The following is a 72,089-nucleotide window of genomic DNA, read 5'->3' as shown; positions in this document are numbered from 1 at the left end:
TTTGGCTCCATGGTGAGAGGAAGTAAAGATAAATCTACAAGTAATGGGGCGAGTAGGAATTCTTTGATGCTGGAGAAGCTGAGATAACAAGGTGTAGAGCCGGATGAAAACAGCAGGCCAAGCAGCATCAGAGGAGCACGAAAGCTGATATTTCAGGTCTGGACCCTTCCTCAGAAAACTAAATGAAGATGGGGCACGACCGAAAACATCAGCTTTCCTGCTCCTCTGATGCTGCTTGGCCTGCTGTGTGCACCCAGCTCTACAGCTTGTTATCTCTGATTCTCCAGCATCTGCAGTTTCTATTATCTCCGCAACTAAAATGTTTCTCCACAGTGTGAATATCTGGTGTTCAGTGAGTATCAGATGTCTGAGTGAATCCCTTCCCACACTCAGTGCAGGTGTATGGTCTCTCTCTAATGTGGCCATGCTGGTCTATCAGAAGCTGTGCTGATTTAATAAACCCCTTCCCACACACTGAGCAGACGAATGGTCTCTCTCCAGTGCAACAGGCCTGTCATAAGTGAGCAGGAAGAACAGGTGAATCCCTTCCCACACATGGAGCAGGTGAATGGCTTCTCCCCACTGTGAACACATCGATGTTTAGTGAGGCTGGGTAACTGACTAAACCGACTGAAGCTTTTCCCACGCTGAGAGCAGATGGACGGTCTCTCTCCAGTGTGAGACGGCTAATGTGACCTTAGGCTGGATGATGATGTGAATCCCCTCCCACACACAGGGCAGGTAAAAGATCTCTCTCCAGTGTGACCTGATTGTGTGGCAATAGAATGGATGAAGACGTGACTCCCCTCCTACACACACAGCAGTTATCAGTCTCTCTCCAGTGTGAACTCGATTGTGTGACATTGGGCTGGACAATGAATTCTATCATTCCCCAGACACAGAGCAGATGAAGCTTCCTTCGCCGTAAAGACTTTTGTGTGATATTAGGCTGGATCCCCAAGTGAATTCCTTCCCACACATGCAACAGCTGAACGAATTCTACCCCATGTGAGCAGGCCATGGAGCGAAGGAGCGAGGGAGCGAGGGACTTGGAGGGAGTGAGGGACGGAGCAAGAGACGTGAATGGAGAGAGGGAACAAGGGACAGCGAGGGAGGGAGCAAGGGATGGATTGAGGGATGTGGAGGTAGTGAGGGAGTGAGGAAGAGAGGGACAGAGAAGAAGTGAGAGACTGGGAGGGAGAAAGGGATGGGTAGCTCAGGGCGCGGAGCCAGTGAGCGAGGGACAGAGCGAGTGAGAGAGAGAGACGGAGTGAGTGAGGGACCAGGATGGTGTTAAGGACGGACAGGTAGCGAGGGAGTAAGGGATGGGGAGGAAGTGAGGATGCGAGTAAGTGAGGGATGGAGTGACTGAGTGTGATATTTAATGATGGAACGAGGGACAGAGTGAGGAACAGGGACAGAGTGAGGGACCAATGCGTGGGGAGGGAAGATGGGGCGGTAGTGAAGGACGGGGAGGGATTGACTGATGGGTGGGAGTGACAGCGAGAGAGCGAAGGATGGTTTGGGACTGAGGGAGTGCATGAATGACGGGTGGAGCACGGGAGCGAGGAATTGAGCTATCGAGTGAGGGTCAGAGTGAGGAAGCGAGGGACAGTGACGGATGGAGGGAGCAAGTAGAACGGACAGGGAGTGAGTGAGCAAGAGACAGAGCAAGGGAGTGAAGGATGGAGTGAGGGATAGATGAAGGGAGCGAGAGAAAAGAGGGAGGGAGAAAGGGAAGTGGAGGTATGGAGAGAGGGACTGGGAGGCAGGGAGCCAGGGACAGTGAGGGAACAAGAGATGCGGAGGAAGAGAGTGAGCGACAGGGAGTGAGTGAGGGAGCGAGTGAGTGAGGGACGGACCAAGTCAGAGAGATAAGGAGCAAGCAACAGGGAGGGAGAGTAGGAGGGAATGAGGGTCAGGGAGGGAGAGTGCGAGGGACGGGAGGGAATGAGTGGCAGAGAGGGAGTGAGGGAGCAAGGGACGTTGAGGGAGTAAGGGACATGGAGGGAGCGAGGGAGTGAGTGTGCAAGGGATGGAGCGAGGGAGTGAGGAACAGAGCGAGAGGGCAAGGGTCAAAGCGAGGGACTGAGGGACAGGGAGGGAGCGAGGAAGCGAGTGAGCAAGGGATGGAGGGATGGAGTGAGGCACAGAGTGAGAGAGCAGGGCTCAGAGCATGGGACAGGGAGGGAGGGAGCAAAGGATGGGGAGGGAGGGTGTGAGAGACAGGGCAGGAGCGAGGGATTGTGAAGGAGTGAGTGTGGGCAGGGAGCGAGTGAGGTAGCAAGGGATCGGGAGGGACCAAGAGATGAGGAGGGAGCACGGAATGGGGAGGGAGCAAGGGATGGGGAGGGACTGACAGATGTAAGGAAGTGAGGGATGCGGAGGCAGCAAGGGACGGGTCAGAACGAGGGAGCGAAGGAGGAGGAGGGAGGGAGTGAGGCATGGGGAGGGAGAGAGCAAGGGACAGAGAGGGGGTGAGGGAGGGTGTTAGGGGTTGGGAAAAAAAGTAGCAAGGGAAAGGGGGGGAGGGAGCAAGGTAAGTGAAGGGAGCGAGGGAGGATGCGAAGAACTGAGTGGGAATGAGGGACAGATGCACTGGGGACGGAGTGAGGTTGAGGGAGTGAAAGAAGGGAGGGAGTAAACGATACGGAGTCAGTGAGGGACGGGGAAGCAGCGAGGGATGGGGAATGAAGGATGGGGAGGAAGGGGCAACAGGGATTGAGCGAGAGAGAGGGAACGAGGGACCGACAGGGACGGAGCTAGGGATGGAGCAAAGGACATGGACTCGGCGGGAACGGGAGCAAGTGACATGGTGGGAGCGAGGGACGGAGAGGGAGAGAGGGACAGTGAGGGAAACAAGGGATGGGGAGCGAGCGACAGGTAGTGAGCAATGGAGAGGGAGTGAGGGATGGCAAGGGACGGGGAGTGATGAGGTGGGAGCGAGGTGCGGGAGGAATGACAAGGAGGGAGTGATGGAGAGAGTGACAGGGAGGGAGCGACTGGGAGTGAGGCAGGAAGAGACAGAGAGAGACGGGGCAGGGGCTGGGGCTCCGGGGGACAGGGCTTATGGAGCCAGATACAAGGCTGGGGGCCAGGGAGACGGGGGAAAGGGAGCCAGGGGGATACAGAGAGAAGTGAGGGGCTTGAAGGGAGAGAGGAGGACAAGGAAAAGGGGAAGTGAGAGAGAGCAAGTGGGTCAGGGATAGAGAGTTAGCGATAAGGAAACAGAGGCAGTGAGAGATGAGAGTGAGAGAGGAGAGAGAGAGAGGCAAAGGGGGCAGAGGGTTTGGGGAGAGAGATAGAGACAGGGAAGGGAGTGGAGAGAGGGAAGGAGGGTGTTAGGGGATGAAGGAGAAGTAGGGACAGATGGAAAAATATGGAGTGGGAGATGGGGTTCACACAGGAAGAGGGTGAGAGAAGGGGGCTGCGGATATTCGAGGAGGAGGGAGGGAGAGAGACAGGACGCAGTGAGAGAGGGCGGGAGTGATTTGGAGAGGGTGGGTAGAAAGAGAGAAGGAAGGGAATGGAGAGAGGGATGGGGAGCAGTGGGTTACGGAGGAATGTGGGTCAGAGAGGGAGAGTATGAGCAAGGAGGGACAGGAGAGAGAGAAAGAGAAAGAGATATCGCAGCAATGAACACAAGGAAAGAGTCACATAAACCAAACTCCTGAGCTCAGTCCCAAAATCCTCGCATTCCGTTGGAGCCGAGTCTGTCTCTCTCTAGCTGAGCTTCTCCAACACAAAGACAAACAACAATGTAGTTTGCTGTGCTGCTTGGCACTTTTTAATGAACGTTAATAACATATTGAAGTTATGGATGCAGTCAGTGGAATGGTGCCTTTTCTCTTTGGCCTGTGAGTTGAGAGAAACATTGATATGTTTCCCTGTAACCCCCTGTGGGATAAGGTTGGATAAACCAGCACTACCCTCAGTCTGTTACCATAGCGACAGGCTACTTCATTGCTGAAACATTGAACTGAAATGAGAAAATCCTGGATGGATTGATTAATGAGTGAATTTGATTGATGGATGAATTTGGGTAAAGGGATATTTCAGCACATTCTTCAGCTGCTGCCTGAACTTAGTCTGGGTCACGGCATAAATCGCGGTGTTTGTGCAGCAACTGAGGAGCTGCAGCATGAAGCCCAATTCCTGCACGAAGTAACCTAGGAACACAGGCCGATACCCAAAATCCCACATCCGGGACCACAGAGAATACACCATTAACATTCCCCACAACAGGATGAAATTGGCCGAAATCACAAACAGAAAAATGATGGATTTTTTTCGATTTCTCATTTCTGTGTCACACTGACCATCCCCATCGGTGTGAGCCCGGAGTCTCCTGCGGGCTCTGCTGGTCACTAAAATGTGTCTGACGGTGAAAACATTGAGCAGCAGAATCAGGAGAAATGGGAGAGTCGGGGTTAGAATGTGGTGGAGGAACTCGATTGTGACCCAGGCACGAAATGATTGAACATCGTCTGTTACATCACAAAACCAGGGGGCGTTCGCCAGCCAATAGTGAGCTGTGAGCATAAAATACCAGAAAATGTTCTTGAAACAGCTCAGCACAGTCACTGTTCCCAGAACCACAGCCGCCGTTTTCTCACTGCAATATTTACTTTTCAGCTTCTGCCAACAAATGGCCACAAATCGATCAAAGGTGAAAGTGACGGTGAACCAGACAGAACAGTCAGTGGCTGCATAAAGCAGGACGGCGTGGATATTACACACGGGCATGGAATGCAGGAAATAAAACTGATCCCAATAAAAAATGGGAATGTGTCTCAATATCAGGTCGAGGATAATGTCCAGTAGATCGGCCACTGCCATGGCCCCCAGGTAACGTCTGACACATGGAGACAATCCACAATCTTTATAAAGCAGGACGTAGGTTGTCACTGTGTTAACTGTGATGAACGAAAACAAACAAATTATGCATCAGCCTGGAAGCAAAGTTACCAGTATGATTGAGGACCCAGTGACATTTTCAAATGTATCGCTGATTTACTGAAAAAAAATGAAGCTGAAATAACCCGTAGTAATGTCTCAATTTGGTTTATTTTACAAAAAAACTAACATAAAATACAAGAAACTCTCCCTCCTGAAAGACACAAACACACATCCATAAGGACAGACGGCTTCTAGAACGTTCCCGCAGACTCGATCACTCGAGAGCAGGCACAGATCATTTCTCTTGCAGTTCCTGATATAGGGGCTGAAGACGTTGCTGTCCTGAAAGATTCTCTCCCAGTTCCCTGAAGACAAACGGAGGATGGAAATTACAGTCTTTTCATCCACATTGTGGTCAATTTTTGTTTGTGAAGAAACATGAACACAGGGAAGATGTATTTACCCCATTAACTGCCTGAGGGGAATTTGAAACAGTGTCTCCTTCTCTCTGGAATGGGATCTTTTCCCTCGGGATCTTATCTTTTGTTCAATTAACTGGCATCCAAATGTTCACCAATAATGTCGGATACAGAATGTTCCGGGGAAAGTCAGATACAGAATGTTCAGGGGAATGTCGGTTACAGAATGTGATGGAGTCATAAAGACCCACATCACAAAGGCCCTTCTGTCCATCAGTTTTCATGAGACCCACTCAGCCTCGCGGTGGAAATCTCTCCACAAACTCAACACAACTGGCAAACACAAATTAAAGGCATTGCCAGATCAGCTGAAGTGGTCAGTTATCTCACATTCTCAATCCACCTCACAGAACCAGCCCAGACACCACAAACCCAGATGAAATATCTATTCAGCATGGAGCACTGTGCAGACCAGGCTAGTGTCCTGCTCCATACAACCCAGCAATCTGTCCAGAGTGGGACACTGTGCAGACCTCACCAGCCAAATAGATATCAGTCCAGCACAGGGAGCTGTGCAGACCACACCAGTGCATTAATATATAAATCCGGACCAGGTATCTCTCCAGCACGGGGGGCAGTGAAGTGAACACCACTGAACTAATCTGCAAACCTGGAGCAGTTACCTTCCCAGCGTGTAGATCTGTACAGTCCACCCCAGTGCAGTGCCCGGTAATGCTGTGTTAAATCACTGCCCAGCCTGGGGAAACTTGCAGCCCATGCTGGAAGTGACAGGACGTGGGGCTCCCATCCATTTACATCTCCATATCTCCAATGTGCCATGACAAGGGGTGCCATGGGTGTGAAAATCTCTGCCAGAGAGAGATGGTGGGGAATCAGTTTAAATACTAACAAATAGGATGGGTTGGATATACAGACAGAGAGGGGGAGATTGAGAGACTGGGTCATGGAAGGATGTGCTCACAAGTTTTATAATGCTGGCATGTAGACATTTTGATAGCATCTTGTAGCATGCATTAGTTTTTCAGGAATGATGTGTGAATAGGATATTGCTGTGAGTTCAGATGATGGAGAGTTTTGAATGAGCATTTGTTCTGCATTTGTGACTGAGAGTGCGGTGAGCACAGTCTTTGACTCATTGATTGGGCTGAATCTAACAATAATTTGTCAGGTGACATTTCAATTGAGTGTGACAGAGGGATAGTCGGCAGGAGGCCGAGCTAGTTTTCTGATGCTATGTTATCAAACTCCCCTCATTTTCTCCCTCACCCAGCACATGTCATTCCTCTCATTCAATGCCAGCCTGACTCTCCCACCCATCATGGCTGGTAATAGTTCCCATCGCCTGGATGGCCCAGGTATTCCATCCCTGGTGCAGGTGCCATCTTTAAAAGGCCAATGGGCACCTATTTGAACTTTCTTAGTTTGGAGCCAGCCTGCACGGTTTACCCCGAGCCTGGCAGATGCGGGGCAATTGCACCGAGATTTATCGAAAGGGACACGGAGATCCTGGTGCATTGGCGAGTACAAAGGAGGAGCATACTTTTAGCAGAGGAAGCCACACCGAACATGGTCTGAGCTCAGTGCAGTACCTGCAGTCTGAAGAAATGTCCAGCAACACAGGACAAGCAACAATAACCTTCCCCGCTCTGCCAAGGATAAATATCACCGTATTCTCTCTGCCCCACCTCTCTCTCTCTCTCTGCCTCTGTCTCTCTCTCATTCTATCTCTCTCTCTCTTCTCTCTCTCTCTCTCTCTCACACACACACACACACACACACACACACACACACACACACACACACTCCCCTACACTGAAAACACTGCATGGATCCAACACTGTGGACTGATTCAATCCGGATACATCACCACTTTCCCCTCACCTACACCATCACTAACAGCAGGGCCATGCACATTCACCTTCATTCCCTCCCTCCCTTTCCCTCACTCCAGGAGGAACAGCCTGGAATAGGGCAGAAAGGGCCAAGCAGGGCGGTGGTGTTCCGCACATCAGTTCCCTCACCCACCTTCCCCCGCCGCATGGGGAGGGCCCTGGAATGAGCCAGAGAGAACCAGCACGACCCGTGTGGAGATTTCAAAATATACACATCCCACCGACTGAGTAAGGAGCAATGTTCAGTGAAGGGTAATTCTCACTTTAAACCCACTTTCAGTTCCATTTCCACCTGGCACAGCTCAGAAACCGTGCCCCTGATTCCATCTCCCTTTTATATTGAGCCGGTACAAATGGAATCCCCATGGTCTCGGTGGGCAGGAGGGTGGGCTCACAATACATCGTCTCCACCAGCTCCCAGGAAGGGCGCATGGAGTCTCCCTCCTGCACCTCCTCCTTCAGACAGCTCAGATACTGAAACTAACCGGTAATATTTACTAGTCTCCCAACTTGTCCTTGCATTTTCAATAATCAAGCATTGAAAATCTCACAGAGTCACAGTCCCCATGGAACAACTGAAATACTGTCACACTCACTGGAGTGAGCAAATACTGATGTACTCTCATGGAGTGACTCAAATAATGAAATGCTGTCCACGGAATAACAGAGTTCCTGACACACACCAGATGGAATGAATGAAATATTGACAAACCACAGAGCCAGGGAAATTCTGACAGGCTCCCCTTATTTGTGTAAGTATCGGTGTATTTGTGTGTGTATCTGTGTGTCTCTGTGTGGGGCAGGTCTGACAGTCTCTGCGCTGTTTGATGTGATGCAATGTCCCCCTCTGCTGGCCTCCATACGCCACTGCACAGGCAGCAGAAGAGGATGGGAACCATCAGGGATTTTATTCAGAGAGGGCCTGCGAGGGCAACAGCTCACAGCACCATCCAAACTGATTTCTTCTTCATGTACTTATTGAAATGTCTTTTAAACTTTGTTACTATACTTACTTTCACCATTTTGTCGGAAGTTCATTGAGTACACGATCAATTCTCTGAAAAGTAATTGCCCCTCTTTTTTTTAAAACATGCTCCTAAAATTTTGAAATATCCCCATTGTCTTGAAACTCTCCCCCTTTTGAAAAATGTACCTAATATTCAAATTATCTGTACCCTTCATGATTAATAAGCCTCGATCAGGTCACCCCTCAAACTCCTTCGCAAAGTGGGGAAAGGCCCAGCTTATCCAGCCTCTCCTTATAACTCAAACCTTCCATTCCCACCGACATCCCGGTAAATCTCTGCTGAACCCTCTCCAGATTAATATTATCCTTCCTATAACAGTGCGACTAGAACTGGACACAGTATTTCAGAAAATGCCTCACCAACATCCTGTACAATCTGAAAATGACATCCCAACTCCTGAACTCACAGGTCCGAGCGATGAAGGCAGCAAACTAAACACCTTCGAAACCACCCTGTCCATATGTGACACAGACTTCACAGAACTGTACCTGACAGTCTAGTCTCTGTTCTGCAACACTACTAATTTAAATTGTATAAGTCCTGCTTTGTTTGGTTTTCCAAAAACAGTGTTTCACATTCATGCAAATTAAACACAATCTGCCACACCACAGCCTAGTGAGTGATATTCCCACCCCCCCACACAACCCTGACATGTTTTGAAAGACCCTCCCATCTCCAGAAGGCCTACAAACTCTGGCCTTTATTTTCGCAAAGACCCCATGCTTGGTTTGCCTTGTGCGGGCAGGTGGAGGGGTGGGGCGTAGATTGCAGACTAGCCAGTGGTGAGGAGATGCTGGAATATAATTTGTTGCTTTGTAACATTTAATTGTTTTAGGAGGAGGGCAGTTGCACGTTTGAGGTGGGAAATAGTGACCTTCAGTACGGTCTTTCGGGGCCTGAACTTATGGTCTTTTGTCATCTCTGGTGTTCAGTAATAATATCTATTTGAGAATTTTCATAGTGCAGAATATGCCTGCAGGATTTATTTCCATAATGATGCAGTCTACAGATAATCATCATTTAAGCTGAAAATCATGACCAAGCAATTAAAGATGTTAATAATTTATCCCAATGGCACAGCACATTCCCTCAACATCCTGTAGTTGAGGCAAGTCCCTTGCATTTGTTCAACACTGAAAAATCTTCCCTGTGTAATTCAGTAAATTTAACCAGAATTTGATAAAACCAAACTCAGTTGATAGCTGGAGCTCAAAATGTGACTCAGAGAATCTGGGCATGATTTGGGTCTTGTGTAATGGTAACGCTAATGCCTCCGTGCTAGAGCTCTGGATTTCCATTCCCATCGCTGAAACTGTGGTAATGTCAATAGCTCTGGACCAGAAGTTCTGGATTCAAGTCCTGACAGTCGCAGAGGTGTGCCACAGTCTGTCAGAACAGGTTGATGAGCAAATTTACAGAAGAATAATGTTGCAGAATCAGGGACTATTGCAGTGCAGTGGTAATACCCACACCTCTGGGCATGAAGGTCGACATTCAAATTCATAATATGTTTGAACAAGTTGGTTGAAATTTTCCCAAAATTGTGACTTGATTGAGAAGGAAGCGGTATCAGTGTTGAATTTCAGAATTTAGGCCCGGGATAACAGAAAGCACAGCCATTTGTGTTGATTGGAGTCAAATTTGCACTTTGTATATGTTTATAAAATCATGAAGGGCATGGATAGTGTGAATAGTCAGGGTCTTTTTCCCAGTGTATGGGGAGTCAAAGGTTAGACGGCACAGGTTTAAGGTGTGAGGGAAAAGATTTAAAAAGAATCATATGGAATGAACTGCCAGGCGAAGTGCTGGAAGCTTGTGAAAACAACATTTTAAAGGTAACTGGACGGGTATATGAATTGGAAGGGTCCAGAGGAATATAAGCCAAATGCTAGTAAATGGGATGACATTAATTTCGGATACCTGGTCTGCATGGACATGATGCACCAAAGGTTTTGTTCCCAGACTGTACAGCTTTATGATTCATTCATTCAATTGTTCAAAATCACTTTGTAATCTAAGATACGTTTCCTTGTCTATGTTCAAATAATCTGTGTCCTCTGTAAACTTGCTAACTATGCCTTCTATAATTTTCATTAAATCATTTATTAAATGACAAACAAAAGTAAATCCAGCACCGATCCCTGTGGATCACCACTGGTCACAGACTTCCAGTCTGATGGACAATCCTCCAACACACACACACACACTTTAAGACAGAGATAGATATGTTTTGATTAATAAGCAGATGGCCGGTTACGGTGAGAAGACAAGAGAATTGTTTTGAGAAACAGGTCAAGCATAATCGAACAGCAGACCAGACTTGATGGGCCAAATAGTTAATTCTGCTCCAATTTCTTAAACTGTCTGGTCTGGAGTTGTCAGGAATATATTTCCAAGAGGGCAGTGATGACAGAGATTGACTGATACTTTACTGAACAGAGTCTATTGGAATATGGAATCGGTTTGAGGGAATGAATGGCCGACATCTGCTCCTATTTGTTGTGCTCTTTAAAGAGGAGGTAACTTGCTGTGAGGTTAACACACTTTAAGGAGTCTCACAATTAAGATTGAGATAAGAATATTTCTTTCTCTTTAATATTATGCTGTCTGTGGTGTTCTCATTCCCAGGGAACAGTGAGTCAGTGAAGATATTCAAGGCAGGGCTCAACTGACCTTTAATGGACAGGAGAGTCCATTATTGGGAATAAACAGGAAAGGGGTGTTCAGCCACAAACAGATCAGCCACGATCTTTCTAAATTAAGCAGCAGGCTCGAGGGTCTGAATGGCCAACTGCAGCTCGTATCCTGTGTGTTGTTCTCTCACTCCAACCCTCAAAACTACTACAGAGGGAAACGAAATCACCATTCAACTAGCTGTGGTTTTTACATTGAGATAGGAGATCATTCTTCCTCTCTCAGGAGTCACACAGGACGAGAATGAAGTACTCAGACATAGAGTCAAAGAGACACAGAGATATACAGCATGCAAACAGACCCTTCATTTCATCTCGTCCATGCCGCCCAGATATCCTAAATAAATCTAGTCCCATTTGCCAGCATTTGGTCCATTCCTCTCTAAACACTTCTGAAACATATACCCATCCTGATGCCTTTTAAATGCTGTAATTGTACCAGCCTCCACCACTTCCTCTGGCAGCTCATTCCATAAACACATCACCCTCTGCATGGAAATGTGGCCCCTTAAGTCCCTTTTAAACCTTTCCCCTCTCTCCTTCAAGCGGTGCCCTCTCGTTTTGGACTCCCCCACCCCGGGGAAAAGACCTTGGCTGTTTACACTCCCGTGTCCCTTATGACTTTGCAAACGTCTGTAAGGTCACTTGTCAAAGACATTTTATTTTATTTTATTGTGTACCAATTGTGGCATTTTTCCACACAGCACCCACAGCCAACAATGAAATGAATCATTAAGATTATCTGTACACGTGGTGTTGTTAAAGGGACAAATGTTAACTAGGCTGAAAGGAAATCTCCCCTGCTGCTCTATATTTGTCCGGGAAAAATTGGGCACCTGATTGAGAGGGCAGACTAGATTTATTGCTGCATCTAAAAGACAGCATTTTTGACCGTACAGCATTCTACCCACATGTCAGTCTATATTCTGTGCTTGTTTTTTAAACACTCAAGGATCAGAATCATTGACAGTACAACCTCTACCTGATGATCTGACAACAACTAGCCCTAATGGTATTTTGCTGAGCTCAGAAACACCTGTACAACCAGCGACACACCACAGGAGAGGCCCTGCAACCTTTCTGGGCTGCTACACAGCGAGACTTAGTTAGCTAACACGAAATGCAGAGTAGAGATTTTTATTTATTTTCAGTTTGGAAAGCTGGAATTCATGTAATTCCTCAGGGATCAGTGTGAGGTCATCAAGAGTTTACAAACTAGATTACCAGTTTGGATCAAGGGCTGATAGGATTGAAGCTCCAATTGCTAGTATGCCAGTATAGTGATCCAATAAGATGTCAAGTGAAGGCACAACATCTACAACGGGCTGTAGACAGGGGATGAGAATGAGCAAACTTCCGGCATTGCAAATAAAAGAGTACAGTGTGGGTTATGGGAAGTTTGTGTTTTGGGGAAAGGATAAAACAACAATGACTTTTACGACTGGAGAAGGAACACAGAGGTTGGTGCTCCAGAGTGATTTGTGTGTCCTGGTACATAAATCATGTAATATTATTCTGAAGATGTTGCAAGTGATTTGGAAAGTGAATTGAATGATGTTGTTTCTTGCAAAGGGTGCTGGGTATGATCTCAGGCATGTTTCCCTGAATCTCTACAGGGCATTGCTGAGAGCACATTGGATGCTCTATGTGTAGTTATGATGCCCTAAACGGAAAAAAAAACTGTGCTTGAAAATTTTCAAAGATGGTTCTTTATACACTGCCCTGGGATGAGGGCATTATGTTTTGGAAGATTCACAGCTCAGACCTGAGAGCAAGAAATGTTCTTCTTCGACATTATAAGACATTGAAGGGAGTGTACCTGGTGAATGCCTGAAGAATATTTCCTCGTGTATGGGAGAATAAAACTGAGGAAGTAATTTAAAAAAAACAGGTTCCGAGGAAGGTTCACTGGGCCTGAAACATTAACTCTAATTTCTCTTCATAGCTGCTCTCGGCCTGGTGAGCTTTTCTAGTAATTTCTGTGTTAATTTCGGAATAAGACACATTCATCTTAACAAAGATACTGTGAAGACATTAAACATTTTTTTTAAATTACGCAGGCACATATAAACATATATTTAAATCAAGTAGGCCCACTTGTTGCTGAGGAAATGGCTCTGTGTACGGCAGCAGCAATGATGCACCGACATGGAGCAGGGAATGTGGCAGAAACAAAAAGTTCGGTCAATGTTCAAGGAGACGTCACATGTTCCAGTTTGGGCGTCGAATAACATTACTGTGTGATTCAACTCAGAGCGGGATACATATTGCAATGTCTCTGTTTTGCAACAGCCTATTGCTCCCACTCTCTTTCCTTCCTCCTCATTACAGCAACGTGAAAGCTAAACACCGGCCAGTCATCTTTACCGCTCGTGAAGGATTCATGACTAGGATTCACTGGAATCTCCCATTGTGTGAAGCAAAGGGAATTCAGCCAAATCTAACTGTTCCAGGAAGCCACCCCATTGCCAACAACATGTGCGAACAGAACACATTTGGAAGCAGAATAACATCTGGGGAAATATCATATTTTTCCTTTTATCATGAGTTCAACTATTATGTGAACAAAGTTATATCAAATTAACATTTGTATGTTAATGTGTGTGTGTGCGTGTGTGTGTGTGTGTGTGTGTGATATACCTACTTGCAGATCCAGACTGTTTTACATTCTTCGTTCCATCATAGCTTGAGTAACTTTATGTTGGTCATAAACGTGCTTTTTAGCAGATTAAAGAAAACTGCCTGACTTGTTCCTAACACCAACCCTGACCCAGTCTGCGACCTATACCATTGGCCACATCACCAACCTGGATACATTTAAAATTTGCTGTGACCAGTGGAGTAATGGGACTGGAAAAGGAAACAGTGACCAGCCTAGTCAGGGAATCATCGACCAGTGAGGCTGACATGAGAGCTGGGTAAGTTGTTGGAGGGGATTCTGAGGGATAGGATTTACATGCAATTGGAAAGGCAAGCATTGATTAGCGATAGTCAACATGGCTTTGTGTGGTGGAAAACATGTCTCACTGGCTCGATTATTTTGAAGAGGTGATAAAGAAAGTTGATGAAGGCAGTGTGGCAGACGTTGTCGATATGGACTTTAAAATGATGTTTGGTAATTTTCCAAATGGTTGACAGGTTAATAATGGTGGGACACATGGGATCCAGGGGAGATAGCCAATTGAATTCAAAACTGGCTTGAAGGCAGAGGATTGTTTTCTAGACTGGAGACCAGTGACCAGTGGTGTGCCGCAAGTATCAGTGCTAAGTTCACTGCTTTCCATCATTAATATAAAGGGTTTGGATGTGAATATCAGTGGCATGGTTAGTAAGTTTCCAGATGACATCAAAAAGTGGTGCAGTGGAAAGTGGTGAAGATTATCTCAGAGTGCAAAGGGACATTGATCAGATGGGCCAATGGGCCAAGGTGTGGCTGATGGAGTTTAATTTAGATAAATGAGAGGATTTGCATTTGGTAAGGTGAAGTTGGGCAGGACTTACACAGCCCTGGGGACTGTTGCTGAATAAAGAGACATTGGGGGCACACACATAGTTCCTTGAAAGTGGAGTAGCATGTGAGACAGGGTAGGGAAGGACACATTTGTCATGGTTACCCTAATCAGTCAGAGCATTGGGTATAAAGGGCTGGGATGGCATGTTGCTCCTGTACAGGACATTGATGAGGCCACTTTAATAATACTGCACACATTTCGGTTGGCTCTGCTGAAGGAAGGATGTTGTTAACCTTGAGAGGAGCAGAAAAGATTGACAAGAATGCTCCTGGATTGGAGGGTTTGAGCAAGAGAGAGATGCTGAATAGGTTGAAGTTTTTTTCCTCTGCAGTGATGGAGATTGAGGGGTGACATTACAGAGGTTTATAAAATCATGAGGAGCATGAATAGTCTGAATAGCCCGGATCTGTTTCCCAGGATTCAAAAAGTAAAGTGCATACGTTGAAGGTGAGAGGGGAAAGATATAGAAGGGAATGTGGGGCAACATTTTCATGCAGAGGGTGGTGTGTGTACAGAAAGAGCAGCCAGAAGTGATGGGGACGGGTGCATTTACACAGTTAAAGGGAACCTGGGTTGGTAAATGTATAGGAAGGGTTTAGATGGATATCGGCCAAATACTGGAAAATGGGCATAGATCGGATTACGTATCTGGTCAGTGTGGACAGGTTGGACCAAAGTGTTTGTTTCTGCGCTGTGTCAGTTTCTGATTCTATAAGATGGATGAGAAGAAATTCGAAAAGGGCATTTCAACCGTAAATTCTCTTCCCCAGAAGTCTGTGGTGCCTTTCTGTTTACATTTATTCAGAGCTACATCAGTGAAATAGTTGACAGATTTTGCAAAAAACAACTGAAGCGTCTCAAGCTGTTTCCTCAAGTTTTATTAAGTAGTCAGCTTTGTGCATCTCGTTGAATCTCGCTCTCGAAAGAAACCAGGACAAAACAATTTCTTACAGTTCCGGCATTGTCTCACTAGTTCGCACATCGAGCTGTTACACAGGATCCCGGGGAAGCCCAATTAGGCACTTGGCCCTGCTGTACAGCCCCTTGAGTCACTGACATATGAACAGGAGGAGGCCATTTAGCCCCTCCAGTCACTTACATGGAAACAGAGTGAGGTAACTGATGCTGCAACATGACAAGCAAATGGAGCACGGGCTGCACAGATAGTCTGCTTCACGCTGTTCCTCATGTGTCCATTGCTCGTGGTACATATGTGATACTTTAAAACGGTTTTCCAGCAGTGAGGTGGAAGCTTAATGTTTTGTGCAAAATCTCAAGGTGGCATCCTCCAACACGACAGACTTGTGTTCTCTATGGACACCAGAATCTGGTTGGAATGGCTTCTGTTTCAGAAGTAAGGTCAGACAGAAAATGTCGGGATTGTGAACAACATGACATTAAGTGGAGAGTCACACATCAATGTGGCGAGATTTCACTAAGAGTCTGCATTTCTGCCACAATTGACATGGGGCTCTATATAATTCTACATGTAAAATCTACTTGTATTTAAATAGGCAAATTATGGAATTTCTCATCTTATCAGTGCGTTTTTTTTTGGACATAAGCGTTCAACACGAACTCCAAGTTCTAATGGAATTATCTGTTACTCTTTCACAGCTTTACAGATTAAACAGTCAGTTTCCTCATGGAACCATCATCTCAGGGATGAGACTGGTGATACTCGTTTGCACTGAACCTGTGGCAAGAAGATCTTTCCTTCCAAAAGAGACCAAATGTGTACACGATGCCCCTAAATACTATCTGATCAAGGCTCTACAAGTGCAGAGAGATGGCTTTATTTATGTACTTGAATCATTTACAATGAAGGACAACATACCATTTACTTCCCTTGATGCTGATACTCTGATATGTACTATTTTTGGCAACTTATGATGAAGGACAGGCAGGTCTTTTGGGACAACAACACTTCCCAACCTTGCACCATTTAATCAACACAAAATGAGATGTACACTATTGCTGGCCACATCCAAGTTGTTTGAATGCCTTTCAAATTCCTGTGATCCAAACACTGGTACATGTTATATACCAAAAGTAGCAGCGTTCAGACTGGAAACGGGCTTGACTCTCTGTATGGTCTCAACGAAACAATTCTCAATCCATGTAGTGTATTTCCACCTACCCCTCGACTCAAACTTTTGTCACACACTTATGTGCAACCATGTCAAAAGTGGTCTGTAAATTCAAATACTCCACTCCCACTGGTTCTCATTTGTGGATGCTTCAACTGTTATATACATATTACTCAGTCGTACATGCACTGGGCAAAGGATCACAACACACAGGAATTGCCAATACAAATAGGAAAGTAAATTTACTTCTGTCGATAATATTGTTTTCTCTACTTTTACATCTCATCATCCATGTGCTCTCTCACTTTTTCTTTCGCTCATAAATGCATTACAGATATTGAGTTAATAAATACTCCAATCTTTCTCCATATATTAGCTCTTAAACCTCCATCTTTCAGTTTAAATATATTGCTCACGTTTGGATGTGACACAATTATAATTGAGAACTAAAACTACAAAGACATGAGGGAGGAACTAACCAAAGTTAACAGGAATACAATCTTAGCAGGGAAGACTGTGAAGCAGCAATGGAAGATATTTCTGGGGATAATTTGGACGCAGATCCGAAATTTGTGGATACTTTAATTAACACATGTTTACCAAAGATAATTTCCATTTTCTGAATCTAAGTTGATTCTGCCAAGTCATCTTATGATTCCCTAAGTGTCTAGTTTTCACAGTCCCCATAAAAGATTCCGATATTTTCCTAATAACTGGCATAAAGTCGTCCAAATTTTAGTTTTTTTTGTTCCCCTCCCATTCCAGATTTTATCTGGGTTACAATAGCTATTTTCCATTCTGCAGGAAACAGAAAAATCCACAATCTTAAGAATTGTGAATGGTTGCCAATAATTCTTTCTCGAAGTGACAAGTTTTAAATGACATTTGGACAAGGAAATGAACAGGAAACAGTTGGAGAGATATGGGCCAAACCCAGGCAGGTGGGACTAGGATAGTTTGTGATTATGTTTGACATGGACTGGTTGGACCGAAGAGCTGTATGACCATGTAGCTCTTTCACTAGCTCTATTGCCACCTCCATGTATATTCTGGGACATAGCAGAGAAACGTACCAAGCTTCAGTTCAATTAGCTTTAAGTAATTCCTCTTTATTTATTTAAATCTCCCACAGTTTCTCATTTTCACATTCACTCTGCCCTGTGGAATTTCTGGTAGATTTTCTGCATCTTCCTCAGTGGAAACAGAGTACTGTATCCCACCCAGCAGCAGGTCAGTGGGATTGAGATGGAGAGACATGGCCTCTGTCACCAAGTGAATACATCGGAGCACTGCACTTAGGAGATGATGGACATGACACCCACTCCTGCGCGGAGAGTTCTAGAATCTAAACAGTTCAATGTAACTGTCATTTTATGGCCATCGATGGATTATGCTGTAACCAGTGGCACAAAGCTGTGGCCACCTCATTTTAGAATCAAACTGGCTTCACACTTTGCAACTGGCTTAGTTTCATGTAGAGATAAGAATAAGTATACAATCAAAATATTAGTAACTGCAAGTGTGGCCAGAAGCGAACTGCAACTGGAGAGGAGAATATTATGGTTTATTCAGAAAGAGCACTGAAGCAGAAGTGAAAACTGGGAATATTATTGTTGATAAAGGGAATATTGTGATATAAATCTGCTCAGGACAAAATGGGCCAATTGGTTTGTTTTCCCTCCCACTCCAGCTTTTATTTGGGTCATAACAGTTATTTTCCACTGTGTAGGAAAGTTATGAACACTTTTATTCCTCCTCAGATGTTTGTTAAGTGAAGGTGAAAAAAAGCCACAGAATAAGAATTGAGTTTGCACTGAAAGTGAATATAATAGTTTCCTTCTTTGCCAAATACAGAAAATAGAAATTGAGATGCTGGTCACAAAGGCTTACAGAATTAATAAATGGGCAGAGATAGAGAGACTTACCAGGAACACCAACAATAGCGAGGATGGGATAGTAACCCGCTTGAATAACTATCAGTACAGCTTCTATCCGCCATGTTAACGGTAACCAATTGATAGAAAGCCAGTAAAGGCCGAAGGATAAACTCCTGTCCATTGTTGGAACATTCCAATCTATTCCTGTCAGATTCTGGTACATTGTTGTAACATTCCCGTGTGTGGTTCTGAGATTCTGATCCATAATTGGAACATTCCTGCCTGCTCTTCACAGATTCTGATCTCTCCCTCTCTCTGGAGCTGCTGATCCCAATCGTGTTGAGGATGACACAGCCACGGATACCACGGGATAACGCATTGGAAGAAACCCCTTATTAACAGAAGAGGGAAATCCTCCAGCGACACAGTTGGGATCCATGGAGACTGACGTTAATTTGAGTCACAGAACAAACAGCTCCAGTTAACCCCTTTCACTCTGACACTTTTTATGTAACAACAATACCTGGTCTGGGTGGGATGCTGACATTGCCTGCTATTGGTCTCAGTGTCCATCTCCAATTACTCTCACAGTGAGAGAAGTGAGAAAGGTGATGCTTTCTCTACACAAGCTCGATGATGCTTCCGTGTCATCCACATGCGATATCACATGTAACTGCTTTCCTAAGAGCCAGTTGAGAGGTTGTTACTGCACTGAAGTCTCCTCCACCACAACAACTGTCTAAACAGTGGAACCAATCTAAACACTGTCTCTAGCCACAACTGCCTGGAGAAGGACAGGATTTTGCTGAACTTTCCTCTCACAGCTCTGAGAAGGCAACATTTTATCTTTAACACAATACTTTCAACAATTTGCTTCTAACGTTACAAAGAACTTTTTTTGCAGTTTATACAGCTTTTCTTTTACCGATTTTTTGGCTTTCGCCCAAAAGTAAACATTACATTTGCAATTGCTTTGCTTATTGGGAGTAAAGGGTCAGAGACAATATCTATGTGAGTGATTAAGGAACAGTAAGGAAGAGGGGACAGTGGCTGTGCAGACTAGACAGGACTAATGTGATATCGCCCAGTAGCCAATTTCTTCTTCATAGACGGAATAAAATAAAACACAGAGAAAGAAACAAAATAAATTTGGCTGAAGGAATGGTGAGTGGCAATGTAAACAAAACACAATAGTTTGAAATGGAATGGAGGAGAAATGATTTTATATACACTATTTAATCAGTGTGCGTGTGTGCAGATAGATAACATGCATAGATAAATGTTCACATTTGTGCATGAAATTCAGAGTTATTCATGGAGACGTGGTTAATACAATATGATGCAGATGAGATAACAAGGTGTAGAGCTGGATGAACACAGCAGGCCAAACAGCATCAGAGTTGCAGGGAAGCTGATGTTTTGGGCCTAGACATTTCATCAGAAATGGGGGAGGGGAAGGTGTCTCTGAAATAATTAGGGAGAGGGGGGAGGCTGATCAAAGATGGATAGAGGGGAAGATAGGTGGAGAGGAGACAGACAGGTCAAAGAGGTGGGGATGGGGCGAGTAAAGATGAATGTAGGTAGGGAGGTAGGGAGGGGATAGGTCCACCCAGGTAGGACGGACAGGACAAGGGGGCGGGATGAGGTGAGTAGGGAGGGAATGGGGGTGCGGCTTGAGGTGGGAGAAGGGGATAGGAGAGAGGAAGAACAGATTAGGGAGGCGGGGATGAGCTGGGCTGGTTTTCTGATGCACTTGGGGGGAGGGGAGATTTTGAAGCTTATGATGTCCACGTTGATATCATTGGGCTGCAGCGTTCCCAAGCGGAATATGAATTGCTGTTCCTGCAACCTTCGGGTGGCATCGTTGTGGCACTGCGGGAGGACCAGAATGGACATGTCATCTGTCGAATGCGAGGGGGGGGGGGGGGGGTTGAAATGGTTCACGACTGGGAGGTGCAGTTGTTTATTGCGAACCAAGTGTAGGCGTTCTACAAAGTGGTCCCCAAGCCTCCACTTGATTTCCCTGATGTCAAGGAGGCCACAATGGGTACAGGGGATGCAGTATACCACATTAGCAGATGTACAGGTGGACATCTGCTTGATGCGAAAAGTCTTCTTGGGCACAGGTGCGGGGGTGAGGGAGAAGGTTTGGGAGCAGTTGTAGCACTTCCTGCAGTTACAGGGAAAAGTGCCGGGTGTGGTTGGGCTGGAGGGGACCGTGGAGCGGGAAAGGGAGTCACAGAGAGAGTGGCCCCTACAAAAGCAGACAAAGGTGGGGAGGGAAAATTGTCTTTGGTGGTGGGGTCGGATGGCAGATGACAGAAGTGTCGGAAGATGATGCATTGGATCCAGAGATTGGCGGGGTGGTATGTGAGGATGAGGGGGATTCTTTTTTGTTGCTATTGTTGGGACGGGGTGTGAGGGATGAGTTGCAGGAAATGCGGGAGGCGTGGTTGAGGGTGTTCCCGACCACTGCAGGGGGATGTTGCTGTTCTTGAAAAACGAGGACATCTGAGATGTGCAGGAGTGGAATGCATCATCCTGGGAGCAGATGAGGCAGTGGCGAAGGAAATGGGAAAAGGGGTGGCATTTTTGCAGAAGGTGGGTGAGAGGAGGTGTATTCCAACCAGCTGTGGGAGTCAGCAGGCTTGAGATGGATATTGGTTTCTAGGTGGTTGCTGGAGATGGAGACAGAGAGATGCAGGAGGGTGAGAGAGGTGTTAGAGATGGTCCAGGTTAACTTAAGGTTGGGGTGGAAGGTGTTGGTGAAGTGGATGAGCTGTTCGAGCTCCACTTAGGAGCATGAGGCAGCTCTGATACAGGCATCAATGTAACAGAGGAAGACGTGGGGTTGAGGGCCAGTGTAGGTACGTAAAAGGGATTGTTCCACATAACCTACAAAGAGACAGGCATAGCTTGGACCCATGCGGGTACCCATGGCCACCCCCTTTGTCTGTAGGAAGTGAGAGGAATTGAAAGAGAAGTTGTTTAGGGTGAGGACGAATTTGGCGAGGCGGATGAGGGTGTTGGTGGAGGGGGGCTTGTCAGGCCTTTGGGACAGGATGAAGCGGAGGGCCTTTAGGCCATCTGCATGGGGAATGCAGGTGTGTGGGGACTGGATATCCATGGTGAAAATGAGCTGTTGGGGGCTGGAGAATTGGAAGTTCTAGAGGAGGTGGAGGGTGTGTGTGGTGTCATGGACGTTGGTGGGGAGTTCCTGGACCAAAGGAGAGAAAATGGAGTCCAGGTAGGTGGAGATATGTTTGGTGGGGCAGGGGCAATTGGAGACAATAGGTCCACCAGGGCAGTCAGGTTTGTGGATGTGGGAAGGAGATAGAAGCAGGCAGCTCGGGGTTGGTGAACAATGAGGTTGGAGGCTGTGTGTGGGAGGTTGTGCATGGTTTTGGAGATGATGTTTTGGTGCTCTGGGGTGGGATCATGATCCAGGGAGCGGTAGGAGGAGGTGTCAGGGAGTCGGTGTCTGGCCTCTGTGATGTCGAGGTCAGTGAGCCATACTAAAACTGCACCTCCTTTGTCCGTGGGTTTTGTGGTGAGTTTGGGGTTGGAGTGGAGGGAGCGGAGGGCTGCCTGTTCTGCAGGGAAGAGGTTGGAGTGGGTGAGAGGGGTGGAGAAGTTGAGGCAACTGATGTCTTGATGGCAACTGGAGATGAAGAGGTCAAGGGAGGGGAGGAAACCTTGGAGTGGTGCCCAGGATAGGGGCTTGTGTTGGAGGTGGGAGAAGGGGTCAGTAGAGGGAGGGTTAGGTTCACAGTTAAAGAAGTAAGTGTGGAGGTGGAGGCGGCGGAAAATCTGCTCAATGCCCAAACGTAACCGGTATCCATTGATGTGCGGGTGGAGGGGGAAATAGTTGAGCCCTGTACTGAGGATTGAACGTTCATCCTCAGTACGGGGAAGGTCTGCAGGGATGGTGAAGACTCAACAGGGCTTTGGGTTGTTGTCTCCTCTGGAGCTGCTGTCTGTCGAGGTTGTGGCGGAGCGATGTTGGCTTCGGCTGTGGGCGGATTTGCGTCGGTGGTGGTGGGCAGAGTTGCGTCGGCTTCAGCTGTGGGCGGAGTTGCCTCCACGCCACCGCCCTCACTGCCATCCCAGGCCCCAAGAGGACTTCCCACATCAAGCAGATGTTCAGCTGCACATCTGCCAATGTGGGATACTACATCCGCTGGAACCATTGTGGCTTCCTCTACATTGGGGAAACCAAGCGGAGGCTTGGGGACCGCTTTGCAGAACACCTCCGCTCAGTTCGCAATAATCAACTGCACCTCCCAGTCGCGAACCATTTCAACACCGCCCCCTTTCCATTCCGCAGACGACATGACCGTCCTGGGCCTCCTGCAGTGCCACAACAATGCTACCCGAAGGCTGCAGGAACAGCATCTCATATTCCGCTTGGGAATGCTGCAGCCCAATGGTATCAATGTGGATTTCACAAGCTTCAAAATCTACCCCCCGACCACATCGCAAAACCAGCCCAGCTCATCCACGCCTCGCTAAGCTGCTCCTCTCTCACTTATACTCTCCTCCCACCTCAAGCCACATCCCCATTTCCTACCTCCTAACCTCATCCCACCTCCTTGACTTGTCCATCGTCCCTGGACTGACCTATCTCCTCCCTGCCTCCCCACCTACACTGGCTCCTTCCCCACCTCTTTGACCTGTCTGTCTCCTCTCCACCTATCTTCTCCTCGATCCGTCTTCAATCCACCCCCCTCCATCTATTTCAGAACCCCCTTCGCCTCCCCCATTTCTGATGAAGTGTCGAAGCCCGAAACATCAGCTTTTCTGCTCCAAAGATGCTGCTTGGCCTGCTGTGTTCATCCAGCTCTACACCTTGTTATCTCAGATTCTCCAGCATCTGCAGCTCCTGTTGTTTGTGATGCAGACAATGTGGCCTTGTCTTGTTAGTGTCTTGTTAACATTGCACTCAATAGAGAGAACCCATCTCCCTCATTCACACCTTTATTTATTCCCATTGTACATCTGCTTCTCTTTCACCGGAACTAAAAGCCCATTTGTATTTTGCACTGCTCCCCTCACACCCTCTGTTTTCTATCACCCCTCCTCCAGCTCTGTCAAGTTATTAAAAAGTTTGTTTTCAAACCCTTTTCAGACTGAAGAAGGGTCTCGCTGGACTTGAAACTTTAACTCTGTTTCTCCATCTCCACAGATGCATCTAGACCTGCTGAGTTTCTCCAGAAATGAATCGGCACTAATTGGATTTTCAACAAAACAAAGCACCGTGCGTGCTGGAAATCTGAAACAAGAAGCAAAATTGCTGCAGAAACTGGGAGCTTTGAAAAGGCATCACTGGGTCCAACAGATTAACTTTGCTTTCACTCTACAGATGCTGCCAGACCTGCTGAGTTTCTTCAGCAATTTGTGTTTTTGAATAAATTCCAAAAATGTGTGTCAAAGTTTCTCAAAAGCCCTGTCCAACATGGATCACCATACATTGAGAAGTGAGTGACAGCGCAAGGTGCACAAATTAATTGGTTCTGAAACTACATAACGCTGGCATCACTGACAATACAGAGCTCTTAATCATGGCCAGGGAGAGAAACATTCACTTTAAAAACCTTCCTATGGTTTGGTAACAAGTCCTCCAGCCTAACAAGCCCACACCGACCCTCAGAGCATCCCATCCAGACCCACTCCCCTATTACCCACCTAATCTACACATCGCTCAACACAATGGGCAATTTATCATGGCTGATTCAACTCGTCTGCACATCTTAGGACTGTGGGTGGAAACCGGGCCACCTGGAGGAAACCCACACACAGACACTGGGAGAATATGCAAACTCCACACAGACAGACACCTGCAGGTGGAATTCAGCCTGCATCCTGGGTGCTGTGAAGCAGCAGTGCTAACCATTGAGCCACCGTGCCACCCAAAGATGCCTCTACTGGAGGGGTAAACGTTCAGATGAATATGTTAAAGGGTTTTGAGGAATGTGACAAATTGGTGGTGTGTTATCATGGAGAGAAGAATTAGAATATTAAAATGCAAGTGTTACCACATCAGAAAACAAAGTAGGTCACTGTGTACAATGGGGACTCAGTCTGAACTGGGGGACATTACATTGCACTTATTGCAGCTCAAAACTGGGCATCCATGTGGTGATGGAAACCACAGCAGCAGCAGCAGAAGCAGAATTGTATTCCACCAGAATCTGTGACTCTTTGTCCCGGATAATCTCTCAGTCTATGATTCCCATGAAGCTGGTCAATGGTTCAGTGACGAGTGCAGGCAAACATGCCGGGGTCAGAACCATGTGTACCTGAAACTGATGCCAACCCATCATAGATACCGCATTCGACTGCTTGCATTACAGACAGCAGAACGGACACATTACAGACAGGATGGAATGATTGCAAGATCAACAGACCAACTATCCTGCTACAACCAGTCATGAATGGTGATGGGGGCAGCAGGAACTGCCGATGCTGGAGTCTGAGTTAAAATGGTGTGGAATTGGATGAACACAGCAGGCCAGGCAGCATCGGCGGAGCAGGAAAGCTGACATTTCGGGTCTAGATCCTTCTTCAGAAAGGAGGGGAAGAGAGCTCTGAAATAAATAGAGAGAGGGGGAGGTGGCGACAGAATGGAATCAGTGGAGGAGATAGGTGGAGAGAGGACGGGCAGGTCAAGGAGGTGGGGATGAAGCCAGTAAAGGTGAGTGTAGGTGGGGAGGTGTGACGTGGGTTGGTCAGTGAGGAGGAGGGGGCGGGTAGGTGGGAGGGAACATGGACAGGTCAGGGTGGCGGGGATGAGGCTAGTAGAGGTGAGGTGAGTGTCGGTAGGAAATGGGGGTCGGGGTTGGTCAATGAGGGGGGAGCGTAGGTGCTTCACAAAGCAGTCTCCAAGCATCCTTTTGGTTTTCCCGATGTACAGGAGGCCACACCGGGAACAGCGGATACAATAAACCACATTAGCGGATGTACAGGTGAATATCTGTTTAATGTGGAAGGTTTTCTTGGGTCTGGGATAAAGGTGATGGGGGAGGTGTAAGGGCAGGTGTAGCACTTCCCGTGGCTGTAGGGAAAGGTCCCAATGGTGGTGGGGCGAGTGGGGAGTGTGGAGCAGACGAGGGAATCATGGAGAGCGCGGCCCCTCCGCAAGGGAGAAAAGGACGGGGAGGGAAATATATCCTTGGGTGTAGGATCAGATTGTAGATGGTTGAAGTGGTGGAGAATGATGCATCGGATCTGGAATTTGATGGGGTGATACGTGAGGACAAGGGGAATTCTGTCTTTGTTTTTATTGCATGGAGGGGGTGTGAGGGCTGAGGTGTGGGAAACACAAGAGATGTGGTTGAGGTCATTTTCAACCACTGTGGGGGTGAAATTGCACTCCTTGAGAAACAAAGACATCCGGGATGCCCGGGATTGGAACGCCTCATCTTGGGAGCAGATGTGGTGGAGGTGAAGGAATTGGGAATAGGGGATAGCATTCTTGCAGGAAGGCAGGTGAAAAGCAGAATATTATAGGGAGCTGTGGGAGTCGGTGGGCTTAAAATAGATATCAGTTTCCAGGCACTTACCAGATGGAGACAGAGAGGCCCAGGAAGGAGAGAGAGGTATCAGAGATGGTTCAGGTGAGCTTAATGTTGGGTGAGAGGTGTTAGTAAAGTGGATGAACATTTCAATCTCCTTGTGGGAGCACGAGGCAGCGCTAATACAGGCATCGATGTAATGGAGGAATTGGTGGGAATGTGTAGCTGTGGAAGAGGGACTGTTCCATGTATTCCACAAAGTCGCAGGCATAGCTTGAGTCCATACGGGTACCTATGGCCACCCCTTTCATCCGTAGGAAGTGTGAGGAGTTGAAGAAGAATTTGTTAAGGGTAAGGACAAGTTTGGTTAGGTAGATAACTGGTTGGGCCAGCGGGAGAGGATGAAGCGGAGGGCTTTTAGCCCATCTGCATGGTCAGTTATACAACTCCCTGGAGGAGAGGGTTCCAGAAATATCCCCATCCTAAATAATGGAACAGCCCTGCACATCAGTGCAACTTCAAGGATGTAGTATCCCCACCTTCCTCAGCCAGAAGTATCGAGCTGATGATTCACCCCACCGGCATCATGACGTCCACAAAATCACAGAAGCCAGTCTTCAAACAATTAGATTCGCGGCACATGATACCAAGAGAAAAGATAATGATAAAGTAAAGATACGAAGAAGATAACTGGCCCTGTCGCCGTTCCTGCAATGGGACTGAAGGCTTGTGCTGCACAACAAGCCGTGCCCCTGGGGAAGCTGTTTCATTCCAGCCCCAACTCTGACACCTACCTGGCAATGTGGACATTCACTCAGCTGTGCCCAGTCCCCTCAGAGGAGAATAGTTACAATCTGACCAACTGCCACACCCTCAGTCTCATCAAGATCGTCGAATTGTTGGAAGTTGTTTTTGACAGAGCTGTCAGGCAGCACAGAAATAACCTGCCCAGTGTGGTTTCTGATAGTTCCCCATGTGGAGATGGTGCTGTTGTGGAAATATCCCTGGATTTCTAATCCAGACCAGGCTAATGCTTTGGTAGCTGGGGGATGTTAAAAACAATTAACAAAATATCTAAATCTCAAATCTGGTGTCAGTAAAAGTGACCTTGAAGCCAATATCGATTGGAAACATCAATTTGCTTCACCAACACACTTTCAGGATGCAAATCTACCACGTTGTCCTAATCTGGCCGAAAAGCCTCTCCAGACACACAGACATGTGATGAACACTTCAATGTTCTCTGGAACAGCCAAGCAAGGGACTCAATTGCATCAAACTGCTCTGATGTCTTAAAGGATAAAATCGGATGGAACACCCAGCCGCGGCATCGGAAAAGGGACAAAGAAACACTGTTGTGTTGAACATACACAGGCCTCCTTCCTGATATCTGACAGCTTGTGAGAACATTTAAAGAGCTTTCCCATGGGCGGCACAGAAATATCGGGAAAGGACAAGGCCATTCAACCCATTTAGTGTTCCACAATCTAGTTCATGTCTGAACATCTCTTCAATGCACTTCTCTCACACAGTACACATATCCCTCACTGTGATTAATCATTGGGGAAACAATATTAATTAGGAACTGTAGTAATTCCTTCATTCGATTGATTTTCCTCCACCACTCAACATAATGACGCTGATACTCTTTCTCATACTTCTGTTCTCTGCCATTTAGTGTCTAGAAATCCATATTTATATTCAGTGCCTGGCTTCTACAGCCTTGTGTGGCAGAGTGTTCCCAAAGTTCACCAGTCTCTTTATGTAGACATTAATGCTTATCTTGTTGTACAGTGGCCTGCCTGTACCTAATACTGTGGCCCCTTATTTTAGACGTCCCAGCCAAGGGCATTATTCTCCCTGCTTCCAAACTGTCTCACTCTGAGAGAACTTAATGCATTACACTGAGATGTTCACTCATTTTCCTAAACTTCATGGAATTTCGGCTGATTTGACTCGAACTCAGCTCAAACAATGAGCCTGTCATCCCATAGATCGGTCTGGTCATCCTTCGCTGTGCTCCCTCAATATAAGGTTTATCCTTAATGAGGCAAGGAGACCAAAACTGCACACAACACTGCACAATGTTTGAGATATGGTTTCATCAAGGGCCTGATCTCCAGTAATATAAACAGCCTTCTCACACCATCCCCTGTCTCCTGCTATTAAGACAATTTTGAATGTGACTTGCCAAATTACCATTGATACCATTGCGTTTTACTTTCTTTATCAGTTTCCCATGTGGGGCTTTGTCAAAAGGCCTTGCTGAAAAACCATATAAGTGATCATCTTGAAAGAAATCAATGAAATTTGTTAGGCATGACTTCCCGCTAATAAAGTCATCCTGACTATCCCTGATCAAACCTTGTCTCTCTAAATGCAGAACATTTTTTTTTTGCTTTCCTATTTTCTCCCACTGTTTCCCTAACACTGATCTGATACTCGCTGGTCTATTATTGCCCAGTCTATCTCTGCACACCTTCCTGTAAAGAGGTACTAGCTGTTCTCCAATCCTCTGATGCCTCCCTGCGGCGATTCTTATAAATCTGGGATAATAAAATGTGAGGCTGGATGAACACAGCAGGCCAAGCAGCATCTCAGGAGCACATGAGATGCTGCTTGGCCTGCTGTGTTCATCCAGCCTCACATTTTATTATCTTGGAATTCTCCAGCATCTGCAGTTCCCATTATCTCTTATAAGTCTGGATCGGGGTTTCCCTCTCCTGTCTTTGACAGCTTCCTCTGTTGCAAATCAGCCAGGTTTGGGGATTTGTACAATTTTGTACCTGCCAAAACCATCAATCACTGCTTGCATCATATATCCATCTGCTAAAGGGCTTCACAGTTCATCTTCTTGAATTCTGTCCCTGAATCCTCCTTCTCCCAATTAAAACAGGTGTGAAATTGTCATCTATCATTGTTCTCCAGCTTCACACACAGATTTTCCCTTTGTTTCTGGTGGGCCCTATTTGTTCCCTGATTATTCCATTCCACTTGATGTACATGTGGAATATTTTCGGATTCTCCCTCATCTCACCTGCTTGCTGTTCTCCATGCCCCTGTGTTAGTCAGTCCCGTCTGTGTGAATTTTCTCAGTTTCACTGTGATCACTCTCACTCTTTTAAACTTGGAAAACACAGAATGAGTTTTCTGATCAGACAATTTTGCCATCTGTGGGAGTAATCTCGAGAATACCCACTGCATTTCCTCATTGTTCAGTATATTCTTTCTCAGAAAACTGGACACAATACTTCAAGTACCGTCTCACCAACATTCTATGGAACTGCTGCAAGACATCATTATTGCTGTATTCCAATACCCTGCAAATGAAGGGAAACCTAACTTTCACTTTTCAGTTTGCATATGTTCCTCCCTACACCCTTTGCTTCAATTTCCTAACTCACTGTGCGATCTCTTGGAAAATCCTTCTGAATATCCATATGTACCACATCCACTAGTTCTCCATTACCTATGCCTATCAGAGAAATATCTTCAAACAGTTTGAAATGGAAAGCTCATCAATTGTAATTTTCATTTCAGAACTGTCTAATATTGCTGCCTGCGACTTCTTAGTGTTTGCATTAAATTTACAGCTGGAATTTTTGGCTTCCCAGTCAAATTAGGTTTAAATGTATTTTTAAAGAACTGATCATATTGATTTTGAAAATTTCCTATTTCCAGTTTCCCCTCTCTTACAAACTGCAAGAGTTCCCCTCCTGTGATTACATCAATTCCGGCTTTGGAACATTGACAGGCAAAACACAGTTTGAACTGCATTGCAACTTCGAAATGCAGGCATTAAACTAGCTCTGACATATGACCGTAGGTCAATTTCCAAGGATTAACTAGTTGCATTGTACACAAAGTCACTGAGAAACTTTACATTTTCACAAGTTCGTGATTAATCCCAAAGTGCACAATCCCTTCAAGTTTAAGATGATTTGTTTTATTGTTGTGCCTTTAGCTACTTATATTGTCGATCAGAAAGTGAAACCATGGTGGTAGTGTCCTTAATTCTGAGCCTGGAGTACTGCGTTCAAACCCCACCTGCTCCAGAACTGTGTTATGACTTCCCTGAACATTTTAGTTAGGTTTATCAAGAAGTAAGTGGATATCAATATGGTGTCGGAGAAGGACTGAGGTTTGATTCCAGCCTCAGGTGACTGTGTGAAGTTTGCACATTCTCCTCCTGTCTGTGTGGGTTTCCTCTGGGTGCTCCAGTTTCCCGCAAAGATATGCAAGTTAGGTGGTGTGGACATGGGCAACGCAGGTGGTTCAGGGATCTTCAGAATGTCGGTGTACATTCGATGGGCCGAATAGCCTACTTCCAAACTGTATTGAGTTACCTGGTTCACTTGAAGCTTTCTCTGACCAGCCAACACTACAGACCATTAACTGTTTCATTCTGCCAAATTTTCATTGCAAGACTTTACCCGTACAATATTTTAATAGTCTGATGTCATTTTTTATGAGGTGGTGCCATTCCCAAAGGGATTGAAACAGGCTGGGGTTGTTGAACTGGAAAGTTGGAGAGTTGTGGCTTTCCTAGTGGTTGTACGTGTGATTCCATTTGTATCCACATCAAATAGACAGAACACTGATCTTCTTAGGACTGGCTCTGGTATATGGCATCGAAAGGTTGCATAAAACCAACACAGATTTACTTATATCTGTCACAAAGAGCCACAGTGTAGTATATACACACAGCCATTTGAAGTTGGATTACTTTTATATTAATGCTTCTAAGTGAAGTTGAGAAGGGAATCTGAATGGGATTTGGACAGTTTATGTGACTTGGTAAGGACACGGCAATTGGAATGTAATGTGAAATTTTCCACTTTGGAATGTGGGAAAATGAAAGACAGAGTCTTTCTTAAATAGTGAAAGGTTGAGAAGTGTTGCTGTCTATAAGGACCTGGCTATCTTGAGCCTCCCAGTTAGCAGCAGGTACAGCAAGCTGTTGGGAAGATAAACCATTGGCCCTCATCACAATGGGATTTAAGCACAGGACTTGAGGCATCTTGCTGCAACTGTTTCGGGCATTGGTGAGACTGTAGTGTGCACAGTTTTGGGCTCCTTCTCCAACAAAGGATAAGTAGAGACAGTGCAATGAAGGATCAGCAGACTAATTCTTGTGATGGTGTGTGTGTCTTATGAGGATAGATTGAGGAAGCTGACCTCCCTGAGGGAGGTGAAGGCCTAGTGGGTATTATTGCTGAACTATTAACCAACAGTCCCAGGTAATGTTCTGGGGGGCCCAGTTCAAATCCTACCATGCGCCATGGCAGATGGTGGAACTTGATTTCGATAAAAATCTTGAATTGAGGATCTAATGATGTCTACGAATCCATTGTTAATTGTTGGGAAAATGATTCTGGCTCACTAATGTCCTTTGGGGAAGGAAACTGCCATCCTTACCTGGTCTGGCCTTTACGTGACTCCAGACCCACAGCAATGTGGTTGACTCTTTATTGTCCTCTGGACAATTTGGGATGGGCAATAAATGCTGGTCTCACCAGCGATGTCCTCATCCCGTGAATGACTAAAAATAAATATTCTCTCGTGTTTCGATGAATGCTTGGAGATCTCATTGAAACGAATACAAATCTCATGGAGATTGTCAGCATGCATGCAGATAAAATGTTTCTTCTAGCTGGCAAGGCTAAAGGCAGAGGATATAATCTCAGAATAAGAGATGGGCCATTTAAGACCACGGTATGAAGAATTTCTTCACTCAAAGCTTGCTGAATTTTTAGAATTCTATACCACAGTGTGTTACGGAAGCTCAGACATTAAGCACACTCAAGACAAAAATGGAAAGATGTTTGTACACTGATGGCATCAAGGGATAATGGATCTTTACTGTAGACGATGAAACATGTTCTAATTGAATGACAGAGCAGGCTTAGGGGTCTGACTAGCTCACTCGTGTTCCTACATTCTGTTAGAAACTGAAAAGATGTATTTTCCAGTTCTCAGTCTAGTTGACAGTACCACAATTCCCACAGGACCAATTTGGGATTCTAAAGGTAAACATCAGGAGGTCATCCAGGAAACTAAACTGTTTAGAACATGCTGCAGACTCCTGGACTATTAGTTTTTTTTTCCATGCAGTATATTTCAATAGCAACTAACTGTGGACAGGACAGAGACAAACATCGAGGGCCGAAGGGCCTGTACTGTGCTGTAATGTTCCATGTTCTATGTAAACCATGTGGAGCCTGACTTAGCTGCATCGAATCCTATTTACGTTTCAAGCCTTCATCAGAAAATATGTTGTTTGCTGCTCCAACTGTTTTAGCTATCTCTGCGGAAATGTACAATATGTGCTGCTACAATGCAATCCTCTTCCAAATTACTTTTGGTTTTCAATTCTTCATTCACTACACATAATCACTGTAGGGGCCAAACCAACCCTGTGTGAAGAACTGAATATTCTGCTTGTTGTGAATTGCATATTTCAACAGAAATTTAACAGGGATGAAGAATGGCTGTTTCAATAGTTAAGGGTCTGCTGTTGAAAGACTAGTGTTTTCCAAACTATTTGATCCTACTGGGACAGTATTTTTGTTAATATGTAAAAGTTAATCATGTATTTCACAGGCTAACTCAACCTAAATGAAATTAAAGCAAAATACTACAGAAGCAGGAAATCAGAATGTGGGGAAATTGGGGAAAACAGAAAATGCTGGAAATACTCAGACAACATCTGTGAAGCGACAAAACGAACATTTCAGCTAACATTTCCTTCGCCCTGCTTTGGTCCTAGATGCATTTTCCGATAAAACAGCCTCACCACCTCAGAGCTCAGTCACTGCAAAAATAAACATGCAGCTTTCCTTTTTAGAAAAGGGAATAAGCAATGAGCATCAAACAACATTTTGATGAAAATCTTGTGAGCAAAGCATCATGACCAGGGATTTAGCTAATGCTCTAAACAGAGGTCAGTATGCAGAAGTTATAAGATGCGGAATTCCACCACTAACCTTGAAGAATAATTTCCACTTTATATAAAATATTAAAGTGGTACGGACAGGGAGCCTTGCTGAGTAATTCAGTAATGAGCAGAAACTGGTTGAGTAACATTATCAAACATATTGTGATCATCTGATTTGATAAATACCACAATTTACGTTAATGAACCTGCCATTTGTGTTCTGAAACTATGCTGATGACTGCCAAGCGTGATGCAGCTGAGATTATATCAATACTCTCATGTTGGAACTATTGAGAAAATCCCCCATATCAGCTGCCATGGGTCATCTTCACAACGTAAGCAATTACCTGGTTTCCCTGCAGAACAGGACACATCACATTTGCCACTGCAGCCAAGTTAAATCTTTTGGTGAGGTTGTCTGAGCTCAGATTTTTGCAAACATCTATATCAGGCCATGGGAAACATACATTACTGAAAGCAAGTTTGCTTTTAATATTTTCACTTCAGGATTGCACGAAAATCTACTAGTTCCAATAATGAAACGTAGTAATATAAACATTCAAATTAGAGCATTTATGAGAGTCACAGAGTTATACAGCATAGAAATAGACCCTACAGTCCAACTTGTCCGTGCCGACCAAGTTTCCCAAACTGTACTAACCTCATTTGCCTTTATCCCCCTCTGAAGCTTTCCTCTTTGGGTAACTGTCCAAATGTCTTACAAATGTAGAAGCAGAATTCAGCTGTAGTTGTCTGTACCACTTCCTCTGGCAGTTCCTTCCACATGCAATCCACCCTCTGTGTGAAAATATTGCCCCTCAGGTCCCTGCTGCTTCCCTCATGCAAGTAATATGTTTAGACTTTCAGAAAGCATCAGTAAGATTTTATAAAAAGGATTAAATAGGTTAATACTCAAAATTAGACCTCCGGATTGGGGTTAAATATTGGCACATATTGGGAATTTATTAAAGGGCTTAAATTTGACAGCAGGATTAAACAGTTTTGTTTGTTTGGGAGGAAAGAGAGGAGGGGGAATGGGGGAATGGCTCTCTGATGAAGGGTCTAGCCCCGAAACGTCAGCTTTTGTGCTCCTGAGATGCTGCTTGGCCTGCTGTGTTCATCCAGCCTCACATTTTATTATATGGGGGAATGGTGATTTTGGTTTGGGATAACATTATGGCTGTACTTAGCGAGTACTTACGGAGGATTTCTGGGAGTTTGCCCAAAGAAATTATTTGGGTTAAACTATGAAATAAGAAAGGGGTGACCATCTTGTTGGGATTGTACAAAAGTCACCCCCAGTCATCAACGGGAAATTGAGAATATCGAAGGAATTCTCAGATATCTGTGAGAATAATAGGTTTGTAATGGTTGGGGATTTTAACTTTCCAAACAGAGACTGGGCCTGGCACAGTGTTAAGAGGTGGGATGGGAAGGAATTTATTGCATGTGTGAAAGAAAACTTTCTTATTCAGTATGTGGATGTATGTACAAGAGGAGAAAAACTTGACCTATTGGGAATAAGGCAGGTGAAATGATTGAGGTCACAGTAAGGGAGTACTTTGGGAAAGTGATCATAATTCTATAGTTTTAAAATAGTTCTGGAAAAGGACAGATTGATCAAAAAATTAAATTAGAAAAAGCCCTATCTTGATGGAATTAGGCAGGAACTTTCAAAAGTTACGAAAACAGAAATCGCTGGTAAAGTTCAGCAGGTGTTGCAGCATCTGTTGAGAGAAATCAGAGTTAACGTTTCAGGTCGAGTGACCCTTCCTAGACTCTGAAGGAGTGTCACTCGATCCGAAACGCAAACACTGCTTTCTCTCCACAGATTCTGTCAGACTTTTCCAGCAATTTCAGCTTTTGTTTCCAATTTAAACATCCGCAGTTTCTTCAGGGTTTTTACTTTCAAAATTTGACTGGAAGAGATTATTTGCAGGTAAAGATTGGGAATCAGGACTCCTTTAAAAAATAGTTAAGGAGAGTCCAGAGACAGTTTGTTGATGGTAATGTGAAGGGTCGGGCTGGGAGGTGCCAGGAATGCCGAATGAATAGAGAAATGAGCCATATATTGGGTTTGGACAGCTGGGATTGAGTGACTCCCTGAACAAGCATAGGGGCAATAAGTATATATTTAGGAGGGAAACCACGAGTGCAAAAAAGGGACATGGAATGGCTTTGGCAAGTGCAGTTAAAGAGCATCCAAAGAGATTCTATAACAATAATAAGGGCAAAACAGTAACGAGGGAGATAGTAGAGTCCTTTAAAGATCAAAAAGGCCGTCTGTGTGTGAAACCGCAGGAGGTGGGTGAGATGCTAAATGAATATTTCACATCAGTATTTCCCCTGGAGAAGGACGTGGAAGCTAGGGAACCCTGGGAAATAAACAGTGATGTCCTGAAAACAGTCCATATTACAGAGGAAGTGCCGGAGGTTTTAAAATGTATAAAGGTGGATAAGTCCCTGGGACCTATCAAGTGTAACCCAGAACATTGTGGGAAGCTCGGGTAAATTACTGGGCCCTTTGCTGAGGTATTCGTATCATCAAAAACCATGTGCGAGTTGCCAGCAGACTGGAGGTTGGCTAACGCAGTGCCGTTATTTCAGACAGGTGGTAAGAAAAAGCCAGGGAACTATAGACCGGTGAGCCTGACTCCAGTGGTGGAAGTGGGTACAAATGACAGTTAAAAGGAATGCGGATGCGTATATAAATAGGAAGGGTTTGGAGGGATATGGGCCAAATGCTGACAAATCGGACTAGACCAGTTTAGGATATTTGGTTGGCAGGGACAATTGGACCAAACGGCCTGTTTCTGTGCTGTAGAGCTCGATGACTCCATGAGTACCAGAGACTCTTAAGTCTCAGAACAAATTCCTCCTCGCCTCAGTCTTAGGCTGAGGAGTAGGACCTGTCAACTCTGTCCATTTCTTTTCTGTTTTGTTTTCCCTATTTTGGCTTCTTTCTTCTCGGTGATGCCCTGAATGTCCAGCCTCAGTGTAGGCCTGGCAAGGTGATCCATTGGCTGACATGCCCTCAGCATGGACCTCTGGCCTTGAGGTGATTCCAGAGCAGTCTCCCGGCCTCGAGAGGCTCAAAGTGAAGCCTGGCATGGTCAGGAGTTAAGGCTCAGCCTGGAGGCTCGGTGCCAGCGTGAACTGGGTTAAAAGGACTGACATTCTGAAATTTTTACTAATATTTTAAAATTTATTCCTGTGAACTATCACGGTGAATTTCTTGCTTATTGTTCTCCCTTATTCCTCTGATCTATAATCCTGGAACTTTTCTTTCTTTATTTTTCTAATTGTCAATCTGACCAAGAATTTGTACTTAAGAATCTTAACCTGGGTACCTCTGTACCTGAAATGGCCCGATCTGTGACATTTGAGTATATAGGACAATAAAGCTACTTCTCAGATTCAATTCTAACATGGCACCTTTTATTTGGGGACTACGCCCTCTGGACATATAGTCTCCCATGAAGGAAACATCCTTTCCACATTTACCCTGTCAAGCCTCTTAAGAATCCTGTACGATTCACTGAAATCACATCCTCATTTTTAAAAAAGTTCCAGACAGTAGAGTCCCAATCTGTTTAGCCTTTGCTCATAAGGTCATCCCATCACATTGGAGATCATCTAGTGAACCTTCTTTGAGCTGCCTCCAGTAAAATGATATCCTTTAAATAAGGGAGGAAAAACTGCTGACATAGTCCAAATGTGTCCCACCAGCAAACCTCCCTCATTTTAAGTGGTTGGAATGTAAGACAAGGGCCAACATTCGATTAGTCTTCGTGTTTACCTGCTGCATCTGTGTGCCAACTTCTTGTGTTTTGTGCACAAGGACCTCAACTGCCTTTATTGCAGATTTCTGCTGTTTTTTGCTCCATTTGAATAAAACAACTCTTTTGTTCTTCCTTCCAAAATTAACAACTTTGCATTTTCCCACATTATACTGCATTTGCTTTTTGTCTATTCAGAAATCAATATTTCATTGTGAAATGTGTGTACATCTCTCACAACCCACTTTTCTACTTTTTTTTTTACATTTTCTGCAAATTCGGCCCAGGTACTTACACTTCATTGCCCCAAGTTATTTATATTTGTTGTAAACAGTTGCCGTCCCAGTACTGATCCCTGTGAAACTCCACTGGTCGCAGGTCACCAAGTTGGAAAAGAACCTCTAATCCCTGTTCACTGCTTCCTGGCTGTTAGCCAATTCTCCATCCATGTCAACTTATCACCTCCAACACCATGGTTTTTACTGTAAGGCTTAACCTTTTGTGAGGTACCTTGATGAACGCCTGCTCGAATTCCAAATATAACACATGTACTGGTTCCCCCCTAACTGCTCTGGTTCAGCATTCTTCACAAAACTAATAGTCAGACATGATTTCTCTTTCATGGAGTCATGATGACTCTGTTTAATTAGGTTATTGCTTTCCAAATGCACTGTTATTATTTCCTTAATGATTGATCCCAAAACGTTTTCAACGTTAAATGCTTGGCCTAAAGTTACCTGCCTTTTGCCTCCCTCTCTTTTTGAATAGGGGTGTCACATTGGCAGTTTTCCAGATACTTCCCCAGAATCCAAAGATGAGGAAAACTACAACAGTACACTTGCTATTCCTGGAGCTAACTCTTCTATCTGTACCACCAATGCTTGTGCCAGCACGAGTTGCCCCACAGCGCTGATGTGACAGTCACTGCAAACACCATTATACAACAGTCTTGCACAGAAACTCTTTGAAAGTGCATCAAGGCCAATGTGGCCTTTGCACTGAAGCTTGCATTTTACAAATTGCATGGGGTCAGTGATGCAAGTGAGTAGACGGATATCAGAGGCCATGTTTAATGGAGGCACCTTTCCCACATATTGCAAACAAAGTGTTCCAATCCTGGCAGAGCCATTATTTGTTCAACCAGTTTCTCCATCAGCTAACCCCCAGTGGAGATTTCCTGCGTGGTGACAAGGTACCTGCCTTGCTCTCTAGGATTATGGCTGTCAATTGCCCCAGATACCTGGTTCGTGGAGGTGAGTTCTCAACACAAATTGCTGATAGGAGCTTATATTTAGTGAGGCAGCACTAATTAGATATGAAGTATACTCCATCAGCCCAGAATTTGTCTTCTACTTCAAAAGAATGAAACAAAAGATAGCAATTTAAGTTTTTTAATTTAAAACAAATGTAAGAACATCAAAAACATTTACTGAACACTATTTTTAGAAACGAAACTTAGACAAAGAACTCAGATGATTTCCTCTTTTATCTGTGGCAGGTATTGTTGGCAAAGCCTCGATGTTGAACCATTTTAGTTTTAAAGTGGTTATGTGTAAATGTCGAATTAGTGAATCCTATATCGAGCACCAAGCGATTTACAGGAGGAGAAGGAAATAAAATACATACAACCTCTCAAAAATCAGGGCAGTGAGCTCTCTAAAGCCCTTCCTCACCAGAGCTCACTTATTCACATCGGGAAGGAGGTTCGAACATTGCCTGTGGAAGAAAGGAATGCCAGAAATGTTAAAGTGCTTGTTGTTCCTGGTGTTAATTTACACATAGTGCAACTGTGAATTTAACAGAGTCTCAAATATTGTTAAAAATTCCTGATATTTTGCTACTTTGAATGGATTTTTGTTTTGGATCCATTTGAAAAGTGAATATACATAACCAACGCTGTCCTGCATGTGAGATGTGGTTGCATGAAGATGAAAAGGTCAATGAGTGAGTTTCAGATTAGGCTGTTAACCAATGAGACCCACTTGAAACAATGACAGATCTGAGTAATGGAACATAAGCAGATAAACTAGGAACAACAAGTGTCTTACAGTATTCGTGTCTGAGGTGATCTGGTCCCCTGTGCATCTTTTAAATACCTTTTATCCCCAGAACAGTTTGCACTTTACAAATATATATTCTCTTACACACGCGCGCACATCTCACAATATAACAATTCAAAATAAATTCATTATAAAGCTGAGCATTAATTAAAGTCTCAAACAAGTGCGATACCACTGGCAAGAATAAACAATGCTGTTATTTCTTGCATTTGCAGTCAGTTAAAAACATTTCAGTGGGTTTTTAATCCAGAATTAGTTAAAACCACTGGAAACAAAAGGTTGGCTGGAGACTTTAAAGGCCGAGCCAAACAGTCCAGCTGAAGTACTCATCATCCCACCTAACGTTCTGGATAAATGGTTAGTTTGTTAGTTTTTTTTTCCCTGAGATGGTATGCACTTTACAGATATATCCTCTCATACACACACTCCCTCACTCTTACACTCTGACAGTTTCATTCGCAGTCTCACACTGACACACACAATTTCTCACTCAGCCTGTTATAGTCACTCACACACACTCAGTCAGTCTGACTCACACTTCACGCAGCCTCACTCACACTCAGTTTCACTCACAAATAATTGACTCATTCACAGACATGGACTGACTCACTTCCGACACACTCTCACACAGTCTCATTCACACTCAGTCTCACACAGTATCACAAGCACAATCTCAGACACTCTCACTCATACAGTGTCACGCTGATTTTGCAGTTTTACTCACAACCTCACAGTCTCACGCACACACATCAGTCTCACACACAGCCTCACTGTGACTTTTTCACTCACACATGGTCTCAGTCTCACACATACAGTCCCATACTGACTTTGCACAGTCTCATTCTCACTTCACACAGTCTCACACACGTAGTTTGACTCACTCCCATACAGACACTCACTCACTGTGTCACACGCACAAACTCAGGCTCAATCACACACATGCTCAATCTTGACTCACACACCCACTCAGTCTCACTCACACAGGCTGTCTCTGACACTGTAGTCAGTCTCATTTTGAGTGCGCAGTCTCACTCGCAGGCAGTCTCACCCTGAGGTTCACACACACAGTATTGCCTGACTTCCCACAATTTCAGTCTCACACACATTGCCTCTCACACTCACATAGTCTCACTCATACACAATCTCACTCTGAGTTCACAATCTCACTCACACATGGTCTTGTTCAAACTCACTCAATTACACATGCTCTCTCACTCATACATTCTCACACAATCTTATTCAGAGTCCCACCCACACACAGCCCCACCCACACACAGCCCCACTCAGACTCTCTCACTCACACACACATTCTTAGTCACACACATGGTCTCACTCTCACAAATGCATGGTCTCATTCACATACAAATTCCTACTCGCCCTCTCTCAATCTAACTCTGACTCTCTCTCTCACAGTCTCACTCACACATATGGTCCCACTCACGCACATGCTTTCACTCACAGTCTCACTGACTTCATATAGTCCTACTCTCTCACACCCACTCACAGTATCACTCACACAGTCTCACACTGACTGTCATTCAGTCTGACTCACACACGGTCTTACTCTAACTTCACACAGTCTCACTCTTACACATCAGCTCACTCTGACTCGCACTCAGACGGTCTCACTAATGCATACTGTCTCACTCTGATTTCCCACAGTCTCACACACTCACTCACACACAGTTTCACTCACTCTCACTGACTTGGCACTCACTCACACACATGGTCTGACTCGTACTCTCACAATCTCACTCACATAATCTCACTCTCACACACTTGGTCTCGCTACGTAGCCCGTATAATAATTTTATATTAAATTTCTGTAAAATTGAACATTAAGTAAAAACAGTTAAGGTCTCAAACAAGTGCAATATCACTGGTAGTAATAAACAACTCTATTATTTCTTGTAGTTGCCCTTTGTTGAAGGCATATCAATGGCATTCTCTCCAAATTAGTTTAAACCACAGGAGAAATAAAAATATTGAAGGCAGGAGTGGAGTGCTGAAGAGTTTAAAGGCCAAACCAAACACTTCAGTTGAAGTATTCATCATCCTGCCATTGGCTGAACAAATGGCTGGTTTGCTTTTTAACCAAACAACCATTGAGGAAACCAGGCAACTTCAAACACAATTGGTCAACAAGATTGATACGTAAAAGATTCCTTTTCTCATCCAACCAATTGAAACATGACTGTGATGTTCATAGAAGACAGGTGGCAGGGTTCAATTCTCCAGCCTTCCAGAAAAAATAGCTGATGTGCAAGATGTTTGAAAAGCACAAACAAGCACTGGACTCAAAAGTTAATGTTAAGTAATTGTCTGAAGTCAAGTCACTCTCTCCAAATTGTCCAATAATTTAAAGTAGAAAACTGCCAAAGTAATTTATTCATATATTGCAGGGTTTTTGATACTGAGCAGAGATTTTAGATCCAATAGAGTCTCATGAAACATTATGTTCCTTACAGCTAAAACTTGCATAGACATGAAGATCTTCTTTCGGTGAATCTCAGGATGAAGTCGTGACTCACTTCCTTGTTCATTGCGTAATACAGGATGGCATGGGCCGGAAGTATGAGCACTGAAAAAGCAGAGGGAAAGCATATTATTATTCAGACGTGTTTTCATCATATTGATTGTGACCAGGTCCAACTGCTTCCTGGATATGGAAATATCAATGGCTGGGAGGAACAGAACAAATGTACTGCAATGATTCAGAATATATTACAAAACACAAGAGAAAATCTTGGAGTTATACCATCCTTAGGTAAACTCAATAACTGAAAACCATTATACCTGAGACCCATTCTCAGGATGAGCATTGTTGGTCAAGACTAAAATCCATTTCAAACCCCTCGCTGTCCAATGGCACATGCCTTCTTCATGACAGTTTGTACAATTGAGTGGCTTTATTCGGCCACATATGAGGCTGTGAAGAGTCAGCATACAGTAGCCCAGGTAAAGATGTCAGATTTTCCTTACTACAGAACAATGCAAAACCCCAATTGATTCACGAATGACCCAGCAGCTACATGTCACTTCTGCTGGATACCAGCATCAAACACAAAAAGGTGCAGTGTGATCAATGCGAAAACTCTGAGAAAAGCTATCCTCTCCTTCAGCATTAGATTGGGCTCTTGGAACTAACACCACCGAGGGCACCTGAATCAAACACGAGTTAGTGACACAGCCTATGACCATTTTCTGAGGGCTATGATGGATGCAGAATATATTCCAGCTTTGTCAGTGAGGCTTGCATCCAGGGGATTGATTTTTCTTTTCTGTGAAAACTGACAGGGATAGCATGCTGCAGAGGCATTGGGACCTTTCATTTTCATAAGGCATTCTGTTCAACACAGCCTGGACGGCACGTTTTAAACCACAGCAGAATTAAACCCATGAGTCCTCGTTTCTACTTTTCACCAGGAAATTGTGGGGGGAGGGTTGCTACAGATTAGCAACTTGGCAGCAGCGACCCCACCCATATTTCTGGTCTCTCAGCCACAGGCCAAAAGAGGGGAAGAACTGATTAATTTCAACAACAGAAAACAGTTATTTTGGAATAACCAGTTAAAATAAGAATGAACAAAGCAATGTGAGTAATTCAGGATTTAATGCCACAAACAACTCCTATGTGCATTTTTCACTCAATATTTGAGTAGCTTTGAAAAAGGGCTACTGGACTCGAAACACTAACCCTGATTTCTCTCTAAAAGTGCTGTGACACCTGCTGTGCTTTTCCAGCAGTTTCTGATTTCCAGCATTTGCGGTTCTTTGCTCTGATTTGGCTTTGGGGAATCAGATGGAATAATTTGTTTTTATTAGGTGCAGATATTAGTTGTTTATTGGCTTTATATTCCTCAGAGTTGAATCCTGCTGAACACAGTTGGGTATGTTCAATTCTACAAATTTAGATATCTTCAGCTTTTTGGTGAAATCAGAAGAAAATATCAATTCCCTTGCAGTGGTTATGCCATTCAGAAACTGATTTAACTTAAATTGAAGATAACAGAGTGTGAAGCTGGATAAACACAGCAGGCCCAGCAGCATCTCAGGAGCACAAAAGCTGACGTTTTGGGCCTCGACCCTTCATCAGAGAGGGGGATGCGGTAAGGGTTCTGGAATAAATAGGGAGCGGGGGGAGGCGGACTGAAGATGGAGAGAAAAGAAGACGGGGGAGAGGAGAGTATAGGTGGGCAGGTAGGGAGGGGATAGGTCAGTCCAGGGAAGACGGACAGGTCAAGGAGGTGGGATAAGGTTAGTAGGTAGGAAATGGAGGTGTGGCTTGGGGTGGGAGGAAGGGATGGCTGAGACAGGCTGGGCTGGTATTGGGATGCAGTGGGGGGAGGGGAAGAGCTGGGCTGGTTTTGTGATGCAGTGGGGGGAGGGGACAAACTGGGCTGGTTTTGGGATGCGGTGGGGGAAGGGGAGATTTTGAAGCTGGTCAAGTCCACATTGATACCATTGGGCTGCAGGGTTCCCAAGCGGAATATGAGTTGCTGTTCCTGCAACCTTCAGGTGGCATCATTGTGGCACTGCAGGAGGCCTATGATGGACATGTCATTTAAAGAATGGGAGGGGGAGTTGAAATGGTTCGCGACTGGGAGGTGCAGTTGTTTATTGCGAACCGAGCGGAGGTGTTCTGCAAAGTGGTCCCCAAGCCTCCGCTTGGTTTCCCCAATGTAGAGGGAGCCACACCGGGTACAATGGATACAGTATACCACCCGAAGGTTGCAGGAACAGCAACTCATATCCCGCTTGGGAACCCTGCAGCCCAATGGTATCAATGTGGACTTCACCTGCTTCAAAATCTCCCCTTCCCCCACCGCATCCCAAAACCAGCCCAGTTCGTCCCATCCCCCCACTGCATCACACAACCAGTACAGCTCTTCCCCTCCTCCACTGCATCCCAAAACGAGCCCAGCCTGTCTCTGCCTCCCTAACCTGTTCTTCCTCTCACCCATCCCTTCCTCCCACCCCAAGCCGCACCTCCATTTCCTACCTACTAACCTCATATCACCTCCTTGACCTGTACGTCTTCCCTGGACTGACCTATCCCCTCCCTACCTATACTCTCCTCTCCACCTATCTTCTTTTCTTTCCATCTTCGGTCCGCCTCCCCCTCTCTCCCTATTTATTCCAGAACCCTCACCCCATCCCCGTCTCTGATGAAGGGTCTAGGCCCGAAACGTCAGCACTTGTGCTCCTGAGATGCTGCTTGGCCTGCCTTGTTCATCCAGCTTCACACTTTATTATCTTGGATTCTCCAGCATCTACAGTTCCCATTATCTCTAACTTAAATTGAAGCAATTTCCACTGCTCACCTTTATTTGATTCAATGATCTGTGCGAGATCAAAGTCCTGAGGACGCTCGGATTCAAATTTGAGCACGGTCATGGCTTTGTGGAAGATTTCGGAAACCCGATCTTGATTAGTCACCTAATTAAAGCAATATTCACTTTTCATTAATGCATTAGACACACACACACACACACACGCACACACGCACACACCACACACGCACACACGCACACAATGTAAAGCCTCAATTTCCAAAGGGCTTCTCAACATAGCTGCTTTCACCCAGAAGACTAATCGGAACATTACACCAAAATCTGTAAAAGTTATATTAACAAAATAATAACTGGAAGGACAGTTGTTGTTAAACCTGCTGTCGATGCTCCATAACGCATAAACTGTGAACAGTAAAGGTTGGAATTTGATTGGAAACAGAGCCCAATGCTCAAGTTTACCTATACAGTCAGTTTGAAGCAAGTAACTCGTTACAAAATTCATAATTTAAATAAGCCAATTCCAACCCCTCCCACCCAAAACCCCCATCCCATTTGCCTGCTTTTAACATTTATTGTCATTACAGCAAATGGCTCAATGTTGTTTATGAAGTCTGACATTTCCTAATGCTGTGCTTATTCGTATAAAATGATTCATAAAATTGTTTTCACAGTTTGGGACATTTAGCAATTTGCGATTCAAAGACAGTGCAAAAAAATAATATTCAATCAATTTAAACTGTGCAGGAATAATATTTGATAGGCAGGACATTGAAAAGACACATTTTGGGCAATTGTCTGCTTTTGTTGAATTCTATGTTAAATTTGGAGATTACTTTTCTCAACTCAAGTTTGAGCAATGACCTGGAAATTGAAATAAACTAGAAAATTTGCTGTTTCTTCTGGAGAACTGCAACATTTTCTGGTTGAGTAGACTCAAACTTAATTCTGCTTTAATTGCACTATAGTTCATGGCTAAAAAAATTACTTTTGCCATGCACTCAAAAGCAAAGACCATAATAAATATATTAATGAACAACAAATCTGAAAAATATAACAGAAGTTGTGGAATTAACTTCCTGAAGAAATGGCAGATGTAGGCACAATTACAATGTTTAAATGACATTTGGATAAGTACATAAATAGGAAAAGTTTGGAGGGATATTTTGTTCCATATGTCTCTACAATTCTGTAAGTGGCAGAGTCAAATATTACACAATTAGAGATTACATTAACTACATTATTTTTCTGAAGAAGGGTCTAGGCCCGAAACATCAGCCTTCCTGCTCCTCTGACGCTGCTTGGCCTGCTGTGTTCATCCAGCTCTATACCTTGTTATTTTACATTAACTAACATCCCCTGAAGTGATCTTTTTTGAATAACCAATACCTTTCCCACTCAGTACGCTCACACTGTAAATGATTAATCACTGATTTTAGTGATTAGTTGGTAATACACTGGATTTTCTATGTTTGATGAAGTGACACACAAGTGTGCAAGCAAAATGGAAGCCTGTGGAATGAAACGGGCAGTGGCGGTATGGACACAAAATTGGGTCAGGATGAGAATACAGAATCATGAAGAACAGTCATTTGCTCAGGCTAACTAAAGTAAATGGTGGAAACTGTTTACTGGTCCTTCTGACACTATGTACCAAGGACAAAATCTAAGGTCATTGGTGGGGAGCAAAAGCAAAAAAAAAGAATTCTGCTTTTTCCAACCACAATATCCGAATAGGTGGTTAAAGCAGATTAAATTATATTCATAAGACGACTGAATAATTACATGGAGCAAAATTTGCAGGGCAGGGGTAAAAAGGGCAATGGTGCTGGTGGTGGTGGTGGGGGAGGTGGGTGGCAAATTTAGCTCCTTATTATTGAGATTTAGCACAGACACAATCAGCCAAAGTTTTTTTTTTGCTTTGTAATAACATTCCACAATTCTCTAGTTGGCCTCTCATGACTGTGTTTGTTGGCAAAAATTTGTTGCACTTTCATCAGGAGACATTTTCGTCATTTTGGTTGAGAATTTAGTTTTCTGTGTTTCATAGATGTCCAATTTAAATAGGCTGTTTGCCATTTGCTTATCCAAATTCTACCTCAGATCTTAGGCTGGTTCTGCCCCATCTCCAACTCACTTACAAGCTAACAAATATTCTCTTTACCAGAGTAAAGAGGCACTGTTTGTTTAACAATATTTAAGTACCAGAAGCAATTTCTCACACATTACCCTGACATCTGTGGAGCCACAGTCAAAGAGTATGACTGATCCTTTGAAGGAAAATAAATGATCAAACAAAACAATCGATGTGCTTTCCAATTTGGCCAACATTCCTTTGGCTTTCCTGAACTCGCCAGCAGGTAATTATTCTATTTTGGATTGCACTCTTCTCTATCCCATTTTTGATGTGCTTTCTTCCATGCACCAGGCTTTTAAATTTCACATGAGCCAAAGTCAGGAAAGAAATATTCAATGGCTCTGCTAATATTACTCGATTAGTTGACAGATGGACCAAAGTGCCTGTGGTCAGCTAACTGAAGATCTGGTACCTCCTTGCTGATTTATTGTACAGTTAATGACGCACATTAATTTGTGATTTTTCCTCTTCAATAGTTATCAGCCAGTCCCCAAAATGGGGCAACAGAGTGCTGCACCTTGCCATGTACACTTAAAGGAGAAATGCAAGGAAAATGTGTTCAGGCCTAAAACCTAAACATTGCTAGTGCATTACAAAACAGGATCAAAATGATGGTCAAAGCACTCCTATTGACCAAAAAAGACTTCAGCAATGTGGAAAATGCACACTGAATATGACTGCATGGCAACAAATAATTGGGATAAAAAAATCCTCTTGCGATACTGGCAGAAAGCAATGGCAATTATTTGGACCGAGCATGACGAGAGCAACCAGTCCAGGGACTTACCAAAATCGTTTTGAATTCTTGTGCTCTGTCCTCCTTTAATCTGACTCGGATGAGGCAGCTTTTCTCATTCTGGCGGTTGTCCCTCTGACGTGTTGCACACCAGCAGCTGCCCAAACCCGCACGCCTACGAGACTTGGCTATGTCGTAATTTGTTTTTGCTGGTGCACCACTGTTGGATAAACCTCCAGAGGAGGCAGTATCCACGGATTTTAATGACTGTGGAATAATTATTTTGTTTAAGAAGACGTTTGTCAATTGTTGCATATTAGAAACTTCCCCCTTTCCAGTTATATTTATTATTACACAAAATATGCTGTCCTGCTGCCCACAAAGGTGAAGGCATTCTGCGCAGGACAGCTTAATTGCAAGAACATGATGTTGTACATGAATTCTGGGTCGTTGCTGTCTTGTGAAATATTTTACTTGCAGTTCTTTCCTCTACCACTCTCGAACACTTCTGAGGAATTATACTCCCGTTTGTGTTTACTAGCTGTTCAGTCAACGTCAACAATTCAGTACTTAGCATGCCCATAAATTACTAATTAGTTTCCTTCAGCACAATAACATTGTGGTCATTTCACTTGACCATGTAAACTGGTGCTTCAATTCGAGGTTTGTCAGATAAACCCTTTGGGGTTTCAGTTTGCACTCAGTATGTGAACATGCCTACATAAATATTTATTTGCCCACTTCACCCTGCTATGCACAGAAATCTTGAATCCAACTACACTGTTTGAAGTTAAAACACATTTATGAAGTGTGGGTGACTGCGAATGGGCCAACCAGTGCATTGTGCAGGTCAGAATGTGTGCGGCACAGCACCACTGGCAGAAAGAAAGACAGACAGCAACAGCAAACCACATACAGCAGAGAACTAAAGAAACCAGAAGTGAAATCATCCAAGTCACTGCAGCTCTCAGTTTATGATTAATAGACAGGAAGTCACAACACTAAACAGGAGAATCCATAAAAAGGAAGAGGGTATTTTGAAACAAAAAAATACCACTCCAAAACACCCAAATGTGACCTAATAATACTTAGCCCAATTCTTAGAGAAATACATTATGAAAATATCCCTGGGACAAGTCCTAGACATATTCTATAAACAATAACCATAACACAATTTTGATAATCTCCCAAGATACAATGGTCTTCAGCAGAGAACGTACTAATCAACAGCTCAAAGCCCGAATATTGATGAAAAACAAAACGTGCAGTCACGAGGACTCCATGCAGAGACTTGCATTACTTTGTTGCAATTGCTGGATCAAGACCTGTCCAACATACTCTAAATACTGTTTTTGTGGACTGGGCGCTTCAAGCTGCAACAGATGTACCCCATGCACTAAAATTTACTGTGTAGAAATTAAAGATGCTGTGAACAATTAAAGATGAAATATTTTGGCTATTAGTATAAAATCATATAAAATATCTAAGCAAAACAAAGCCAACAGCACAACGAAAAAAAAACCAAAAAAATCAGCTCTCACCTTGTGAACGAATAATATCTTTTCTGGAATCAAATGCTTCAGTAACCAGCACAAAGGTTGAATTTTGATGGGAGAGGCACAGCTGTCTTGCCTTCGTTCTGAAAGCAAGTGACCCAACTTTGGCAAGTGGGACCTGGGATGGAAAATTGCTGGCAGCAGCCAGTTATGAAGATGCTTGGTGGAACGGCATTCACGTTAAGGATTTCAGTCTGGCTGAAACATCAAAATGGCTATTCGGCTAATAGCTCTTAAAAGAAAGGCGAAGGAGATTGGCTAGGCAGCCATCCAGCTCCAGTGGCTGGGACGGTATCACTGAGTACCCTTGTATCCTCTTGACTGCCAAAGTGTAGTCAGGATAATAGACGGCAGGAAGGCAGAAGAAAGGAAGGAAAGAAAGAAGAAAAAAAGTGTCTGGACATTATTAGACAAACCAGAGTCTCCGAGAACAACATATTTTACGTGATGAGTGCCTCACTGTCTCACCTTTTCTGACGCTTTTTGCAAAGTGCTCGGCTCTTCCATTTCCAAGTGGCTGGAATCGGATAAAATGCTGGCTGCGGTAATGCTGTCGTCCGAATCCTCATTCTGAAGGGTTGCTCGCTGCTCAGAGCTTTTAGTTGGAGCGCTGTGTACTTTAACACCACTCCTTGAAAACAGGCTGCACAAGGGAAAGGGGACACAACAAAAATATGGAAATGTCATTGCATTCTAGACAAACTGTCAAAAAAATTAAACTAGAATGAAGGTATATTGATGATGAGAGTACCAGGAGTTTGATGTGTGCCACATTTGACCTGTGAGAAATTAATAGTGGCACACTCATACCGAGAGCTCGCATTACTAGTATTGAACATTGTTACATTGCCGAATAGTTAGGGAGTATATGAATAGGTTATAATGTTTGCATATTTGAATGGCACAAGAATCTGGGCTTTTTGCAATGTTATTCAACCTGCTATCAACCTCAATCTTATGAAAGGCAAAATGTGGATTTGAATACCCACAGGGTGGAAAATTTCCCCCAACCTGGCCACATGCTAATGTGTATATAATTTCTTCCTGAAAGCTGCAGTTTATTAAAAATAAAACGTAAAACAAAGTAACACCATTGATAATTGATAGAAAACTGTGCACAACACTTTGTAAGGTACGACAGTGAACTCTGAATGTGGCCTTCAGTATATTGGTACTGCAAACGTTAGGATTTCTATCCAGCAATTTGCATTTATATTGCATGATTAACATAGAAAATTTTCCAAAACTCCCAAAAGAAGTACAGCAGATGGCATGATAAAAAATTCCCACACTGAAAATCCTGATTGTTGGTATATTAGGCATTAAATAGTACAGGGAGCAAGAGCAGACGGCTGCTGAAATGTGAGATTGCACACTAATGCTGCAATGTTGAATGCCTGCACTTCGAGAATCACAATTAAGCCACGGAAGCCTAAATCACATCCATGTAACATCCACACTCATGTAAAGAGAAGATATCCCAGGAAGTGAATAAGTGTTTCCCTTCTCTTTCTTGGTTTCTATATAACAATAATCACATGTCACACTCCAGATCACTGCAAGGCACAACACAGCAACAAGGCACGGTTTTTTCTCTGAAACTCTAGATGGGTAGGTGGGGGAAAAATCTGACTTTGCTGAGTTCTGGTCAGTCCTTACCTATTGAACAGAAATATAAGATAATATCCCCAACTCAGGAAAAATTACCAAAAACAACTTTGAAGTCTTTACACATGTATGCACGACAACAAACACATACTTTCATGTCAACTTCCACATGGAAATATATTTGAGTTTTATAGACAATAGACAATAGGTGCTGGAGTCGGCCATTCGGCCCTTTGAGCCAGCACCACCATTCATTATGATCATGGCTGATCATCCACAATCAATATCCTGTTCCTGCCTTATCCCCATAACCCTTGATTTCACTATCTTTAAGAGCTCTGTCTATCTCTTTCTTGAAAGCATCCAGAGAGGTGGCCTCCACTGCCTTCTGGGGCAGGGCATTCCATATATCCACCACTCTCTGGGTGAAGAAGTTTTTCCTCAACTCTGTTCTAAATGGCCTTCCCCTTATTTTTAAACTATGTCCTCTGGTCCTGGAAACACCCATCAGCGGAAACATGCTTCCCGCCTCCACAGTGTCCAATCCCTTAATAATCTTATACGTCTCAATCAGATCCCCTCTCATCCTTCTAAACTCAAGTGTACACAAGTCCAGTCGCTCCAATCTTTCAACGTATGATAGTCCCGCCATTCCGGGAATTGATCTTGTGAACCTACGCTGCACTCCCTCAATAGCCAGAATGTCCTTCCTCAAATTGGGAGACCAAAACTGCACACAATACTCCAGGTGCGGTCTCACCAGGGCCCTGTACAGCTGCAGAAGGACCTCTTTGCTCTTATACTCAATTCCTCTTGTGATGAAGGCCAGCATGCTATTAGCTTTCTTCACTGCCTGCTGTACCTACATGCTTGCTTTCATTGTCTGACGTACAAGAACACCTAGATCTCGTTGTGCTTCCCCTTTACCTAACTTGACTCCACTGAGATAGTAATTTTGAGGTGGAGCTTCAAATGTGAGAAGCATGGCTGATAATTTTTCAACAGAAGATATTTCTGCTGCCTGCTGACCCACAAAGTGGAACACAAATCTGATTTTTCACTCAAAATTGTTAAACATTGCTAGTTTTCATTATGCAGGCCCACAAATATGCAAATTTAATTCACTGTAACACCTTTTTGGCTTACTTGTCTCTCAAACAAATTTATTCCGGCGAAATTTAGCCATGGTGCAGAAACTTCTCAGTGGATAAATGAGAATCGCTAGGCAATACCAAGCTCATCACAGGTCCACATTCTACAATCATGGTCATAGCAAAGAATCTCTATCAATCAGTCTACACGAGACACATGCACAAGGTGAGAATAACAGCACTACTCCTTGCATCGTCTCAAATTACTCAACCAGTTACTAAAAAATCTCACTCCAATGAAGCAATAATGACCACACATCAGATGTCTCTATTTGTCAAGGAACAGATGTACTTATCTTTCTGTCCATTCATCCAGGTAATAAAGGAAATAATGAGATATTTGCGGTGCTTAACATGGGATACTTACCAGCTGAGGCGTTTAAACACACTCTTTTTGGGCTTTGGCGGTTTCTCGAGTTCAGAGGAGCTGCAGGGTGGCAGATAAACATTTTCAGACAAGATTCATTTAAAAAGAATCAGATGCCTTTGTTCAATATTTTTATTATTAATGGCAAAATCAATCATTTACATAGAATTGAAATTGCATGAATGATAATTTTGTTTGCAAAAGGCACGTGTTTTCAGGCAGGAGAACACTGAACATTACTTTGACTAATGAGCGACAAAAGTTCTCACTGTAGGCACATCGATCTTTTCTGCTTTTTGAACAGGAGATCAAGACAATAAGAGTTCTGAAGAAATGTCACCAGACCTGAAAGAAAACTCTGCTTTCTTTTCACAGATGCTGCCAGACCCGCTGAATTTTTTCAGCAATTTCTCTTTGTGTTTTTGATTCCCAGCATCTGCGATTCCTTTGGGTAATTTTTTACCAAGACGATAACCCCCTCTTTTTGCAGAACACGTGGAATTGAACAAAATGCTCGAACTTCTACAGCAGGTACAGAAAAAATTAACAAGGACTGGGCTTGAAAAAAGTCAACTGGAAAACATGAGAATCAAACTTCCAGTGCCGAAGGTGATACAATAGGATGTAAAGTTATACAGGAGTTTCTCCGGGCCTCATCCACACTGTCATGTGAATGTACAGGCAATGTCAAGCAATGAAGGGTGGTCATGAATCAGTCACTTCAGGTGACTAAAACAGCACATGCCACATCTCGGAGATAGTAAAATGAAGGAATATATCTCTTGACCAGACTTTCTGTTGCTGATATTTTCAGACAATCTGTCCGAAAATCAACCATACTATCCCAGACGTCCAAAAGAACTTTAAATATAACTTATGATCCATGGAAACTGAATTTTGGTAACATTTTGTAATTACTGTTACAATAAATACCATGTTTGAAGTTGGCCCAATACTGACTGTGCCACTGATTGAATTGACGATAATGCCAGGTGCTTGCTGCACATGGTCATCCGTAGCCTGAGGATGGGCTTAATCGTGAGCTTTGTTTTTCAAAGCAGGAATGTAAATTGATACATCAGGTACATTTTAAATAATTACTTCTGCCCACCAATTTATGAAGAAGCCAACTGTTTTCAAAAAATGTAATTATTACAAAGCCTGCTCTGTCAAAACAAAAAATTAGTTTCAGTGATCTATAATCTGGTTCCTTCATCAACTCTGGTCCAGCAATGGCAAAGTGGTTTTTTTTCAGTTGGAGATTATTTTTGGTTGCATTATTAAAAATATACTGTGGCTATTTTGAGATGAGGGAATGATGTTTTTAGGCAACCATTGAAAGATACTTTAAAATGCTGACCAATTGTGTAGGGTTATTGTTAATTTTATGTTAGTAATAGGATTATGTATTTGAAAAGAAATTGGAAGGAAATGAAACATTTCTCAAAACTGGTACAATTTACATCTGGATTTGTAGATGCACTCACAATAGGAGCTCTTGGACATGTTGCTAAAATTGGTCACTCATCAAGTTTTTTGCATTTTCCTGCAATCATTGGCTTAGTGGTAGTATACTCTGCACTATTATATACCAATGAAACGCATTTTGATGCAACACAACAGAATTGATTCATTGAGCAACTGACTTTATCCTCATAGGTCAGAATTCATTGTCAAAACTTTGAAACCAAGGAAAAGGAAGACAATAAACAATCTGGCAGCTCACTAGCATTAAACAGCAATTATAACTAGAGAAGATTTCACACACAACCCTTAACTGTTTTACCTGCACACTCCTACAATACCAGTTACGTACTCGCTATCCTCACTTAAGTATTGTTGCATAAAGAACAAGTCTAGAAAATTCTCGTTTGGACGAAGGGTGTATGATGAGCAAGCAAACTGCAGGGATTTGATACCCAAAATTATTTCATATTCCTGAAAGAACATAAATAAATAATGAGCTGTTAAGGCAAGTTTAAACTGCTATAATTGTTCCTGCTAAATCCGAGTCCATGGTATTTTGAACAGCATCAATAACTTTATTCAAAGTGCACAGTACATCATGTCACAAAAATATTTCTGCTTTGGAAATAAATGACACAAATGTGACTTTTCAAGGATAAATTTCTGTACAGATTATCCTGGATGGTTTCAGGACACTAATTCCCAAAACAGTGCTTCAAAGATGGATTATTTTTAAAAAAGATTCACTTAAGAACCATAAGCTGATTGAGGGTGAAGACAAGAAATGTTATGAAAGATCATTCATCCAAGCAAAAGGAAGTCTGCCAAGTACAAAATAAGTGGCTGATCTATAGTAACTGATACCAAGACAGACGGTGAAAATGTTGAGTTAATTTTTCAAGGTTGCACCACCATGAAATTGAATGGACCATGAGCAGCTCGAAGTTACTGGACTATTTTCTTTCAACCACAGTGGCTTCTTGGTTGAATCTTGTCACAATTTGACATGTAAAAAGGGGCAGACCTTTCTAAGTCAAACGCTGACAACATGTTACTGCCAAGTTGTAAAGTGCCAGCCAGTTTTCAACAGGTCAGTGAAAAGAAACACTTCGCTACATCCACATCAGCCACGACAAATGGCGGGCCATTTGACAGATTGCATTCCGAGCTGGTGAATTGGAGTCACACAGCGTTGGATGCCTATTTTGCCACCCAGCTGATTTTACATCACATGGCCCAGTTTGGCAAATTCAGCATCAGCTGATTCTGATCGGAACCAATTCTATTCATAGGGACCTCAAGTTACAGCTCTGTAAGCAAGAATTCATTGTTTGCCATAAGGTCAAATTCCTCTCAAATTCATATTGTCAGGTTGCCTGCTGAATGTTGCAGTACAAGGTGAAAATAGAATCTGAGTGGGTTTCCTCTGGGTGCTCTGGTTTCCTCCCAAGGTCCAAAGATGTTAGGTGGATTGCCCATGCTAAATTGCCCGTAGTGCCCAGGGATATTTAGCTTCAGTGAGTTAGACATGGGGAATGGGTCTGGGTGGGACCCTCTTCAGAGTGGCCCTATGAACTTGTTGGGCTGCATGGTCTGTTTCCACACTATAGGGATTTGATGATACCCTCAACAGTAGCCATGACAACAGGGATGTTTGAGAATTTGGTATTACCAAATTCAGAGATACGGAGCAAAACATACTGCCCAGTCAGTGAAAATCCAAACAGGTGCACTCCCTCAATTTCTGACATCCCATGACGAAATGATGCCTTTCATATGAAGGAAAATACTAATATGGAGAGATTGTTTATCCAGTGTCTTCAATAATGAAATAACTTCCATGACACTGAGATTATTTGAACAACATCTTCATTCACATAACGCCTAGCAAATCCTGTACATGGCTGTGACTGTTCAAAGGTAAATTGCAGCACATTAGCAGCGCAAAAGCAGGCTATTTGACTGAACTGCTCCATGCTGATCTATACACCTCTCCCACCTTGCTTCAAACTCTAAATATGCCGTTGTGTCCTTTCTGACATCTAACTTTCTCTCAAATACATCTGTGCTCATCCTCTCAACGAGTCCTGGTAGCAGCAGCTTCTGCATTCTGGCTGCTCTGAGCAACAAAGCATCTCCTTAATTCTTTATTGGATTTATTAGTGACCATATACATTTAGGATGCTGTTGGGGACTCCCCCTACACCCCCATCAAGCAAATAAAGCAGCACAAGATTGAAAAGCATGCTTTTCCCCTTTCATACAATTCCAAACATTTTGTACAGTGCAATTTTCAGTACTAACTTTTTGTCTCTTGTCAAAGTTGATCAAGCCATTCTGTAAGAGATAGACAAGGACAAAGAAAATTAATTCAAATGTACAAAGGTCAAACAGTACTACAAGATTATGAAATTTAAAAGATCAGAAGTAAAATACAAGCTCTGTAAACTTGGTTCCATTTTAGTATATCGTCAAAGGCCAATCACAAATGATCTGTCATACCACCAGGTCATATCTTGGACGCTACATAGAGCCCTTTGCTCCAGTCAAGTAGATCAGTACCAAGCTGAAGACATTCTCAGCTGTTCAACTGCTCAATAGGCAGTGACATCCAGGTAACCAATTTACCTGTACAGAATAAAAATGATGTGCAATTTATCCAACCTTTTGAAAAACTAAACCCGTATTCAATTAACTGCAAAGTGATTTGCATGTTCCTTTGTTTACAAGTTGTTTGATTCACAGCACAAAGCATCAAATTATTCTGATTGGGATTATTAATCAAACTCATTCATTTTTTTTATTGCTTTGATTCTCATCTACAAGCAGCTTGCAATGAAACCATAATAATAGCGCTCATCAGCAAATAAGGAATCCAAATCTTGTAAGAGAGACTTACTGAATGGTAATTCGGGAAAGCCGAATCCAGCGCTGAAAATTCTGTCAAGAAAGTTCCCAGGTACGGCACAATTCCCTGAACGATATCCTACAAAAAGAGAGGTGAATTTGTTTAATCCATTGTGAACTCATTGTCCTATTTCTCAAAATTACTACTCCATGTCTTATTTATTCCCTTGATCATACAACTAAATCTATTTAGAATCAAAATTTAGGACTCAAAATTTTAGACAGTTATACAGTGGAATGCAAAGTTAGATCTATAAAGGCCAGGCAAGTTCAACGTTTGATCCCTCATCTGTGAACTGGAAACCAAACTCAATATTTGTGTAACCTCATCATTTGGAGATTGGAAATTTTCTACGTAATGTGCAATTTCGCTTGAAGATAAAAACAATTTACCTCACCAGATCTCCAAAACTTTGTCTCAACAAGTTTAAACGTCATTTTTTTCTAAACTCAAGAATATAATTCTTCTCAATGTCTTTTCATTACACACCTCTCTTACCCGAAGAAATAATTTAATGGTCTCAGATGGTGGGTTGGTTCAGAACCTAAGAGCCTAGGAGATACATCGAATTGGCAAATTGGAGCCAAAATTGGGTTTGTGGCAGGAAGTAAATGTGATTTTTGAAGGGCTTTTCGGTAACTTGATGCTTTCATCCAGCAGCATACCACAGGGTACAGTAATAGTTCTTACTGTGCGTACATTAATGTTGAAGACACGAAAGCTCCAAGTATGAACAGCCGGTTCACAGATGACACAAGAATTGGACGGTTGTAAACAGCAAAAAGCCTTAGTCTCTCGGGTTACACATATGGGCTGGTTAGAAGGCTTGAACAGAGGCAAATAGAATTCAATCCAGAAATGTGTGAGGTGAAGCATTTTGGGGGTCTAATAGGTCAGGAGAATATATGTTCAATGAGATAATAAGGTGTGGAGCTGGATGAACACAGCAGGCCAGGCAGCTTCAGAGGAGCAGGAAAGTTGATGTTTTGGGTCTGGATGACAGAGGATCAGAAGGACTTTGGTGTGTGCATAAACATATTCTTGAAGGCAGGAGGACCTGTGGATAAGTTGGTAAAATATTGGATACTTGCCTGAATATAACAGCAAAGGGGTAATGATGGAACTGTAAATAACATTAGTTGAGCCACAGCTGGAACAATGTGTGCCTCAAAACGAAGGCATTTTGCTACTTACTACCGCTCCAATTCTTGTGTCATCTGTGAACCTGCTGTTCACACTTGGAGCTTTTGTGTCTTGAACATTAATGTACACACAGCAAGAACTATTACGGTGCCCTGCACCACTGCCAAAGCACATTTGTGTAAGATGCTGAAAGATTCGCAAACCATGCACTGTAATTCACTGCATAATCTGGGAGAAAGCTTTATGGAAGTTATACAACTGTCCAATCATGAACTCACATTTTCCCCTGTATACTTACAGAATTTTGCACCACAAAAACAATCATCATGCAGAGCACACATTTTTGATTATAAAAGCAAACCTACTTTTAGATTCAATCTAGATCAGAAAAATATGTTGAAATTCTGTACAGTGCACCAATCACAACACACAATAAACAAAGTGTGACAGCAGGGCAGTAGAAATTCTGGGGCAAACATCTGGAAAGCAATGTAAAAAGATCGTTCACTGCAACTAGAACATTGAGCAGTTTGAAAAATGGAGTGTCTGTCAAACTGACAACATGCTAGCATGATTACTGCATTTCTCCCTCTTCAAATACCAGCTTAAAAGTGTTTCAATTCCATCTAAGAATGATTTAGAGAATAAGAAAACGTTGACTATTTTCTGAGCTGGACAACTAGTTTGGTAAAGTGGCACCAAAATATTTATATCTGACCAATTATTTTGTTATTTTGTCAAATTCAGGAGCAAAATGAGTGGACAAAGAGCACGATAAAAGGAGTGAGGAGGAATGGCTAGAAACTTGTCAGTTTTCGTCCAAGCTAGTTGAAACTAGATAGTTGATGTCTGAAATACTGAACAAAGAGATATGAATATCTCTCCATTCCTACGCAGCAAATAGTTCTTACTGCAGAGAACAATAAAAGGAAGACATGGTAATTGAGCAAAAAACACTTATGAGAACCAGTTAAATCTCTTAGTGTTTTGCCTTGGCTTTTATTAATTACAAGGCCCTTGAAGTGTACAAAGCAAAAGATAAAGAAATTGGCACATATCGCACTTTAGACATTGCTTCAGTTCAAATTTCCAAGATAATGAACACTGAGAAAGGTAATCTATGAAGGCTGCATCATTGCATCATAGACATTGCTTCAGTTCAAATTTCCAAGATAATGAACACTGAGAAAGATAATCTATGAAGGCTGCATCACTGCAGTATAACCAAATTAGATGTCGATTAAAATGTTAACTCCAATATCATCAGCAATTATAAGAATCATGACAAAACAATCTTGGAAGACTTGAGCCAAGCCAGACCACCTGGATTGCAATACATATACTCCTGTTGCAGTATTGATTGACAGAATCTGTATGCATTCAGTCACCAACTGAGTTCATTGCAGATATTTTACTAGAAACTATTGATCATGCCCTGAATATAGTCACACTGGGCCAAGTGCAACACCTTACCTCCATCAGCAGCTCTCTACTTGCAATAAAGTTATCTTCTTCATTGTTTGAAAGGTCTTCAAATGTTATCTTACTGCTCCTAGTCAAGAGAATGAGACAAATTACTCTTGACAGAATAGAGTCAAGAAAACAAACAGCTGATACGGAATCTGACAAATGAGCAAGTAATACAGAGAGTGAACGGCAGTGAAGCATTTTTACAATAAGTATAGGTATTTTCACCAAATTGTTCAGAAATGTTTTGGCAATCTCTGGGGCAGGTAGAACTTGAACCCTGATTGTTTCAACCCAGGGATGGGGATACTGCCATTGTGCCGCAAAAGCTCTTGAGTGCAGTCGTTTTCGTGAATCTCATTGCAGCAAGAGAGATTTCATTCCCAAGCTGCCTACAAAAAACAACCATGATCAAATGGTCTGAGGCACACGAACATAAACTACAGGTGTGCACTTCAAAGTGTTATAGAGTGCTTTCTTGGGAGATTAAAATAATTGTTGTCTTTGTATTTTAGCATCCCATACAAACCTCCGCCTTATATCACCCCATCACAGCATATCCACAGGAAACTGTGTTACGTTACATCCAACAGCAGATCAGTTTTGGAACACGATAGTTAAATATTTCAAGTTGCCAAACAGTTTTCTTTTTCCACTTAAACAAATTAACTCTTCGCTCCTTCGTGAAAGAATGAAAGATTCTGCCAATTAGCCAATTGTTAGGATTGCACTGTAGTGCCTCTGGTAATCCTGTTCATGCACCGAGCGTGTGAAGATCACTTGTGCAAGTAAACCTGGAGGTCAAACCTGCAATTTCCTACCTCATATTTATTAAATAAATATTAGAAGGCTCTTTCTGAACAATGACTTACTTTGACACGGCTGCCCAAGTCTTCTTCAAATTGAACACACTATTCGATTGCAATGCCGTGGTAATTGCATGCACTGACGAGAAATTCTGCAAAGTCCTACATTCCTGTCAGAGTAAAAAAGCCGTGAGTTCTGTGGAAAAAGCAGTGACTCCCCATTACCCAACGCCTCAGACTTTTTAAAAAGGTTCTATCAGAAAAATGTTAGCTGAGAAAATAACAGCATTAACAAACAAACTTTTTGAGGGAAAGAATTCCATGATTCTTGGCAACTCAAACCTTGATATTAGTTTTGTATCCCTCTGAGACAACCTTTTCAGTTCACTTGCTGACAGCCTGTGACTGATTAGATATGATTACTGACACCAAAGGGGAGCTTAAAATGAGTAGGATTGAGACATGGACATCTGAGTGGTAGAAGTAGCGAAGGTAGGGGGCTGGACGCGGGGTAATCATCTTTGTTATATCCATCACATTTAGCTCATAAATGAATGATAGGTTGTATTATCTGACAGAATAGGAGGGCAGGACCAGTCACGTGAGATACTCATTCGAGGGAAAACAGACAAATCAGGAAATTGGGTCTACTTTTATGAATCACTACGTTATTGATACTGAGTTAACTAATCTTACCTAGATTAGCAGCTGAATGTCCTTCATCTGTTTCCACCCCCCCCCCGCCAACCTGTTGGAGGCAGGGAGAAAACTGGATCAAATCAAACCTCCCAAATGTGTACTTTGGGGTGTGGTGGAGACGAGGAGGAAGCCTGCGAGTGTTTGTTATCAGGTCTCAAAGCCACTTCTGCTTGGGGAGGAAGGCCAGGGAGGGGCAGGGTGATCACACCATTTGGGATTTCTTTGAAGGTGCGTCAATTGGCATAATCATAAGAGCCTTATCTGATTAAGGCCAGCAGGTAGGTTCTCCAGCCCAGAGTCTTCCGGCTTCAGGGAAATAAAGCTGCTGCAGTAAAATGGAAGTAACGGAGGGCACTTCAACATGGAAGCCACTCCTTGCCAACTATTGTAAAAACGCAAAATCAGAACTAGAAAAGTCAGCCAAGTGATCAAAGTAAGGTGGTGATTCCTCTTCAGAATAGCCTTTGATAGCACCAGTGTATATGTCAGCAACTCTTTCATCCATGTCTACTACTGGGAGTCAACCTACATTCGGTTGAACTGCTCCATATTGTAAAACTGGAGACAGACTTTCAAATCCCCATCAAGGTCCCATTAATGCCTCAAGACTCTAAACGAGTCAAAACTGATGCAGGCAGTGTTGCCAAGACCCAAACCAGACTTCTCTAAATTAGCTGGCAACAGAATTATTGTGAACTTTCATTTCAAACCTTACGAATGAATGAATATTTTGTTGTCACGTGTATACGGGAAAATACATTGAAAGTACAGTTTTGTTGCAAAATCCAGTGCAATTTTGGATTATAAAATCAGTAAGAATCAATTACTTCCTTTACTTAATTAGTTAATTACTCGGTTCCTATCCTGATCCTTTCCAAATATACGAGTGGGAATGCCACATGTTGGCGACAAGTACAAACCTGGCATCAGATCTGACAGCCCTTCCTCACTCTTGTCCCGATTGCTGACTAACATGCTGAGACAAATTCCTTTGGCAAACACATAAGAAACAGACAACCAGGCAAGTTACTGGAGGGCCATCATGTGGGCACACAGAATGCAGAACATTGGGAATAAAATGTACACTGTTTCGTAAACTGACTACAGCTTGGAAGGGAGGCAAATAACACTATGTAATGCCCAATAACTAACTTCATTTTTGAAGGGCCAGTAAAAATCTGAAATCAGTTTGCCTTTTTTATCCACATAAATATTTTTGATTAGAAAAAATACATTAATATTTCAATGCAACTGTAAACTGAGGCAAGAACTATTAGCAGCCAGCACTACAGAAATTATGAATGCTAGGATTTTCCATGAAGCATTCAACTCTTATTCAGAAAAGTATTCTGCTCGCCAATTCAAGAGGCTTTCAAACCTTGGACATATCAACACATAGTGTTCATGGCTTGCTCTCTTCCACCATGGTTGTTTCATGCACTGTGGACTTTAACATGTCACAAAGGCTAAAAACCAATAATGAATAGTGTACCTGGGCAACATCAACCCATTTCTCAATGATTTTAGCCGTGTGCCGTGGTTTCAGCTGTTGAGGTCTTAATATGGTGCTGGTGACACATTTTGTAACATTATTGAACTGTGTAATGGTGGCCTGGACGGTTGATACCAGATGCTGTTTTGCTTCCTTCCCTCGTTGAGACCAGATGGACCCTAAACATTGGCTGGGCACAAGTTTCCGAAAAAGATCCTGATCAAAAATAAAAAGGAAACAAAGGTTAAAGGTGTCAGTCATGCCATGTTTTAAGCAATGAACGACAAACAAGATTTGTCCATCCATGGGTACATTCGTCCTGCTAGTTTGCAATTGTACATTAAAACTGCATGCTATATTGTCAACGACTGGCTACATAATACTCACATTGATGCACAAGGGCACATTGGCTATTCAGACAGATCAAAACCCTCGAATTTTCAGTCATCTGCTTCCTATTTGTAGGTTAGATTTAAAATCACCAGTTATCTCCACCCAACTCCGACTGTTGGCTCCACGCACACCATCAATGCACGGCTCTGCTGGCAATAGTCACTGCTACAGATGCTCAGCCCTGGTGGCCCACAGGCTAGACAGGCTGGGCATCAGTATAGCGGCCCTGCATCATGTCTACTTCTCGCACCAAGGCAGGTTGACAGAACACAATGGCAGCCTGGCCCTCTGTTGGTTCAACAGATCTCAATGTCGACACTTCCCCACTGTTGGTTTCATGCTGAACACGAATATTGCCAAACGTCCAAGCTTGTCAACTGGCCATTCAGGTTGCATAATGTCCTTCTGTCTCCCTCTTCAAGATGAGCAACTCCCATCAACAATTATGCCCCAACAGTGAAAGTCAACACAACCGGCAAATAGTTCCTTCAGATCCCCGTAAACTCATTCAGAATGGAGAAATTTGTCAGTCTCATCACTTTCAAAGCCAGAGTTGGCTGTGACAGGTTGGAATAGAATGGAATGCTCAGAAACCATCCAGTGGGAAACTGTTGCATGTTTCTGCAAGCATGGTGGGCTCTCACTTTTAACAGTCTGATCACGTCACAATGATGTCATCGATCATTTTCGGCAAGGAATAGCTAAGGCTAACCCTGCTGCCTCGACAGTAAACTACAAAATAAAACTCCTGCTGTTTAATGCTTCAGCCCCCTGGACCTGTGCGGTAAAGGAAAAAAAAAGAACTGGCAATGAGGATCAAAAAAACCGCTTTGAGATTCATCAGGTCAAACCACTGATTTGAAAAAAGACTCACAGCCCTCACTGCAGATCTCTATGATTCAACAAAAGAAAAGCAGCTATATTCCTCGACAGACACCCAATGAGGTTGCTTTCCACCAAAAATGGCTGTTGTCATCATTATGTCACATGATTAGACTCTAAGTGCCAGTCGGTATATACATACACATATGCAACAGAAACTGCAGTGAAAACAGACAGTTACCTTTGGAACTCTGTGCAGAAAAGCAGCTGCCCCTTAACAAACTGAGATAACAAAGTGTGGAGCTGGAGGAACACAGCAGGCCAAGCAGCATCTTAGGAGCAACTGTGCTCACCCAGCTCTGCACTTTGTTATCTCGGGTTCTTCAGCATCTGCAGTTCCCATTACCTCTTATCCCATAACCAAAACCTACTTTTGACAAAGTGGTCACTTCCAGATGAGATCGCTGCACCCCTGTTCTGAACACTAACATATGCTTGGGATTTTTGAGACCTAGAGGACTACTTACATTCTAGAGTCACACCCAATGCTGACATACAGACCACTGAACTTCCACTTCAAGCCTAAGCCTATGATCAGACTTTGACATAACTCAAATTTTGATTCAGCAACTACGAGTCTCATTTTTTAGAGGTAGACATCAAGCCACCTTGCAGACGAGACTGGAATACCCCGTGGCTGATTCCACTCCAGAAGATTCTGGGAAAACAACAAAATTGCCATACTGGATACTTCAAACAAAATCAGTGGACTCTTGAAGAAACAGTGACTGTTATGATGAAACAATTAAACTTTTACCCTGAAATACTATTCATTTTGTAAAGGTTCAACACTAAGTTACAAAGGATTTTCAGTGCTCTCTCGGGTCACTTATTTCACATGACGTTCATTCAAAACAAATGACAAGTGCTGAAGTTTTAGTTGGCAGGTATTTCAAGCGAGATACTGAAGTTACACGTCAAACAACACATTTTAACATCTTGGAAGACTGCATTTTGAAGGGAATTCAGTTATAACGACTGGTGGAGCAGTAATAGCATTAAACAATACAGAGAGATTCAGATGCCTACTGCTGACTGAAATATCTTATTCAGAATGACTGGGCCCCAGATTCCTGTTTACTCACAGCATCCATAAAAGTTAGCTGCTCTGCAATGAAGCGTGATGGGTAGGACAGGAGCTTTTCATCAACTTGTTCGATGGTTTGGTCGTGTTCTTCTCCAATATAGAATCTAACTCTTCTACGGTAGCCTTCTGTGCAAGTGAAGATAGACATTTATTTTGTGCCCAAAGATCACATTGCTCTAAAATATCTCACAAACTTCTGACTAGAAGTCATGCATTGGTTTACAATAGTTATCTAATATTCATACTTCTAAATCTAGATTTGGTGAAATTAAATATTGCACTGAAATCCTCTTGTTGGGTGCATCTCAATTGCAAAAGAAATCGTATTTAATGACAGATTCCCATCCCAATTTCTAGCTTTAGGAAATCTTCCGAATCACAATCTATTGTTTCACAATAACTTGCAAACTTATTACATCAGATTATAAAATAAAATGTCATTGACGGCAACAGTTCAAAAGGAAATTGTCCAGAAAGTCGCATTACATGCTGCTGGGTCTTATCGGACCATATTAAAGTATCAATTCTATGCAGAATTTGGTCTTGTACATCATGTAGTACAGGGGTAATCACTGAGCAATAATTTTAATTAACTTCGTTTACCCAAAAATTTGGAAGTAATTTTGAAGCTTGTCAAAGGAAACTAAAATGAACTAAATCCTGAGACAGAGGGGCAAGCCGCACACAAACTTGTAAGGAGGCACCCTGAATTAAAACCACATTTTTGCAACATAATTATAAATCTTACTGAACATCTCTTTCTCTGCTGTTTCCTCCGCCAAAAACCGACTCAGGAGTTTCTGGGCCCGATGTTCAGCATCTGACCCCGGCACTGTCTGGTTCAAGTAGGAAAGTACCTTCCGGAGACAAGAGTAAGTTGGAACTTGACGAAAGTCTTCGGCAGACTCCTCCAGCCAGATTTCGAGAATTTCAGGTATAGCACTGGAAATAAAGTCAGAGTTTATATCTGTTCATCGGGGAAGCAAAACATGTGGAAAAAAAGCTTCTAATTCTACAAATGTAAATGCAATAGATTAAAGTTGGAATACGGGGTCATCGTGCTCACACAGGAGATGAGCTGCCATCTTGAACTGCTGCAGTGCACATGACAATGGTGATCCTGCTGTGCCATCAGAGGGGGGCTGTGTGGCACTTTGACCCAATGATGAAGAAATGACTGTCCAAGTTCGAATTACGCTGGCCACGGATGGAAACTGCAAGTTGGCCATGTTTCCAAGTTTTCTTCTATGTAGATTGCACAAGTAAGCTTAAGGCTCACGTATAAAGTGATTTCACATGTGTCTGAGGTTACTTATTACACCAGCAGGACCTCTTGGTGTTTAGAGTTTGCTAGTAAAGAGAAAGTGAGCTTTAACAAAAAATCTTCTTTATAAAAGTCAAATGGGACAAATCAGATGAACAAAGAAAAACACAAGGATAATGATGATTTGTTTGTCTTTGTTCTGGGAGTTGCATTGCCAGTACTTGGATACCTCGGTAACATGGATAAATTGGGTCCAGCTGAGGATGAATAATGAAATACTCCAACATAGTCAGCTTTCAATTCACTTATTTTAACTGCCTGGCTAATACTGAGAGGCCACGTAGCATTATTTCACAGGTAAATCAATGGTTACTTTTTTGCAACAAGATGTCAGAGGCACAGCGAAGTCATCACACCACTGAAATCAAACCCTTTGCACAGAAAAACTCTCCAGGGCACCTCACAGCAGATTAACCAGACAAAAACTGACAAAGGAGGAGATATTCAAACAGGTGTCCAAACATTTGGTCATAGTGACTCTTCATGAGTTTCTTAAAGGCGAGAGATGGTGATGTCTCGAGGAAGGAACTATACATCTGCAGGAAGTAGCACTAACGGTGGTGGGCTGATGAAAAAAATAAGAAGTACACAGCACACTGGACGTGGCAAAACAGAAATGTACCAGGCAAAGTTTGGGACCTAAAATAATTCCAGACAAAAGCAAAATAAGAACATGAAAGGATGTGAACACAAGAATTGAAAGTTTTTTTTGAAAAAAAATCTAAAGTTCAGACATTAGGCAACCGAGAGACAACGTGGGCCAGCAAACATCAGAATGATGAGTCTTGTTGTGAATTGGGAGATGGACTGAGTTGCAGCTATGGTCTATGATGCAATAGGCAGAAGAAACCTTTGACGTTCCAAAGACTCCAAAAAGTAAACAGTTGTTTGATTAGCATCCCCAATTTACATGGAATATTTTACACTGAAAGTGCTGTTCTAGTTTTTAATTTGGAATTTCCTTATCTGCAGCCCTACACTGAAACAGTTGATCACTTATTTGAGTCCGTTCATAATAGATCATTACTGCACAGAAATTATATGATGTGAAACATTACACACAGACATTGGGGCTTCACTCAGACCTTACCAGCTCCATTCCTGTTAAACAGTGGTTGGTGTAGGAAGTGCTAGGCAGCCATAGTGCCATATGCAGCCTCTTGTTGTTTGAGAAAGATATACAACTTAGAAATAGTTTACACTGGAGGGGCTATTTTGACTTCATCTGCTTTCAGGTCAGTTGGCACAGGTCATACTCTTTTGCAATGATTCAAAAACACAGCTGGCCCACACTGTTAAGGTGCTGAATGATATTAACTAGTGAACATGGCAAATTATGAAATGAAGTGACTCATTTTTGGAAATGTCAAGAGATTGTTTTTCAGTGAGGTCAGAAGAATTATGAAAAGCTTGATAAAAGGTGAAGTTTTTAATCAGCTTTTTAAAAAATGGAGAAATACTGTGCATTTCAGATTTTAGAGTCTAAACAGCTGAAGCCATAGCTGGTAACAACAGGACAAACATAATCTGGGATAGGCAAAAAAGTGAAACTGGACAGGAAAAAAGAGAAACGTCTGAAGTGGACACAAGGAAATTGCAGAGATGGAGAGACAAGGCTGTGGAAATGTTCTTTGTTATGTCACCTCTCGGAAACAGTGACTAACTGAAACACACTGGTAACGTGACCTAAGGAATTTGCCTGGGCTCATTTGGTCCTGAATCTTTCAGAAATGCTTCGATCACATTACAAACACTCGAACAGTAACCCTCCAAAAATATATAGAAAGAAAAATCAATTCAAAAGATCACAAAACCAAAAAATTCCATATCCTACTGAAAGCCTTCGTGGCTGGGAAATAAGTTGCTGAGCTAAAGAGCCTCCACCCTGCTGACAAGATGGTAGAACTTAATTAGTACTGTGCAGAGTCCACAATGTGACCCAAAACACTTTTCTGTCGTCCCACTAGAATTAAAGTCTCTGTTTCCAATAGATTCATTAACAAGTTACTACATCCCGACCGAGTAATCTGAAACCTCTAATCAGCTGCAGTGTACAACATCATTTCATTTAATTACTCATTATCATCCTTCCACCATCTAAAAGGATCATTTCCTAAAGCGAGCACAACATAAACTTAGATTGCAATGGCACTGGAGAGAAGTGTATTCTTAAAGTATTAGAGTATTCCAGAATTGAAATAATTATGTACAGGTGCACTTTTGTCTTTCTTTTCAATTCTGGCCACTTGCGCATCTGAGATTAATTGTTTCATCGATGACAACTTCACTGGATATATTCCTGCCTCTTCTGCCCTCACTCAAGATGTTCCTTTAAAACCATGTTTTGACCATGCTCTTACTCAACCTCCGAAATATCTGTGTTTTCTTCAATGTCAAACTGACAGGTTGTAAGCTGCTATCCTGTAGAAAACAAAAATGATAATTTTCTACTTTACTCAACCCAAAAAACTTGAATTCAAAAGGAGATTAACATACCAAATAACATGCCAAACCAGCACATTACTTTCATGAGGATTACACTGTCCTCAATCGGGGATCAGGATAATTTAGGTTCCTTCATACACTTCATCCCTATATGTTTCTTCAGACATTAGTACAGGAATATTGTGAAATTAATCAGGACCAATTTGGTATCCACATTTAGCTGTGTTCATCCAAACATGAATAGCTAGGTGTTGGAGAAAAATGTCCAGACAACCACTAATCCCTGTGGCTTAGATTTCTAAAACTTTGTTTCATTTACCCAAAAAGACAACTGCGTGGGTTAGAGTGAATAGCAATGCACAAGGCATCCCAACTGTGTTCTGAGTTAGTAGGTACTGCTGATGCTGGAGTCTGAGATAACAAGGTGTGGAACTGGATGAACACAGCAGGCTAGGGGCTCAGGAAAGCTGGCATTTCAGGTCTGGAACGTTCTTTAGAAAATTTCTGGTGGAGGGCCCAGACCCGAAACATCAGTTTTCCTGCTCCTCTGATGCTGCCTGGCCAACTGTGTCCTATTTGTTTGATTAACAAGAGGGATTTTTCCTTTGCTGCATTTTTCATAAATTGTTTGAGCTTTCTTTCAAACTTCAGTGCAGCCCAGTTGTGAACGCTTGCTATTGCATCTGAAGTAAAAATATTCCCTGAAAATCCTCACTCCCTCAAATTGACCATTTTTCTCAATGCAATACTGCAAAAAATTGCCTTTGTATTTGCTCACAAGTAATTTATCTGTGCTGGGCCCTTCAGGCATTGGCTTTCTTGATTATAAAAATGACAAACAATATCAACTCAAGAAAACAAAATAAATGAATAAGCAAACCATGTACAAAAGAAAATAAATCACTGTATATATAAAGATAAGAATTTCAAACTTTAAAGTCCCAAAGTCCAGTCCAGCACTCAAATCTATTGGATAAATGTTCTTTCGTCTTAATCAAAAAGCACAGAGTTTAATCGAATGGCCAGACAAACCAGAATAATCCCATCTTTAACCCCATGCTGCCAAAGTGACATGCAGGGCAGCATGGTGGCTCAGTGGTTAGCACTGCCACTTCACAGCTTCAGGGTCCCGGGTTTGATTCCAGCCTTGGGTGACTGTCTGTGAGGAGTTTGCACATTCTCCCCATGTCTGAGTGAGTTTCCTCCAAGTGATCCAGTTTCTTCCCACAGTCCAAAGATGTGCAGGCTGGGTGGATCAGCCGTGTGCTAAATTGCCCTTCGTGTTCGGGGAATGGGTCTGAGTGGGATGCTTCAAGGGACAGTGTGGACCTGTTGGGCCGAAGGGCCTGTTTACACACTGTAGGTAATCTGATCTTATTCAGAGCAGTAAAACAACCTCAGCAATCTGGTATAGCTCAAAAATAACTAGAATTCCAGCTAGAGATGCATTTATGCGATGCTTTCTACAGTCAAATATCTTTGAAAGCACTTAGTTGACAAACTTCAAACATGAAAAATGATTTCACGAGATTATTTGGATTTCATAGATTCAGGAAGTATTAATTCAAGGTCGATTATGTGCAAAACGTACAACAGCAGCATGGAGTCGGAGGGCTACCAAAGTCAGGACACCACAAACAAACCACTTGCCAAGTATCTTACTGCTCTAGATAGCGGTATAATTCGGTTTCAACTATTCACAGGAAGTTTGCAGGATAACTTCTAATAAAGTGGTGTGAAGAGGAAAACCATTCCTGCAATAATGCATCATTATCACAAACTAGACTAATGACAATCTGAGATAAACAACCCCAAAAGCGTGATAATGTAGGACAAACAATTCCAAAAGACAAAGAATTTTGGATGATTTACACTGACAAATATTTACAAGCCAATCTCTAGGAATAATGCAATCATTGGACATGCAAGACAAGCAGCTTCTTTAATGCAAAAACAGAGTTAACATTTTGGGTCCAGCGACCCTCCCTCAGAACTGGAAGGGTCACCCAGACCTGAAACATTAACTCCGTTCTTACCTTCACAGATGTTGCCAGAAATGCTGAGCTTTTCCAACAACTTTGTTTTTGTCCCTGAACTGCAGTGTCCGTGATTCTTTCAGTAATTGTTTAGCTTCTTGAATGTGATTGTTATGGGTTGGAGTGCTGTTTGCCATCCTGTTCTGGGTGCCTCATATCTTCATGACAAAGGCTCTACATTATTTTACAGGTCTTTCTGGCTCTCCAGCAATTCTTCTCACATTCTTAAATTTCACATTGAAAATACAATTTCACTACATGTCAAATCAAACTTACATTTTCATTAGTGTTTCCTTTTCTGCAGGACTGAAATTATATTCTTCTAGAAAGTTTGATCTGTTGAAGTCTATGCTTCTGCAATTGATCATAAACCACAAAAGAAAAAGCAAATTAAAATGGTGTTTAGGTCTACAATTGGTTGCCAGCCGTAAAATAAAAAAATGAAGTCTCAAAATTCAGCATCCCAAGCTGTGATCAGCTAACTTTATGAAACAAGGTCACACTCTAAATGTAAAACTGCATCAAATAGTGAATACGTTCTTTAAATTTCCTCAGGAAGTTTACCAGAAATGCCCTTGAGGGCCAAAGCAGCTCGCCAGCAGTGGTGGTGGCTGGTGGTAACAGGGGAAAGGAGCAGGTGCAAGGAGTGAAGCCACTTCTTCAATAGCTTACATTTGCTATTAGTCCATAAATTTCAGTCTGAGATAAACTCAACACCTTCACATGCAACTGCTGCTTGTGCTTTGTATTGCTTGTTCCTCAGAATTAGGGAGAGAATATGCAAAGAACTCAGAAGCTGTTTCTTCATCAATGTGCCATGATCTGGAATGATATCCGTGTTTTTGTTTCTGTGGTATGTCTGACAGAGTCATACAGCATGGAAACATCTCTGCCTTCATGAAGAGATTTCTGATTATCCAACCTATGGCCACCAGCTCTCCAGCCATTCCCTTTACACACTACTGTATTGCAAATGAAGCATAACATGGTCACATTTTGGATCAAATTCACTTCTTGACTGTCGCTCCCTTCTCCGGTGAACTGAAATTCTGAATTTCATCAGAATTCGGAGTGTTCAGACTCGACGCTTTCACAGCTGCAACTGAACATGAAGAACAATTTAAAATACCTCAAGCAAACCCTTTCATCTTCGGTTAAATCCATTAATATACCCATGAAAATTGAAGATTCCTAATTACAAGCCTCCATCAGATGGCTTTATTAAACAGGTTACACACCAGATGGTGAAGATTTCTGAGTCAGCATAAAATGTGAGCCCATATGCTCCCCAAGTATTCTTGCTTGAGACTGGGATTACAGTTCCAGTGATGCTGTCCCACCAATAAAATAAATCTAGTTGCTGGATTTATCCACACACTTTTGAACATAAACATAGTACATGTTGTAATCCTCCAGTCCTCTGATACCACCCCTGCATTCAAACAGCATTAGGTTGTTGTGCAAAGTGCCACTGCAGCCTCAAGCTATTTTTTTCTTTCTCAGTATCCTCAGTTGTCTACAATTCACTTCCTTCTGAGTTACCAGCACCAAGGACAACCAGCCATTCTAATCAAAGCAGAAATTGCTGTAAAAGCTCAGTGGCTCAAATTACTCAAAAATGTTAACTCTGCTTTCTCGCCACAGATGCTGCCAGACTTGCTTAGCTTTTCCAGCAATTTCCATTTTCGTTTCAGTTTTCCAGCATCTGCAGTTGTTTTATTTTCACATTTCTAAAATGCTGTCCAACCTCAGCTCATCCTTGTCTCAACTATTTACTTTTCATCGTGAATTGGACATCAACTTCTTCTGAATAGTATCTCAGCCAGGCCCTTACATCTGTGAAGATTAAACAGTGGATTTATGATCATTAGCCCCACTTTCGCGACCCTTTCACTGCTCACAATGGAGGACGACATTCGGATTCCCTTTTAACATTAGCTGTCAGTATCATTTAGTTCAACACTTCCCTTCTGAACGACTTATAATTAACTCGGTACACATTGGGGTCATCAATATCCTCATCATTTGTACCATTTGCCACTATTTCCTGCTTGTGGAAACATTCTGACACTGTCACTAAACAACCTCCTGCTGTAAGACAGACTATTGTTTCATTACAGTTTTGCCTAAACTTCTGTTCAACCTTCCTTGCTGCAACCGCCTTCTTGCTCCTTTTGAAGTTGGACCTCCTCCAAATCAAAATTATTCTGGATTGTTCCTTCCTCTCTTCTGGAGCCAAAATAGATATCTTATGATATGGTGCTTCCTGAAATGATCCATGCCTGATATTTGATCGATAGTGTGTGTGTGTGTGTGTGTGCACAATAATTATAGAAGTGGTAGTGCAGGTTGAAGATATCATCAGGATTCTGA

The 72,089-nt window shown here is 42.9% G+C and overlaps 1 protein-coding gene across 1 annotated transcript; it reads right to left on the bottom strand.

Moving 5' to 3' along the window:
- Positions 1-48,944: 48,944 nt before the first annotated feature.
- On the bottom strand, positions 48,945-71,493 carry LOC132210186 (ral guanine nucleotide dissociation stimulator-like 1). Its single transcript, XM_059649611.1, has 10 exons — positions 69,993-71,493; positions 64,660-64,853; positions 63,910-64,037; positions 61,550-61,765; positions 59,425-59,528; positions 58,559-58,637; positions 55,934-56,020; positions 55,339-55,371; positions 51,568-51,627; positions 48,945-49,084 (listed from the first exon to the last, which is right to left on the bottom strand). The coding sequence occupies exons 1-9, from the start codon at positions 70,082-70,084 to the stop codon at positions 51,619-51,621; spliced, it is 942 nt and encodes a 313-aa protein (XP_059505594.1). The 5' UTR covers positions 70,085-71,493; the 3' UTR covers positions 48,945-49,084; positions 51,568-51,618.
- Positions 71,494-72,089: the final 596 nt, after the last annotated feature.

Source organism: Stegostoma tigrinum, chromosome 11 (assembly GCF_030684315.1).
Source record: "Stegostoma tigrinum isolate sSteTig4 chromosome 11, sSteTig4.hap1, whole genome shotgun sequence".
In the NCBI taxonomy this organism is placed as follows: domain Eukaryota; kingdom Metazoa; phylum Chordata; class Chondrichthyes; order Orectolobiformes; family Stegostomatidae; genus Stegostoma; species Stegostoma tigrinum.
Note: the sequence above shows the minus strand (reverse complement) of the source record. Positions and strands in the feature narration are given on the sequence as shown.

Coding starts and splice junctions, on each gene's coding strand:
- LOC132210186 (XM_059649611.1), bottom strand. CDS start 70,084: ATGATCAATTGCAGAAGCATAGACTTCAACAGATCAAACTTTCTAGAA. Junction 64,854..69,992: donor AAGGAAACACTAATGAAAAT/GTAAGTTTGATT, acceptor CTTTATTTCCAG/TGCTATACCTGAAATTCTCG. Junction 61,766..63,909: donor AGCTAACTTTTATGGATGCT/GTGAGTAAACAG, acceptor ATTTTTGATCAG/GATCTTTTTCGGAAACTTGT.